Below are 72,089 nucleotides of genomic sequence, written 5' to 3'. Positions count from 1 at the left end.
CTGTCTAGTTTAGAACATCATAATTGTGACTTGAGCCAAGTTAATAATAATATGCTTTTCCCAGCTATTTGTATCCATACAAGAAAAAAAATGTTATCCCCAAAAAGTTAATACTGAGAACTAGAAATATAGAATTTCTCATTTTTAAAAAATATTTTGTTATGCATTTCACAGGGAATGGGAGATATCACTTTAGAAATTCTATTTCCAGTGAGACAAAGTATTCTCCACCTTATTTATTAATTAGACAATAAATGTGGTCTGCTTTTTCTGTAGGATTGTGGGCTCGTGAAAACTGAAGAATGCTCAAGTTTCAGACTTTTGTTTTACATGTCCTGCATATTGTTTCCTATTAAAAACTGAATGCCAAGACAACTGTCAAAATTTTCTCACAATCTAGAAGACGAAACTAATGGGCTTTTTCCAAAGAACTGCCCTAGCATACTTCTCTACTGTCCGTGTACATAATCAATTTGTCACAACTTCAGGAAAAAGGTTAAGGTTAAATTCTTGTGCACCGTGGCTCACAAAACAACATTTTGCCTAAACAGACACATTTTCTGACAGTTTCAGTCATGTAAGTCATGACATTTGTATGCCAACATACTAGCCTATGTAGTTTGTGGAGAGTGTGTGCAAAGTCATTTCACAGAATGATGGAATTGTTGGGGTTGGAAGGGACCTCTGGATATTGTCTATCAATCCTCTAAAAATATCAGCTTTTCTCCCCTTATCCATCACTCTTTTGGTCTGAGTAGGGTCAACTAAAGCTTGTTGTTCAGTAATATATCCATTTGGAGTTTGAATGTCTCCAAGGATGAAGACTCTGTAGTCTCTGAGGGCAATTTCTTTCAGCCTTTGAACATACTCATTATGAAAACTTTGCTCTTATGTTTGATCTAAACATACTGTGTTTCAGTTTGTTTCCATTGTTTCTTATTCTTTCACAGAATGTCACTGAAAAGAATCCAACTTCTTCTTTTTTGCTCCTTCTCCCCCTTTCCACTTTGAAAAATCCCCCTAAAACTTCTCCAGATTTAATGATTCCAGCTCTCTGTGTCTCATCCACATGTCAGATGGTCAAATCCCTAAATCATCTTCATACTTGTCACTGGACTCACTCCAGTACAACAATATCCTTTTCGTATACAGGGGAGTCCAGGCCTGGAGTGGAAAAAGGGAAGGGGTCACTTCTGACCCCTTCTGACTATTATTTGGCTAATCTTCTGACTATTATTTGGTTAATACAGCCCAGAACTCTGCAGGCCTTCTTTGACATAAGGTCATGGTCCATTTGTCCACCAGAATCCCCAGGTCACAAAGGTCTTTTCTGCAAATCTGATTTCCAGCTGGTTGGTCTCCAGCCTGTGCTGATAAATGGGGTTGTGCCTTTTTTCTAGTTCCAGTCAGGATGGGGTTAATTTTTGCAGTAGCCAGGAAGGAGCATGGCCAGGACCCAGAGGTTATTCTATATCACCTCATGTCATTGCTTGGGGTAGGAGGAAGGGAGTCTCTTCTGAGAAGCAGGGGTGCCTTCTGTTTGAGTAAGTGTGGCAGAGAGAGTGGAGGGGAAATGCAGGTTCCAAGGCAGAGGGAGTGGTTGGGTAACGTGGTGGAGGGAGCCCTCCAGTATTGTCTATTGTCAGGGTTTTCCATGGTGGGGAATAACACCCTCTGTCGTTAGTATTGTTGTTGTTGCTGTTCTTTTCCTTATCTCATTGCTGTTTCCAGTAAATTGTTCCTATCTCAACCCGTGATCTTTGCCTTTGTGCCTTCAATTCTCCTCTCCAGCCTGCCACTGAGAGGGGCAGGAAGAGAGGGGAGCAAGTGAGTGGTGTGTGGTTTGGTTTCAATGGGAAGACTAAACTGGAGAATACCATTCCTAAACCATGACACTTCACAGACACAGAACTTTTGCCTTTGTTAGGAATCCTGTTGACCCATTTTTCAAGCCTTTCAAGGTCTCTCTGAAAGGCAGGCACGACCATTTATTGTATCAACCATTCTAATTTTGCATCATCCACAAACTTACTGTGTGTGCATTACGCCCCTTAATCCATATCATAAATGAAGATGTTAAATAGTATCAGCTCCAGTATCTGGTCTTAAAGCACACAAACTGTGACTACCCTTCAGTACAACTTTATGCTGTTTCTCTTTGATCCCAGCAGTTTAGCCAGTCTTCAATCCACCTTATTTTCTGTTTGTCATCCAAACTTCATCAGTTTGTCTATGCAGATATTATAGGGGACAGTGTTGAAAGTCTTGAAAAAGTCAAAACAAATAATATCAGCTGCTCTTCTTTATTTGGTCCTTCTTGAAAATAGGAGTGTCTTTTCTGTCTGCCAGTCCTTGAGAATCTTGGCCAACTGGCATGACTTTTCAAAGATTTTTTAACCAGCCTTACAATGACATTGGATGGCTACCTCAGCACTTTTAAATGATTATTTCCTTAACAGTATTACAACACATTTAGAAAACACTATCAAAGCATTCCTGTAGCTAATTTATATGTATATGTGGAAAACAAACCTTTAATTGTGTGACAGCTATGGTTTCTGATTTATGTTGCACAGGTAAAGAATTTAAATCTACTTCAGCTGATTCTTTCACTACCTATTCTCAGCAAAGCCAGTAATTATTTATTCTTCCTATATTTCCCAAGATGATGAGAATATCACCAGAGTTCAAATAAATCATGAAACAAAAACAGAAGAAAATGTATTTCACTAAATAGGTGTCATTTATTTTAAATTGTCCATGGTAGGAAAGGATTACCTATGTAAATGGTCAAGAGATAAAACCAACTTGGCTGCTGCAGATTAACTGTTAGGAGGGTAAGGAAATAATTGAATATCATGTTAGCAGACTCTCACTTCTCCTCCGAAAGAGTATACTTGTAAGGAGTAACTACTCAAATCTATGATGCTTATTATAACAATGCTGGTCATTATTGTAGATTTCCATTTGGCATCAAAAAGATAGTTCTCTCATACACTCTAAATTACCTATAACAAGGTGTCAAATTCCTAAACCAAAAGAATATTATTCTTTTTTGACACAAACCTGTATGAACTGGCTACCTAAATTAGCTACCTAATCTTTCATCATTAGGTGAAGGCATACATTTCAAAGATATATGTTCTGTGAGCAAAGCCAAATATTTTTTGTAAGATATTAACAGTAATATCTTCAGCATAACTGATTTGCAGTTCGTGTATGTTTAGCCATGACACTGATTCACATACCTCTATATCTGTTCATTTTCTGGCTGCTTCCACAATTGAAGTTCAAAAACTATTATCCTCTCTGGTCACACCACAGAAACCAACAAAGATACTCATTGTCTTTTAGGGAGATATATATTATTTTTCCTGTTTTAATTCTGTTATTCTAGTAATCCAACAAGTTGGCTGCCTTCTGTTAATTATTACATCTCCATGTAAATCAGTTTGTTTTGTAAGTATTACCAGGCGTAATATTTTTTTTAGAATATTTAGGCTATCTCTCAAAAAGACTCAGACACACCATCAAGTTTCTTTAAAAAGTATTGTACAGCACATGACCTTTGTTTGCCAGTTCGCTCAGCCAGAAAAAAAGGGAAATTTGTGTGACTTAGCTCAGTCCACAAAGAAAACAACTAAAACCAAGATTCATTTCTGCTCATGCTACACGCTAAGGAAGACCCACTTATATTTACCATAGTTCAGTTGACAGACAATAACACATCATAAATTGATCTGAAATCCAGGTTGATAGAGTAGCACTAACAATATTGGACCTTTAGCTGTGCACTGAACATATAGGTCTTACACTTCTGTTTGAAAGCCCTGATGATTTTTGTGTCTCCTGAAATACTTGAGAGACAATTTCACCCAAGGTCTTTAGCCAAAAGCTAGTAACTAAACTAGTAACCTGGACTGTCTTCTGAAGCACATAAGAATAAGATAGAGAGTAACAATAGTCTATATAATACATACATAATACATATATTAGTCTTAGAAACTAAGACTAGTCTATTGATTGAAGCTCCTCAAAACAGTCACCATCTTTCTCCCAGTCCATTTTTCTCCAGATATTCGATACGAGTCTTTAAGTCAATGTATTTTGACTGGGCAGTGCTAGGTTAATTGTTGGACTTGATGATCTTAAATATCTTTTCCAACTTAAAAGATTCTATGATTATTGAATTATATTATCTCTGAGATCTTTCTGGATAATACTATGTGTAAAGAGTTCCCAACAATGAAGCATATTCCATACATGATCAAGGTGTTACTAGAACAATGTAAGCTAAAAAACACCTAAAAATATCTAGAAGTGTTTTAAAGTGAGAAACTGTTATAAGTTTCAAAATCACTGAACCAGTTCAATTAATTTTGAATATTCCTTTACTAATTTGAGGGGATTCTAAAAGTATTAAAACTCTTAAGTTCTATTTGGCTAAAATTTCACACAGTGGTAGGTTAAACCTTTTCAATGATCTCAGGATTAGCCTTAGCTTTCAAAGTTCATACAAAGAAAAGTTCTATAGTCCTTTCATCTGAGATCTTATTTTCTTTAGGATTATGAGATAATGCATCTGGAACAACATTCATTCATCCAGGTTTGTGGTTTAGCTGAAAGTCAGTCAAAATTCCTGTAATCACAAATGACATCTGGCTAAACATGCACTTGGGTCAAGTTTAGACTTCAACCACTACAAAGAGTTGTGGTTAGATAGCATGCTCAACTTGACACCTCCCAAACAGTGAAATATATGCTCTGTCCACACAAACATAACAAGTTTAAGCTAAACTTTTTTTTATTATTCTCTGTAGCTCAACATTTACTTTCAATAGCCTTCAAAATTTATTGTCAAAAGCTTTCCTGGTGTTTGTTTGGCGCTTTCCACAAGACATTACACTGAAAAAAGCTCAAACCTATACCTGATGTACCTGATGCCTTCTAGTGTCAATTAAATCATAACTCAGAATTTCAGAGCATTAACCAGTAGTTCCAAAGGCAAAAAGCAAGTTGCAAAATCTAAACAGGCAAGCAACCTATGAAATGGAAAAAAATGAACTAGTTTAAAGGTAGAGAAATAGCAGAAAGTTTGCAAATTCAAAATCAACTAAAATTCAGCTGTACTTTAATCAAGCTGTAACAAAACTAGGGAGCTACATGTCTGCCTCCACCATATGTTTCAGATGAGACTTAGTGACAGGACACAGCCTCTTTCATTCTTATCACCCATTTTTTTGTATGGATGCATATAGAACTTCTCTCATAATTATTTTCCTTGGCTCTGAATGAGAGACTGAATTTCATCTCATAGTTTCTTCAGGGCCTGAAACATCACTGCAGAACTGACAGTTCCAGTCCTTTCAGCTATTTTATAGTACTGAATATAACACTATTCTGTTGAGTAACGACCATGAAAAATGTTAAATGGATGACTGTATCTGTTCAAAATGTAGACATTAGACTTTCAGTGAATATCTATTGAGGTTACATGCTATATGTCAGCCATGGCATTCAATGATTGGACAGCCCTCATAGCAAAAAAAAAAAAATTAAAATTAGAAGTAAAGCTTTTTTAAGAAAAATCCCCCATATACCTCATTCCACCTGAAGTTCATTATCATGAATCCTCAACATGGTACAGTTAGTAAATAGCAGTGGAAAGGAGAATTAATGCTAGAGGAGGCTGACAACCCTTGGAAGTGCACATTAGCAAAAGTGAAGAATAGTGCATAACACAGGGGAATAACAAAACACACTGTGTATTGCAAAACATATAGAAGGAGAAAGCAGAAAACTGTATGGCAAGAGATAAAACAGTGCCACAAGCCCACTATAAGAAGAGTAGAAGAGAAAATCAGGTAAGTATTTTATTTAGGTTTTGTGCAGATATTTTGTAACATCTGATTCAGCCTGATTTTGCACAACTCCTAAGCTATTTCTACACTTTTTTGTTTCTAAAAGTGGGGGGTTTTTTTGAACATGTATATTTTCTATTCCTCGTATGCTCTCTACTCTCGCTACTTATTTTAAGGTGGCCCTTTACGTTAATGTATTTACAGCTCTATCCTACTCCTCCCCAGAGCATTTTTTAATTGCCTCCTTTTTCCTTTGGCTCCAAACTGAAAGTAACACCTACATTGTTGATGGCTGGGTCACAGTCTTATAATTACCCCCAGCTGTTTGTCTAGGAGGCTTTCTTTCTAGATCTATACCTTGTTTGTACACTTTTCTATTGGTCAGATGTGGAAAAGCCTGTAATCTCAAATAACTGTATAGTTATTCATGTATTAACCAGATCACCTTCTGTTTGCACATGATTTTCACTTAACAGTCTCTTACTTTCTCAAAGATAAGCTTCAAGTTCAGCACTTTTTTTCATTAAGCATTTCCTAAAGGTTTTTCTGGGAGTTGGTCCAGCACCCATTTATAACAGCTTTCAGTACATTAACATTTGGTAATACCGCGAATAGAGTTTCACATGGAATAAAGACTGCCCAGGCAGTGTCATTGACAATCATGACTCTTTTTCCCCCCTAAACTTCTGCTTGAGTTCCTTGTATTGCTGGATGGAAAAACAAACAGATTTCTGAGCATTTTCAGAATTTTATCTAGTAGTCTTTGGAATGATTCAGTCTACCTTACTGGTAAATGTATAGGGTAGAATATTTAAACTGAAGGGATACAGAAGTATATAACTTCAGTGAGATAAAACTCTTCCCAGTAAAAATCAGTAGCTTACACAGAGTTAAATACCAATCATCCAACATTAAGGCTGTGAACACATTCTTTAGCTCAAATTCTCTATCTTTTGTCAGTATGATTAAAGGCTCAGATTCAATGTAACTGATGTCTAAAGAACTTGAATTTTCCTTTGATAAACTGACAAAAAAATCGTTTCTTTAATCTTAATCCAAAGGGCACAATGTTACAATGGACTCCTTGTGATACACTAAAACATGTGAAAATCTTTTCTTATCTTCAGAGCCCTTTACTAGCAGCCACTACAATACCCTGCCAGATACAGAAGTACATGCAGTGGATTAATCTGGAGCAATTAGCTAACAACACTTGGTTGTTGTTGCTATGGTGGGGAGAGAGGTATATATGATTTCCCATAAAGGGGACAGCAAAATAATAATTAGTTTAGAATCAATCTAGGTAGAACAGGGAGAATATGACAGTAAGCAGGAGAACCCAAGGCCCTGCACATTAAGGATGTGTTCTCCTAATTGGTGTTGGGGGAGTGTGAGGGAGTAGAGGCAGTGGTGTTTGATTTCTGGGTTCTACTAAATTCAATGTTTTTGACTCAGTGTTCAGTCACAATTGTCTGGATAGATGCACATACAACCTTAAAACCTTTGTGCAGAGTAGGGCTGTACTGTTGCAACCATTATAAGAGAATTACAAGATATCAAGTCTGTTGCAGAAGTGAAAAATCAAGTTTAAAATGTGCCACTGCTATAAATGTAGAACCACCTTTTTACCCCCCTTTCTGTCTCTTCTTTATAAATGCATACATACTCCTGAAATGTATATGCACACATTAACTGTGGATGGCACATGCAACATTTATATTTTAATTTGTTTCCAATGATTTTTGTGCATTGCTTAATTTAAGAAGAAATATAACATGACATAAGTTGAGCTCAAAGAAATTCATCATGTCTGTATCGTCACTGGAATGAAATGTCTCTTTCTCCTATCCCTTGTTTCCATTTTCATTCAAATTGGACGGAAGAAACAGTCCTAGCAGATTCAGCTTGTCAGCTATATTACTGGTAAAAATCTGTTTGGAAACCAGATTCCTCCACATGAAAATGTGTGTGTTAATTAGCCCCTTTTGTGTCAGCCTGTTTCTGAGCCAAGTCTGAAGAGTCATTTGAGGGCACCGAATGTCTGTTCTGAAGAGAGGCTTACGTGATTGAGAGTGTCATGACCACTTGAAAAACTTTCTTCAAGGATGAGAACTTTTCTGTTGGCAACATGTTATCAGGAACATCTAGTCCAGCACCATCAAGGATTTTTCTGTTTATTTTAAAAACATGCAGACACTACTACTCCCTTTGGTTGTAGTGATACAGGGAATTGAGGGCAGAAGAAAAAAATGCTCAGAGACTGATTTAATGAACTAAGTGCAATTTATCATTAATAAGTGCCTGGATTTAAGTGCCACAAGTTTACCTATCAATTCCTGCTCCATCTGTAATGATTTTAAGCACAGACAAAAGACAAGAAACTCAGCTACAACTTGTGAATTTCAGTCACCATTAAGAAACTGGCAAGGATCAACTGGGGGGTGTTGGTCAACCTATTACCAGCAGAAAGAATAAAATTTGAGGGTATCTGCATGATTTGTGCCCATTTTTATTAAAAGGCTGTACTTATACACATTTCCTTTTTGGCATTTGTGGCAAATAAGGACCAATATATCCCAAACCCTCCTGACTTAACCGGCTTATATAGGGTCCCAATCCTCTGGATTGAACTGGAGTGAGCAAGGCAAAACTAACCAATTTCCTAACAAAACCAGCAAGTTTCTTCATTCCCTTCCCCCCACACTGAGTCCATGTACTCACCCTATCTTTCCCACAACTCTTGTCTCAAAAAAGAACAAGGGTTATTTTTTCTCATAACCACCCCAAACTGCATTTCTGAGAGGACACTGCTTCCTTCCATTCTCAGCAATTTCAGAAGGCTGCCAGAGGCAGCCCCTCTTCCCAGAAGTCACTCACAAAGTCAACAAGCAGTTTACCCTCTAACTGTTTTGATGTTGGCCTGCCTTCCAGCAATTCTCAGTTGGCACATAGTTTCCTGCAGACTATAATCAGCTTGGCACATGTTAAAACACCCATGCCAGGGCTATGGCCAGAACGAGTCAAGTCAACTGCTGTGTTGCAGTTATAGTTTGCCTTGTTACAGTTTCAGCAACACACTCAAGACCAGATTCTCTGACTGCCCACATTGTCTAGCACTTCACATCTCCTTTATGTGAAACTGAGAGCATTGCAGTTTTAATGTCAAGAAACAAACCTTAAGAGAGTTGTTCTCCAGCATGCTCTGAATTCCTTACACAATTTAGATAATCTACATTCCTGCCAGCCCACCCCAGTATTCCAAAACATCACGCCTAACACAGCATAGCCCATCCTGCCCCAATCTCATATCAGACTGCTTAACTCCTGTAGCTCTACACAAGATATGTCTCTTCCAAAACCCTGCTCAACAGACCCAACTCACAGGCAGGCATTTTTTCCTTTAGAGACAAGGTGTTCAAAACTGGGAGAAGGGGGTGACTATGATCTCAGGGACAAGTAAGAAGAAGTGAAGCACATAATTCCCTGAAAGGGGAAATTCAGAGAAACAGATACTCAGGTCATGAGGATGCAGATAAGGGCAGCGGAACATATCTCCTGTCTATATGGGCACAGTTCCCTTCCTTCTAAGGCACAAGGACAGGATCCCCATCGAGCAAACTCAGTCAGTGCAGACTGAACTGGTCACTGTCAGTAGCATTAAACTCAGAGTAGCACAGCTCAGCTCACCTGTTTGTTAACTGCCGTTTTACACATGTACAGCACCAGGCAGTCCAGGCAAGTGATTTTACCCACATGATCAAGAAAAAAGTACGGAGGGGGCATCCAGAATATCCTCAACACTTGGTAGTAAAGGGACTGCTAGGTACAGGTTTCCCAAAGGATTATTGACAGAAGGCACTCTTCTTGACTCATGATTGTTTTTTGTAGGGCACTATGTTCTGTTCACAGTCATATACAGAAACTGTGATAATTGACATTTTTTAATGCACACTCAGTGGAGAATTCAACAGTTCAGTGGAGAATTCTGTATGGCAGAGAAGGCTAGTAACACTCTTCGCCCATTGCTCTTTCACAAACACATACGGCTGTTAGGGGGTGCTTTTTTCCTTAAATACTTGGAAAAAAAACCTCAAATTTTGCCACTACATGACTGCTATTTAAATTTTCTGGTTTTCCCTGATCAAACTGCAAAATCTGCTAACACTATGAAAACATCCAAATAAGGCAGCCCATCAAGGGCATGAATATGTTATAGTGCTTCTAAAAAAAGTCAGTGCTTAATCTGACTGTGATTAATATGGGTAGCCTTTTTATATAGATTCTGACTGTATTGGCAAAAAATAATTTTCTGCCTTTTGGGAGAGAGTATTTGTATTTACCAGTGGAGAAAAATAGATCTGATTCAGGTTTTACTAGTTTTTATGATTCTTTTCTCCATGTAAGGCTAATAAAATCATCTGAAATTGTAAAACAGAATTGAAATTAGGAAGCAGAAGTGACTTTTACAGTTAACCAAAAAAAAAATGGATTTTCTATTTGTAAAGAGACTATTACTTTGGCCTAATGCCCAATATATGTTGATACAGATGGTATATTTCCCTTACCTTGCAAGAGCAGTATCCACCAAGGTCAAGGTCTTCTCTGCATTCGTATAAACAGTGACAACCGATGCTCTCCCTACAGGCATTTTGAAGAGCTCTATAATCCTGAGTGATCCTTATAGCACTCTGTCAATCCACCTGCTTCATAGGCAATGCCTTTGTGCTTTGACTGAAGTAGAGGAAACCTCAGCAGATATGTGGCATCTGTTCCACGTAGCTAAATTTCTTGTAGTCGCCTCATCCGGTAGTATCAAGGATACTCACAAACCATGCCTGGAATGACCAGTGACAGGGCAGAATAATTATTTCTGGGCAATAGGTTCATGTCCTTCCTTGGAGCCTCCTGCTTCCTTCCTCATTCCTCTCCAACGCTGTTAGTCATGACTAATAAGAACATACAGTCACAGAAAGATCAATGGCAATGTTGGAAGGCAGCAGTGAGAAGGCTCCTTTGTGAAAAGCAGCATGACGAGTCACAGAGTGTTTACAGTCTAGAGCAAAGAAGGGAGTAAGTATCCTTACAAGAGGTGCCTGTATCCCAAGGACATCCTGTGAACATAAATGAATGGTATGGTTGAAAATCATGGGATATTCATTGTAGTCTTGTATATGTCCTGTGATTGAGATATCTTCACTGGGGAGATCCTCTGGAACAATGTAGAGTAGTACATAACTGTAGGAATCTAGGACCCATAAATAACTTCCTTTCTTGAGCTTGTCCTAGTGCAGGAGAGCTTCTGGGCCATCATACTGTTTCCTAATTTATGCAGGAAGGAAAAATCTTAGAAAAAGGTACTTCTTACAGCCTACTGTAATGACTAAAGATATTTTCCAGCTACTACTGCAACACAGAGATACATGCATAAGGTTTCACCACCTTCAAAGTTCCAGATTATTTTCTCTACTGAAGATATAACCTTCAAGATCAATGTTTATTTAACATCACTAACAAGCCTGGACATGTCTAACATAAGTCTAGTAAAATGTACCCATCTTATCGATGAGGCATTGAATGTTAAGTTTATATTGGAGGAAACTTTGAAATGCAAGCAACTAATAAATTTTTTTTTATGTTAATATAGGTCACTTAATCTTACACTTTATCAAAAGTCAGCCATTTAATGGTATGCTTGAATCTGTGTGTGGTTTGCTTTCTTTTTTTTCTTTTGATACTTTTGGTATTAGCTCAATTTCAGAGTTCCTACAAATTTACTGTAAAAGATCTGTTTGACAATGAAAGAAGAAGCTGCCAGCCATGCCAATTACAGTGATTTTGTGGTGTGGGACTTTAGGCCACTGGGAACTAAAGACCCATGCCAGCAAAAAAAAAAAAAAAAAAGATTTTCTAGGCATCTATATTTCTTTCACAATTGTATTCACATTTCCAATTCAACCTATGGCTCACTAGTATGTTATCTAAAGAAAGAGATTAGGTTTACACTAGGACTTTTCTGAGTACTTGATATTAAACAGGGGTATAGAAGAAATTTTTTAAATATTTTTTTTTTTGCCTTTTTTCCTAGGAAAGTAACATCTGGAACAAATAGAGTCTTTAACTGATTATCATTAACACAATTGTGTTGTGTTCTCGAAAAGCTATTAAAACGTGTTAACATGGTTACATCATGAACTTCAGCTGGTTCTTATAACACATAATCAACTCAAACCAGACGTGTTCACATAATGCATATTTAAAATACTGTATTGTAAAATATGATTTTGAGAACGTTTTCATTAATATTAGAATTACTTACCAGTTCAAGCAGTTATTTTGAGGACAGATTTCACTACCCACGACACACTGAACAGTATTTAATGTACATTTAAGTAGAAATGTAAATGTGTTTACAGTTCTGTAGGTAGTAAGGAAGCCAGTAACCAGTTTGGACAGAAAAGACAAAATCTATTTTTTTTTTCTTTTTATCAAACCATTCTGTCTCACCTGTTATTCAAACAGCACCTTTAAAAAAGAGGTACACATGATCAAAATCAAATACAGATTTCATTAGTTTTGAAATCAATTGATTAATAGTCATAATCAGTATGTGCCTATAAGAATGTTAAAAATATCTACCAGTATAGAACTCAAGTGGAACATGACAACTGTCTTTTCACTGGGTATGGCATGGTGTACCAGTGCAAGACAGGAAGGAAAGAAACTGCAAGAATAATAGTGGGGACCTATTACCTGTCATTAACACCTGCTAAAACTTTCTCTTTTGGCATCATTGTATGCCTTCACACCTTTAGGGAGAATAATACTATTGGTTAAGCCATTTTTTAGCAGACAAACCTTCTTGACAGAGCTTCCCAATCAAGTCCTGAGAACACCTTTGTCAGTTTGTCATAAATAGTAGTGTGATAGTTAAAGGCTATGTGCTTGTTAAGCAACAAAAGGATTTCATGTGTTTGGAATGAAGATTGCTCTAGACTTCCCAACTCACCTGACAGCCAAGAAAACCTAGTAGTAATTAGCAAGTACAAGTAATTAGTACACAGTGCATCTGCATCATATCAGATCTTCCTGTGTGCAAGGTCATGTAATGGTTTCCTCCAGGAAGACTGAGCCACATGAAAATTACAGGAGGCTGTTTCACAGGCAATATTTAGTCATCAAGGTCTCTCTGACTACGCATGGACAGGGAAACCAAGAAGCACATCTAAGTTCTCCAGCTGAAATGCACATTTTGAGCCTTGAGTCAGGACCTGAGCACGCACCCTTCTCTGCTGTGTTTCCAAAGAAAGGTAGGGCCTACGTTACTTGCTCAATGAAGTATAGACACAGACTCCAAAAACAACATTGCTGGTAAGTAAGGCACTGATCACAACAATATAGGCCAGTTTTCCAATCTCTGGGCACTACATACCATGTGCAGCCACAGAGCAGCAATAATATTTTTACCAAATAGTTAATGAGATACCACTTTTGTGGCAGGAGGAGTAAAGTAAGAAGAAAAAGAGTGATTTCCATGCTCAAAGCCCAAGAAATGGCATGTTTGCTATTCAGATGGATCTTTTGCAAGACTGGAAAGTGGTCTTGGAGATGACAAATATGTGGTCACTCAAGTAGCCTTGAGTCCATCATTTTATTAACCTGTAGTTACATGACCACAGAGTATTTCCCCCCAAAAATTCCTTTTTCATTCAGGGTAGAAACTGAAGGCACAGTGGGGGCTGATAACAGGGTTCAGGTACAAACGTATCTTATTTTTCCATATCATGTGTTTGATTTTTCAACCATAAAATCCCCTTGTTTAATTTAGAGGGAGGGGGATGTTATTTTTATACAGCAGCAATGCTATAGATCCTTCTGATTAAAGAAATACTGGCAAAATAGACAGATGTTGTTCCAGTAATAAACTGAACAGTAAGTTTACATGTATTTCAATATGACTAGAAAAATATATACCTATCACAACAAAAAGTAGACATAAAAGCATCTTTTTGTTTTCATGTAAACACTATATTTTTATAGAATAAGAATACAAGAAAATGACAAAAATTATCAGAAAAGACTGGAATAAAAGAAACAGAAACTTAATGCACCTATCAGAGTACTGTAATCTTCTATATAGAGATTCAAGGATAATTTTAGAATTTAAAAAGGACAACTGATTCTAATCCAGTATGTTCCATGGACTTGACAGAGACTATGGTTCAATGATTAGTACTGAATTTTAGGGCTTCTAATGCTAGATAAAAATATTCCAAGCATACATGACACAAAGCTTCAAACAAAACTCACTGTGCCTGTTAAAATTTGCTGAAGTTTTGACAGGTTAATTTTGTACCTGAATTCTTTATACTGGCTCACATAACAATTGCTTTCACCCCTATAATGGTATGAAGAATAAAATAACATGCCTCCTTCTGCATCCAGCATGAAAACCACATCAACACTGAATTCTGCTCTGCTTAATTAGATGAAATGTGATCTTGTGTTCACAGCTGATCTGACTCAGACTTGTGCTTCTGAATGACCTAGTACCATGCAGATCCAGTATTAATTATTATAGACACATAAACCAGATCCGTTAAAAATATGAATCATTTACCAAAACAACCCCAAGGAAATACAAACATTGCGAAGTATAGGTAGATAACATGTTTGCATATATATTTTAATTCAAAAGACAAAAGAATAGAAGCAGAAATTTATAAAGAATGAGAAACCTTTAAAATCAAACACTAAGCAAAGATTTTTTTCTCCACTGATAAAATCTGCTACACAGCCTGCTATGCTTTTCAAATCTCTGATTGTTTTGAAACACAGATGATGTTTGGAACCATCTCAAAACAGCACCAATATTCAGTTCTTTACCATAATGCTGATGCTGTTGCCCATAAAAAAGAAAGCTTTTAAATGGTATCATTTTTCTAAAGAAGCAACAGTAATCTTTTATATAGAAAATATCCTATGGAAAAAAAAGCTTACAAGAAAAATAAAGATTTAGCAAACTAAAGATGTGATAGCTGTAAAAGTAGACATAGAAACAGAAAAGTCCTGTTTAAATATATAACACAAAATATGAAGTAAATATGTTCTCTTTCTCCTAATCTTTTCTGAGAGAACCTAAAATTCTAAACAATGAAATAGCTTGAGACTCTTATTTCTCTTCATCATCTATACTTCCAGCCCATGACACTTCTCACAGGACTCGCCCTTCCTTAACAAAGATGAAGCATGTTTTCTTAGTTCTTATTGGGTTTTTTTGTGTGACAAAGCATTTCATATTCATGATTTTTTATTTCATTTTCTAAAAAGATCCAAAATTCTACATGACACTGAAGGAAAAGAGGTGGAGCTATTACAGAAAGGGTACAGAGATTTAAAATTATCTTGCCAATCTTAAATGGTGTTTACCACCTATTAGCACCAAAAGAAGTCAAGTCAGCACTGCAGGTGCTCATTACCACTGAAAAGCAACCCAGACAGTAGCCCCTTTGCCAGCAGGGATTTTTTTCTGCACAGGGGCATGGCTCAACCCATAGGCAGGTTCAGAGACTGGAAAAAATGTCATGCTAATGAGTCTGCTTGTAGAACCAGTACCCTACTCTATAAACGAGCCATGTGTACGTATTCAAACTAAGGATTATTTATTAAATAGTCCCCTTACCTCCCAAGTAATACATAGTGTATTACACTGGTGTCTCCAACTTGATGGGATGCAGCTCCCTTAACTGTTATATTTCACTGTTTTCAGCGATGTTACTCCTCACTTACCCAAGTTTAAATAAAAGCCTTATTTTCTTAAGCAGCAAAGACACATAAACTTTTGTCATACTTCAATATTAGTATTGTACAAAGAACAATCATTCCAGAAACAGTTTTGTGAAGAAGGTCTTCGACAGGAACACTTGAGAATGGTGTAATAGAAAAAAGTAAGAAAATAAGTAAAAGGAAGCATCTGTTGGGAATTCTTCCAGCTATGCTTAACACATTTGGAAGATGACAGAGACATAATATGCACAAGGCTAACACAGTAGCTTGTCACTTCTTATAAACATACTGAGGTGTTTTTTGGGCCATGATAATGTTTTCAAAAAAATACATGATATAGCTTGCTCTGCTTTTCCTCTATGAGCCTTGATGTACCTAGAGTAACTACTATTCCTGTTTCACAGACAGGAAAATATGGAACTGATTGGAGAAATTACTCAAGTGGCTCAAGGTAATACAGTAATTCAAAGGTAGAAATTATAATAAGACCCAAGTTCAATGCAATTATATATAAGTTCTGTTAGAGATCAAAGATACATTTTTGTTTGTTCTAATGCATTTACATGGAGGATGCCCTGAAACCCAGAATCATAGATTTGCAAAATCGGTTTCAATGGCCTAAACTGCCACCACCTTTCAGAAAAAACCTAAAAACATATCTAACAACAAAATAACATTATCAAAGCAAAGAGATAAAAATAAATGGTGTAAAATACATCAATCTTACTAAGCAGATATCAGATATCAGAACCAAAAAATTTGTGCATAAGTCCTTCTACTTTGCTAAACATGGAGTCTCATTCTGCTGTAGTTCAACAAACTTCATATTTTAAGATTAAAATACGGAAAGGAAATCAGATTTGGTCATTTGATCAGATGATACTGGTTAAAATGACAGTTGAAGAGATGGTTGCTATGTCCTAGGGATACAGTATAGATTGAACTCTGAGCTTTAATTGACACGGTGAAGTCTATTACAGAAAAGAACTCGTGAATCAGAATCAATACAGCTTTTATTTGGGGCAACTTTGTAATTCTGTGGGTTCTTAATTCAGTAGTTCTTAATGAAAGTGTAGTTGACCAAAATCTAAGAATTATAACTGAGTGAGGTTGTTTATGGGAGGGAGCTCAGTATTTGAAGGTGTAGAACCTACCAGCTTCAGTCCCCTAAACACTGCATAAATTTTATCAGATAAGCTCCTTCTGTGTAGTAAATCATGAGAGTGAAATGAATCCAGAATAGTCCCAAGACATACAGTAAGAACCAGATTAACTGTAAATTAAAGAAATTAAAAATGGTCGAAGTAGAGACTCTAGTTTGTTTTAAAACATCTTATTTCATCTCCAGATAGAGTTTGCTTATAAGTTTAATAAGAATACTTTCTGAAGTCTGTAACTCATGCAAGAACTCTTCAGGCCAAGATAAAACAGATAGGCATTTTTGCCATGTGCTCACATTGTTTGCTTTGTCTATATCCTGCTTGTGATAAAATTTCCAGTATTCAGTTCTCTTTACAGTTTTTTCTGAGTCATCAATTTAAAAAAAAACAAAACCAGAATCACACATAGACATTGGCATTCCTGTGTCTAATTTACAGAAAAAGCAAAATACCATTAAACATATCTACTAGACTCTATTTTATAAAAATCTATGATCACAGATTTATCCTTGAGATGACTCAGGAAAAAAAAAAAAAGAATATTTCTCTACATTTCACCTAAATGTGGAAGAAACAGTTTAGGAAATTAAAGGGATATCTAAGGCCATGCATTTCACTTCCTGCGATCTTCCTCATCTACCAGGAAGATATACACATGTATGTAAATTGCTGCTCATCACAATTCCCACTTATTTTGCCTTCTTTCTATACATGCAAGCATAGAGCTTATGCAGTCATATCTCCTAATTTTCTTCCTTTATTAATTCTGACTTTTTTACAGCTTTTAGGAATAAGAAAGAAAGCAACTTTTTCTGGACCAGAGATCATCTATTCAGGGCTTAACATTGGGAAAGTGAGAGCAAGACTACAAACAGCTAAAACTGGGAATTTCCAGTTTAATGGAAAATTCTGGTATTTTGATTATTCTGAATCAGAACAAACTATTTCAAAATTTCCCACAAAGAAGAAATTAAAAACAAAAAACACTTAAAAAATGCTTTCAGAAATGTTGAAACATTTTGTTTGAGCTTTTTAGTTTTGTTTATTTAATATTACTTCTCATATTTTGTATCTTTGCATCACCTTCATAATACACTATACCTCATTTCATGCCACTTAATTAATGAGTAATTGCCATAATATATTATCATTTTAAAAAATGTAAGTGTTTAAATTGTGAACAAATATATCCAGTAGCTGATGTATATCTCATTTGAGTAGGAAAATAAGGTCAATATTTGGCTTTGTATCATTTTTAGCAGCATTTGTTTCTAAAACTAGAAATAACATGGAGATATTCAAATTGTATTAATATTAATTATTAATATGGAGATTATCAAATTAGTAGCTACTTTTATTTGTACTATAAATTAAAATTACGCAGTACTTTATTGCATCAGAGCATTCTCACCATGCTCTCTGCATCCTAGTCGAAAGCAGTAAAGTCCTTGCCACCTTTTGATCTCAGCAAAGCTATTATTCTTACTCTACAAAATGTGAAATACTCAGTAATTTCAGTTTACAAGTCCATGGATTAATTCTGACCTGTTACTAACATCGATTCTTTCTACCACTACTGCCTACAAGCAGTAATTCTGGACTGAGTTTCTCACACATCCATCCTGCTCTTGAAACACTTATGCTTTTCTTCATCAGCGAATGCGAAAGGTTTCAATTTACATGACCCTCTCTAAAATCCAATCATGAAGCTTGCACTTTCCCTCTTCGCCCAAGTGAGAAACTGTTTTTCATGGCACTGCTCTCTCCTTAGTGTCTCTTCAACACTGGCAACGTAATGACAGCTCGGATTGCGTGCCCTCAGCCTTCCCACCACATTTGTTACTTGGATTTCATCTAGCGACAACACTACTTAGGTCACCATGAAAAAAGGTGTTTGAGGGGTTTTTTTTTTTAAAAAACAAATGAATTAGTAAGATGATTTTGTTCTTGACTTCTCAACTTTTAACTTGAAAGGAATTTTCCATGATATACCTAACTAATCACTAACTTCAACACAAATTTCATATTAATAAGATACACCCCTTCACCACTTTCTTCAAAGACAATCTTGTCTCTGCTATTTTCACATAATGAAAAACAGCTGTTCACCAGCCACCATGTTTATTGTCTTCTTCCATGCTTTATCCCACCATGCTCTCTACCCTATCACCCTCTCAGGTGATATCTATTATAGTGGTTCTATCTTGGTTCCAGAAAACTTGTAATCCCGATGTAAAACATGAAAAACAGCTACAAATAACTGCATATAGGTAAGAGTGATCTAATACAGAAGAATGCAAGAGGCATGCACACTGGTTGCCTTACTATACTTCAGATTTTTTCAGGCATTGTGGCAATCCTCCTACCCTTTTAAAAAGGATTTAAGGAGGGACAATATATTAATTTGGATAAATGATTATTTCTAGTTTTGCTATCTTCTATAAAATGGAGTTGTCCCTGGAAAAATTGACATAGGAATTCTATAGCTTTAGAGCATGTTAGTGATATCATATGGATATTAAAGTGTAAAAGATGAGGATCAGGACACATAAATTCCTAAATACCTTGTTACATCTCTCACTCATTTAACATGTCTTTGTGGTCATTATATCACTGCAGGTCATATTTAAGAAGCCAAACAAAACTATATATGTTATATTCTTTTAATGTAGAATAACTATACACATTCCAATTAAATAATTTTTTTTGACCTGGACATCTTTTTGAGTATTTTGATGACTACCATAAACTCTGTAGTTAACAGGTGCATTTTATTTAAGGGAATGTATGTAACTGCATAAGCACTTTAAAATAAGAAAAAAAAGAAATAAGTGAAGTATATCAGAACCTTAGGCTGGTGAGGTGCATTGAGGAAAAGCGTTCAGAATGGCAAACGCGATTATCAGTTGTTTAGAGACACTGTGATTCTCTGGTTACCCTGAAAGCCAAAAGTCGCATCTTCTACTGCATCCTACTCTCATGCCAAGAAAGGCCTGGTGAAACCTAGGAGAAAGCAAGCTGTGCAGAGAGAGACAAGGGTTTGCAGCTCAGGCACTGGGGAAGTTATGAATGAGTGGTATTCCTTCTGTTATTCAGGAAGAAAAAGGCAGAAGTATGGGCACCCACCTGTAGTACAGTAAAAGCAAAAAAAAAAATGTTGTCAGACCTTTGTTAATTTGTCATCCCACATTCTTCTGCAAGACTTGTGAAAAAAGTGATACATGTACTATGAGTAGCATCAGGCTTTATCAAGCTATGTGTAGAATGGTGCCACTATGCAGCGACCTCTGAAATGCAGAGGGAAGAATAAAAGAGACCAGAATATTAAAATATAGCACCTGCAGTACAAATGTGTATTAGAATACTCAAACTATTAGTATTACCTGAACTAAGCAAACTTACCTCAAAGACCCCTGTGATTCTGCCTTTATGTTACATTAGAAGAAATCCCTTTCAAAGATTAATCAGCTTAGCTAACCATACAGTGTTTAAAATTGCACAGAGCAGAGTATGAGCCATTCATAGACGATACAAATAACTAAATGTGTCCTTTCTGCCTGGCAAGCATCGTATAGTTCAAGGTGGATCTGAAAACTAAGAAGAGATCTGGGCCAACATGATCTCAATTGTTATTTTCAATAATAAAGTACAGCTAGCACCTCAGCATGCAACTCTCAGTTGAGTGGAAGCGAACAGGGACAAAATGCAATGTTCTGAAACAGCTTTTATGGAAATCATGCACTGTTTGTGACATGTATTTGGTCTCTGGAGATGCATTCTTGTTTAGTCCTCTACTTTTAAATGCCATCTTACAAATCCAAAGGGTAACAAGTACAAACTGTATCTATAAAACAACATCACAACTTTATTCTCAATAGCTAAGTATTGAAATGCAAGCATACATTATAAATAGAAAAACAGCTGGCTTGGAGCACATTGCAAGCCACTAACACAGTTGAGGGATTTGAATGACATCATAACCCGTGAGAGCATGTTGCTGGCCAGCTGGTGTTATTTATAATATACTCATAATTGAGGAAAAATAAAAAAGGCAAAACTTAGGTATTGCAGAACTAATAAAGTTGAATTCTCTCTTTCCCAGTGTCAAGTAAATTGTTATCAAGAGTAATTTGAAGCTTACTACTCAAAAGGGGGGAAATAACATTATAATTACAACAGCAGATTTAATATACACTTCATGGAAGCCCCCCAAACTGGGCTACTTGTGCTACTATATTTATAGTACTGTAAATTCTAGGAAATTATATGATTTCCCCTGTGTGGTTGCTGAAAGATCACAAAGCTATTTTGCCCTATTTACAAGTAGCACTTAACAATTTTGTTATTTTTAGCAAATTACAAACTGCTATTTTAGGGTTAATCACACAGAGAGTTGGAGGTTTTAATTGTTACTCAGCATATAGGCGTGCCAAGTTTAATAACATAAAGACGCGTTAAGAAAAACATAGATAACTGACTGCCTGCTTTTCTGTACTATATAAATAAAATACCTATGCCTCTATGCAAAAATAAAATGTGTGTATATACACAAAGGTATGCATATATACAAACATTGCCCCTAGGTATATAAGTTTTTATGTATTTGAAATGCAGACACACACACACATAAATACAAATGCACACACGGCTATCTGAAAGTTGACTAGAATACATCTTCTTATTTTTCATGGCAGCACAAGCTCTTTTTGTCTGCTAACCCCTCAGTCACTAATTCACATTTTTGTAAAGGGAAAAAAATATGCTTCTGTGCTCTAGTTTTAAAATGCAAAGGTATGATGTTATTTGTCACCATGCCCAAAAAAGTCCTTACTCGGTAACTTTGCCAGAAGAGGGAGAGAGAGAGAAGGCAAATGCTCCCCCAGCTGTTTCCTGTCTACAGTGTCTGTGTAATGTAGATAAATGTGAGGATTTTCTCTAAATCCCTCTTCTGTTTGCTAAATCTCACTGTCACTGCTAAAATCAGAGCAGATAGAGCCTGCGCAATGGAATAAAGTCCTCAATATTGAAATGTGACATTGCTCTCAACATCTCACATCTCTCTGGATTTCTTTTTTCTCATCATTACTGCTAACAAATTCATTTCCAGACTTTGCACTTTTAAGAAGCAATGGAAAAAATCAACAGTCTTTCAACACAATTAGTTAAGTGCTGCTTGTGTGATTTCTTGAAGGTAAATCTTTATTACTATTTCAAATAATTTTTTAGTTTTATTTTGCTGTGTATTGTCTGCTTCTGGTTTGAAGAGTATTGTGCACTTTTCAATAACATTATTTTAGAACTGAGAATTATTTATAAATTGCTGAACATGCAATTTTATGTGATCTGGAAAATGGCTGTATGTAATAGTTGCAATTACATAGATGACTGTAAGGGTAAACTATTGCAAATACATGTCTTAAATTTCACTTCTATTCAGAGAACTTTGTAATATTTCAGTTATGTCATTATTAAAAGGTCCAATTACATCATTGTCTATATTGTTAATGAATGCTTCTGAAAACAAGAACTTTTAGCTATTTTCTGCAGGTGCAGGGTTTTATAGGAAAAAAGGTATTATTCAAATGTTAAGTTTCTGCAGTTTTATTATACACAATTACAGAGAAAATGTTCATGCTTTCACAAGGAAACTTTCAAGGGATGTTGTCACTGCAGCAATTTTCTGGCAGCATCGTAGCATTTGCTTGTTTTTTGCTTTCATAAATTAAAAGTAAATGAGAAGTTCAGTTTGTTTTCTACATTAGAAACCAGCTGCGACTCTTGCTGACCTTGCATATTTGTACAGCTTAAGCAATTGTACATAAAGAAAATGGAAATTCCCTTACATGTTCATCTCCAAGTTCTCCCTTCTAGGGAGGGCTGTTTCAGGAAAGTTTGCATGTGAAGTTTCATGTTATGACCCTATAATTTCTGCACAATAATATAAACTGTCTTAGGTAAATTTGACTTCAGTAGGTGCATTGACCTCTGTTTCTGTCAGTTGGCTCCAGTTCAACTTTCCATTATCAGCAAATTTATATCCGTCAAGAACTTTTTGTTTTTAATATTTTGCAAGGAGATTTATGCAATTGAAAGAATTATCCTGTTTTAATTGTTTAAGGCCTAATTATTTTTTTGCAATGTCTTACACTTAAAACACACTTATCTCATTCCTTAATGGCCTAATTACAGGTCTGTAATTGTAATGGATGAAATCATTCCCTTAACGTATAAGTGGGTATCCCTTCCAATATACTTGAAAGATGAAGATTTTTTTTTTTTTAAGTATTGAGCAAGGCACTAAGAGACATAAAAGTAATGTGCTAGTTCCTCAGCTGTGCATCCTGCCAAGCTTCCTTGGAATCAATGGAACATATTGATTTAGGTTAGCATGTAGCCCAGATTCTTTACTCAAAGTTAACAGTATTTAAACCTTGATCCGCTCTAGAGTATATAGGCTTTATTTATATAATAATCACTAGTGAATACTGTTATTGCATAATAATTACATGTTTCTACTATGATTTGATAATCAGGCCCACCCTCTCTGTAGTAAAATGTAATTTTGAGTATATATCTTTTGACTTCTTTCTATAGAATATACTGTCCATAAATATGTTGCCCCACTCCAGGTATTTATAATTATTGCAGTTGTTCTTACATGTTACTAAAATGACTGATCACGTGAAGTATTCTTATGCACAACTTTTGTCAACTGATAGTTTTTTAGGCAAAGAGGACTTACATAGAAGAATTAAGAAGTAAAAGAGATGTAGAGTGTTCATATATGACATTCCTTTGTGGTGCCACTCTTCTGGACTGTTAAAAGAGGAATGCAGCAAAAGCTGGCTATTTTACTGAAAAAAAAAAAGGAAATTCCAGCTGTGAAAATATGGTCATTCTATGCAACTAAAAGAAGTGCTTAACCAGGCTCATCTTGAACCTGTATTCAATTTCCTAATGTAATTAGATGCTTCAATAAACCCCACCCACATGGCAAAGCTTTTTCTTTTAAGCTCTCAACTTTCTAGTCAAATTGGGGATAATGTAAGTATTCTGCTTGATTGTAGAGAACCTGAAGCAATATTGGATTACAACTTTGTATTTTCTCAAGAATATTCCCCTCAGACATAAAGTGGAACTTTGATTTTATCACAAACATATTGAATCAATTAATGTTGTGTTTAATTAAAATGATGAAGTAAAGTTAAAGTTTTAAACTATGTTTTGGATGTAGTTTTAATGAAACAGTACTTAATTTATCAAATAATTGATTGAGCCCTAGAAACGTGTGAGTCTGTTTTCTTTTCTGCAAAGTTTTTACGTGTTTGAAAGTTCTTGACTGTTGTTAAATTTGGAGATAAAGTTAGAAATTCTCTGTGGTTTATACTGTGCAGCCTTTTTGGCTTCCACTAAAGGAAAAACAGTAGATAATCTGTTTTGTCATAGTTCAGTGCTGATATTTATCTGAAAATGCAAGCCAGCTGAGAAGTCTTGAAAAATAAAAAATTGTTAAATGTCTAAAATTTATGTTTATTTCTGGACCAAATGTTATACGAGAACAAATTGCTAAATACATAATGTTCTTGTATTTGTAATGTCTTTCAGCTTTCTGAGGCAGTGTGCTAAACAGCTTTCTGCTTTACCTCCTCAGAACTGGGAACCATCTTAAACTGCAGGTGCATCACATTTATCTTATAAATTCAAAAATATGGCAAAGGAAAAAAGAAATTGTTGTTGTTAAGATATGGAATCATTACAGGAAATAATGCCTCATGTTACCATCATTCATTTATAATCTAATCTTTTTCCATCTGCCATTGCAGTCATGTCTGTGCATTCAAGCTTGTTGGGTTTTGCATGGCAAAGTTGGCTAAAGACTCTTGTGAATGGGAAAATATTTATTCATTCTTTTTTATAATACATCATGGGATTTAGATTTGTTCATTATTGTCATAGTGGAAATAGGGGACTCATCTAGCAAGGTACTAAGATCCCTTGCCAAGAAAATAAGAATTCTTAAAAGTTATTGACTAGAGAAGACTCAATACCCCACTGGATCAGATCCCAATTGATCAGACAATAGACAATTTCATCAGTTTTTCAAAAGTTCAGTGAAGAAATAAGAGTAAATGGTCCCTGAAACCCTGAAAGAAACTTCAGGGAAGATTAATCATTTTACTTCAATTACTTTGTACTAGTTTGCTAATACAAAGCAGTTTTAAGCCAATTTTAACTGTATGTGGAAGACAGATTTGTAACTTCTTACCTGACTGCAATACTAATGTTAACCTTGAAAGAGAATGAAATTAAATTCAGATTTACACCTTTTGAAACTAGCATTTTTGGCAAGCGATCTAAGTAAGTTCAGAGTATGCATTAAGCACATTCTTCAGTGTCCTGCTGCTTTAGGTAAATAGCTCTTCCCAGTATTAAAAAAAAAAACCAAAACACAAACTCATCTTCTTTGATATGTTGGGTAAGATCTTTGGACATAAATTGATACTAAAGGAAGTGGATAAATGGAATGGTGCAAGTTTACACCCATTGAGGATTGGCCTTTCTTCATTCATAAGTACAGAATAAAGATAATTCTTTTCTCATTTACATTTGGTTATAAACTATCACCTTTGTGTATACCTACGAGGATATAATGGAGGTCAATGAAGCACGCCTGCATTTCTCGAATGCTTCCAGATATTTGCCTGTTAGTAACAAGAGACTGTAAGAGTCACTGGTTGTGGTCCTCTGCTATGGAAGGTCCCACATGAATTCCAGTAACACTGGCAAGCTGTACCTTGAAACTTGTTTTGGTTTGTCCTGGTATTTTCCTTTTTAAGGTAGCTGGAGAATCATGGAATCCTAATAAAAAACTCTCTTCCTATTAGGCCAAATCTCCTTCCATTCAGTTTACAGCCATTTATTCCTGTGCCAGTGCTGGCTTTTAGTTTAAATAGCTCTTCTCCATCATATACCACCCCCATTTCCCACAGTACATTGGCAGGCAAATCTCGTATTCCCTCAGCTTATCTGTCTAAGACAAACCAATTCGAAGTTCTCTTCCTTACTTCTATCATTCCAGGCTTCCCTTTGCCTGTCTATTGCACTCTCCCATATCCTCCTCTTCCAGGAGCAACCATAAATTGTAGTCACTACAGGGTTCCCTAACTTACATGTGAATGTGAACCAAGAATGTTCACCAGAGGAAATATTCAGTTCACAAAATACATGGACTGGAATACGTAGACCATTGCAAAATTATGATGAGACATTTCCTGATAGTACATTTATTGTCCAAGAAATTATAGTACATATTCATGCTCAGCTCACAAGGGTGCAGGAGTTATTTTCTTTAAGGCTCTGTTGGGAAATTCTGACACTGCTTTTGCTTCCTTGGCAGGTGAAGATGCACACTGTGTCCTACACCCATTTCTTCTACCTTGGGCTGTGTTTGCTTACCTTAACCAGTTCTGTTGCTGCTGGCCCAGAAACACTCTGTGGTGCTGAGCTGGTTGATGCTCTTCAGTTCGTGTGTGGAGACAGAGGCTTTTACTTTAGTAAGTCAACCTTTTCTTTCATTCAACTGCTAAACTTTTCCATGTAATCTGTTGGAGTCTTCTACTCCTCTAAATGGGCTTAGCTATGATCACTGAGGCTGCCGACTATGACTAGTATCCTTTATCTCAGAGACACTCAAGACTTCAATTACCATGAAGTCTCAGTAAAGAATAAAGTTGTGCCTGTGTTCAACCTCTCTGAGTTTCTGATGAATTTTGCTTTTCAGACTTGTTATTGTTTTTAACCACTTTCCAGCTGCTGCTATTCCACCTGCTGTATTACTGTTTTGCACTGACCTATCACTGAAATTAAATGAATGAAAGCACATACTAGACCCAAGATATTCATGAGGCAGAGGTGCATGTACCTGTTATGTCAGACTACTAGTAAACAGTTTAAATACACATTGTATCATATTAAAAACACATTAGCTTCAACATCTGGTTTGAAAAAAAGTAAAGTTGGACAGCAGCAAGCAGAAAGTTACCACGTCCAAGGATCCACATGCTTCATCAGTTAAATACAGGTGGAGGAAAATTCATGCATGGTGAGATAATAAAGACTAACACCAGTACAGGCAACAGATAAAATTAACTCTGCGATTGTGTGGATCAAGAAATATTCACCTTGTCAGTAATAGAAATCTATTTCTGATTTTCAGCTATTTGCTACTCAAATAACAAAGTTAATGAAACTTCTGAATGCATTCATTAACATACTTGTTCAAAACATCCTAGAATTTTTGTTCTTATAGCCTCTGAAGCTAGCATTTACTTTTAATAACAGTACGTGTTTCTCTGATGTTCTTTTCTGAGGTTACCCATCCTTCGTGTCTAGTAATAATTCTTGTCTTCTAAGCTATCATTTTTGGGTTTTTGATCATACCCACCCTATTCCTATTAATTTCTATTCATGGAGTTATTGTTTTCAATATTTACTCCTTGCTTGCAATAAAACCAGAAGTTCAGATTCTTGCACTTCTAAATTATAAAAAATCCTAATTTCCTCAACATATAAACTGTAGACATTTTCATGTTTTCAATATCTTCTTGGTACATTCTATTATAGTTCACTTTTGAAACTGGGCACCTTGGTTTTGTATATGCAAAGTAATTCACTATTCACAGAAGAACCTTTCTTTTCTGTATTTAACATTTTAGTTATTGTCAATGAGCATCTATTCTAGGCTGCTGTTGAACTTAGTATTCTGGTGCTAAGCACAATATTGAAACTACTGGAATCTCTCGTAAAGGATTTTACATTTTTCTACCAACTCTTTAGGTGTTCATTTATACATCAAAATTTGTTATATTTATCAGCAGCTCCATTACACTTAAGGGGTTATTTGAGTGCCCTACAAATACTTTATGGCTGGAATGAATGTAAAGGAAGACTAACACCTCACACTCCTGTTTCTGCACCAGAAAACAATGAGATATATACTACATCCCTAGAAGAGTATAGCAGTTTTTCTTTTACTGTGTGTGTATCTTAGATGTTTCTCTCCCAGTAAAGTCTTTGCTGCTTGTTCAGAGCTATCATTCTTTTTTACCACTAGAGTAGCTGTTACTGCCAAGCTGTCAGACCTACTGTTATGTGTACTTTGTGTTCCTCAAGGTAAGAGGTTATGTGAAATGCCAACCATTAGCAATAAATCTCTTTGTTTTCAATCTCGGTTATTCTAAGGTTTCACAATCTGTTTCAAATCTCTACCCTAAGCTAAGTCATCCTTACTTTAAAATACCTGAATGGGTTTCCAAAGTTTCAAAGGAGATCATTAGTCTTGCAGTCTTGATTTTTTTATCTGCTGTCAGTTAAGACTTTCTCTTAAGTTTTCTCTGTTTTTTTCTCAAATTCTGAGTTTCCACTTGAAATAAAGTAACTTGACACCATAAATGTCGACCCTGTTTTATATGGAAAAGTGTGGAAGATTTTACTCATGAATGACCACTTTTAGGAAAGTCTTGCAAAGTTGTAATCAACATACTGCAGTTGCATCATTCAATAGGAATTTTATGAAGCTGATATGTATGTGGCCCCTTGGATGCTAAGTAATGTGTGTCCTCTACCTGAATACTTCTGATTCACAAGGAAGCAATTTAGTCTGTTTTAGCCTTCTCCTTCAATCTAAAACACAGAACTGGAAAATGTCAGCCCAGTAACACTGGTAAAGCAAATAGCAAATGTACTACCAAAGCTAGTGAATATTTTTCTTTTGTTGTAAAGAGTATGTCAATTAAAGTAGTATTTTGAGCCTTCCTTTCTTATATTCTGGTTCCTTTAAATAAAGTATAATCAATGGTAGTGTTTGCCTTTAACTTGCACAGGAAATAGCTGTGAGGGAAGCTTTTTCTTCCATCATTCTGTATTTCACTAGAGACTCCAAATATAAAGAATACCTTTTGGCTGAGGTGCAACTCCTGGTTCAGATTCAAGGTCAAAGCTTCTGACTATTCCTTGGGAGCTGTGGGTGGAAATGAAGATAGAAATAACTGTATTACTTTCTGTTGAAATTCTGTACTTCACAACCACAAGGCTATATCTATGGCTAGGACTGGAACACAAAAATTTCCTTTATATAGTCTACTTTGCCCAACTTTCTAGCTATAAAAGGAAACTCTTTACAGCTTCTCAGGAGATGCCCCAGCTGCTTACCACACACAAAGGAAAGTATTGACTTCAAGAGGAAGTCAAATGTGGTTTCTACCACTCTTTCTTCATGAGATAGACTGTCAAGGAGCATTTTTAAAGTTTTTTTTAGGGGAGAACATTGCACAAACCCCAAAATAGAGAATTTGCTTTTTTCCTTAGTCACACTTAATTCCAACAGGCAGTGGCTACTCCTCAGACAGTTTTTTTTTCTCCCATGATTCACCAGAGAAAAGCAGTATGTTGCCACCTTTTATCTAGGGACATCTCTCTAGGAGAATTTCTGCCGCTCAAGTTCCTGTGTGCTAGGTTTTGTTGGGAGAAGCCAACAGAGAGCCTGGCCACTGCTACGCAAGTGGCTACACTTAAACACAGCTTTTCTCAATTAATGTTTCTCTAGTCTCGAAACCTCTGGATTCAACAGTCATGAAGAAAAGTGGGATGGCTTCAACATTCATTTGAATTTTAATGTCTAGGAAGGTCTACCATGATACACTTATTACAAAACAATGCTGAGAGCAGAGAATGTTGGAAAAACTAAAAGGACAAATAACAGGAAACTTACAGAAGTGATAACCTAGGAAGGGGTAAATTTTGCCTGAATAGTCTAGTCTTATAACAAGAAATTACTTTGTCAAAAAATTAGTCAAAAAATTATTTATTTGTATGTGTTGAATTTGCTGGACAATCATTTAATTCTTTCTCATACTCTTTCTTGAGGACTATTACTACCACGAGAAAGGAAAGCTCATGTAGTTTTCTCTAAGGAGAAAATGCTATATTCTTTTTGATCTAGTTTCTTCTCCTTTGAAAATACACCTTTTCCAATAAATATATAGCAATCTGGCTAATAATACATATGAGTGCCAATAAAGAAACAGGGTTTTTATTTCCTTAGACATTTTCAGTCTTCTAACTTTTAAAGCCCAGTTAGATGGCAACATCTATTTGAAACCATGACAATCAACTTCATGAATTAAAACTATATCTTTTTTTTCTGTTAAAAACACTGCTTTGGTCTTATGCTGAATCTCCTGAAGTATCACTTGCGTAGAAAAGAAGGAGCAGAATTTAGATACCTGAGACAATGAAGTTCCTCTGATATTCTTCAGAGAATGGAGAATGATCTAGCACATGCTTCCATATGTGAAACAGTGAATGCCATAAAAGATGGTTTTTTTCTGGTATCCAACTTAATGTTCCCTGTGACAACTGCTTTTGGAGAATTATTGCAGATTTTTTCTACACTTTTGTCCAATAAGACAACCAAAATTTTGTGTTGTCCTTTGGAAAATCCCCAGCTGTGCATAGTGTAAGACTATTAGTTTATAATTATCAGAAAATCAGAATAAGAACGTGAACATAATTTTGGGTAATGAGAGCTGTCATCAGATCTCATTGCTTTGTAGAACTAAGGTGTATGTGGAGGAATTGCTGCCTTACATTTTGCTTCTTCCATTTCCCTTTAGTTAAGAGCTTCTTGTTTACTTCAGAAAATCTGCTTTTAAGAGGTTATTAAAGTTTCTAGGCCTGTCAAACCTATCAACATAATTACAAGAGATGGCATGGCACTCAGTTCTTTAAGTACTCCATACCTGTAGGAGCTATGAGTCATTAGCTTCTCTCTGCATCCCTGATTGAAAGGAGCATTAGTGTTAGAAGCCCAGCAGAGGCATGCTGTAAAGCTGCCATGGACACACACAGACTGTGGTGTCAGTGACAGTCTTACAAATCTTTGCAAAAAAATGTTGGTCATCTTGGCTGTGTTCACACAGCAAGATCTAAGAGTGTTTTTAAGTTCCTCGGTCTGGCTGCATGCCCCATTCATGTCCAAATACTGTATCCATGGAAGATTTAGGTGTGTCAATCTTTATCCCCAGGTTCCTTACTTTCCTTATAGGAAAACTAACCTGGAAAGGAGCTCTAGCCAAGTCTGAAGAGTCAGTGCTCAGGGAATTAGAACTACAGGCACATTTACTAATACATACCCCTGTAAGAAAGACAGCTCTCTCCTCTGGAATGGTATCACTGTATAGCCAAATAGCTGACACATAAGTTTGATGTGTGCTTTGTTGTCCCTGGTAGTAAACATTGAGGAAGTTCTCTGAAAATACGCCAGTCTTTGAAAGAATTTTCTTATTTTTTACAACATTAACAAAGGATAGGGAGTGTTCATAAAGTCTAACCCTAGTTTAGTGAGGTTAATCTTCTTAAGTTACCTCTTTAATAACAGAGAGAGAGGGTCTGCCTTCTTTCTCCATGGAACACACAGTGAGTCTAGGAGGATTTATCCTCTAAAACACACTAAATTTAGACCCTGCTAGCAGGTCTTCTCTGCAGCTAGTTCCTCAGGTCACCAAGGATTTAATAATTTTTCAACCTTTTCATTAAGCGGGACTGTAGTGGTGATGATAATTTTAATGAAGTGACTGGAAGCAAATAATTAATCAAAATTTTAGCAAGAAACAACTCTGCAAAAAGCGTCTCCTACCAAAACCAAAGAAGTACAGTTTCTCCAGAAGTTCGATTTATATGTGTCTTTATTAGCTGTTAGATGTTAGAGATGCTAGTGCTTTTTATGATGTTTACCTTTTTTTTATGCACTAGACCAAGTTCCAGATTTGGTTTCAAATAACGGTAAGCTGTTATTTGACATTTGATTCCCTAACTGCTATATGTGTATTTAATACATTGTTTAGTCTCATGTTGGATAAAGTCACTCAAAGAAGCACTTGGCAAGATCAGCATGAATTCTTGGCATAGCTGCCCCTCTTACTTTTCCACTGAATCTTAAATACCAAGAAAAACCCTTCGCTGACTTCAATTCATACGCTTTATGCAATTGGCCAAACCTTTGTATATAGACCTCTGCCTTTGTTCTGGTATTAATGATGCATTTGCAATGCTTGATCAACAGTAACAAAAGTCACAAAGCAAGTTATACAGTTTAGCAGAACTACACACTCTCTTAATTAAAACCTTTTGCACTGACTACTTGTGCATCTAGGGCAATCTATACAGAGTGCTCATTCAAAGGTGGAAGTTCATACAGCCATTTCTCTAGGGTTTATTCAGCACTTTAGCTCTCATGCACGCTTCAAACCTCTCACATCACTGAAAATCAAATAGAGACTTAGAGCCATTTTCTTCTCAGATCTTTGCTAAAAAAGGATGGATCTGAACTTGTTTACTAAACCATACCCAAATGCCAATATTTAGGTGTGGTACAAGCTTAATTGTTAAAAAATATGACAACAAATGCAAGGGGGGTAACCAACAGTTAAGTAATTTCTCAGTCTAGAAATCAAGACAAAAGAAATATCACACGTGTATACTTATTGAAGAATGTATGCTAAATTTATCCCTTGTAATAACCACAGGAACTTCACTGTCAAGAGGAAGAAAAAGCCATTAATTCATACTTTCTTTGTGGTGCATTTAATGCAAAACTACTATGAAAAATAAAGCTCAAGTACTGGATCTAATTGTTAAGTAATGACAGACACATTTCATGTTTGCATCAGTGAATGAGGTTCTAAGAATAGGAATTTTAACATATATGTAGTATTTGGAGGGGCCAGAGGGTCACTCCAACTTATGGACAGTTAAATTCCTACAAAAATAAGATCCAAGTCTGAGATACTTGCTGTGTTTTCTGATTGAATACCATGTGCAGACAAATTTCATGTATTTTCAATGTTCTTGCTCATACAAGATAGAACGGAAGGTGTTCACTTACCTCATGTTAATTCATTTCCTAGTGAAAACTGGAATACATTCCTGTCATCAAAGAAATAATTTAGAGCTCAGCTCTCTCTTTCTTTTTTTTTTTTTAATATTTCCCATCTTACTTTTGAAATTCAGTTGCGATCCCAGTCTTCCCATTTCTGCAAATTAACTCTTCTAGAGTAATAGGATACTTCCAAACAGCAGAACCCTCTGCTTCCTTATGTGCCCATAAAAGTGTGGAAGTGGGGAAAGAGTGCCCTCTTAAAGTACTTCTGTTAGGAAGTCATGACTTGCACACAAACCTGAAATTATTTTTTTTTTTTATGCAGAACTATTTGTTTATGGTGTTTGTGTCTTTGTGTGTTGGGCAGAAATTTACACAAGGTTGAGTCTGCAGAAAAAAGAAGGCGTTGTCTCAAACCATTCTGACTTAACCCAGCTCACTGAACAAAACTTATGCATGTCTTCTTTCTGAAAACAAATATTCTAAGAATACTTATTTACTATTTCTATCTCCAAAAAAGTAAACACTTAATGTCCCTAAATCCCATAAACAGCAAGTTGCAAGTAAAACTATTGAAAATTGGTTTGATGTCAAAAGAATGTTAATTAACAGCCATATCCTACTAAGGCAACGGGTAAAACTTAAGTTACACACAAAAATTCTGCATTTCATGTGTCTGTATTCTAAAGATTATTTTAAAATATATGGCTTATGCAAAGGTGTAAAAAGCCTAAGTGTTGTGGGGAAAAATGTAGAGAAGATGGATCTGGTTGTGGATCTGAAAAGATGAGTACATTGCTAATTATGTTTGATCACTGTGTCGTACCACGCATAATAAATTCAATTTACAAAAGAGAGATATTTTTCAGACTTGTCTGAAATATACTGAAGGTTTCTTTTGACTCAGCCCCATCAAAATGACTAGGCATGAGTTTCTACACTTATAACGAAATTTTTACTGCTTCCTTTTGTAAGTCTTCATTGATTACTTCAGGTTACATAAAAACTAATAAGGATATCTATTTTAGGTTACCACAGCAGATTTAAGTTGTATACGTTTCACACCTTGAAACTTCTGTGGACAAGTAAGATGTAATAATTTGTTTCTACATCCCCTGAATTCCTGAATTACTAGTCAACAGGTCTTCCATGAAAAAAAACTTAGTTTTTCCTACGTATTTCAAGTTTTATATTTCTTTCCATTAAAGTTTCCAGCCTTTCACAGACATATTTAGTTTGGCAGGAAGAATCTGGTGACTCATAGACTGAAGAAATTTGAGAGCAAGCTACTGAAAATGTATCTAATTTCTTCTTGTGTAATTTGGGAGCAAGCTACTGATAGTATGTCTAATTTTCCTAGTTTAATCAGATGTATTATTGGCAAATACATGTCCTGAATAAAAGCCATGTTTATTTCTGAAATATATAGCTAAGATTAAATGCAAAACAACCATATATTTGCTTTTAGAACACTTCTGGGTTTTTTCTAATTGTTTCTGTCATTTTACTCTAAATCAATGGCCCTGAATGAAAAACAGAGCTATTAGTGAAACAACCCTACTTATATTTTGTAAATCAGTAATATCAAAGTGTTCCTTATGATGTTTTTGGTGGGGTTTTGTTGGATTTTTTTCTTTTTGTTTCAAAGAAGGATAGGGGTCCAGGAAGAATAGGATGCTCTTATACCTCCATGATTTGTACAGAGAAGGAGAGATGTATTAGAAAAGTTCTCCTTTGTATTTTACATTATTGACTATATTGTTCCTTTCATGTCTGTTCGAGCAAAAGATTTTTAAATTCAGATCTTTCTAGACATACATCTTTTACATTTATCTACATACCTTCTGAATGGTAAAGACTAAACAGAGTTTGATCCAGAATAAGGAGCTTCTGGTTCAGACTAATTCCATCTGCTTTTGGACACTTAAATGAGGATTCTGAATCAGCAACCTACTCAGACTCATCCTGCAGTCAGTGAGAGGACTAACAAACTTTCAGAGCTCTCATTAAGTTATGAATATCCTGTAGGAGATACTTTTCCTTCTCCACTAAATTAAACAACATTTCAGATCAAAGCAAAACCAAGCTTACTTTAGCTACCATGACAATATACAGTTAAGCAAAACCTAGAATGCGCCTTGTCCAGGTAACACCAGTTAGAGCTGCTCCTTTGGCCTTTAAGAACTCCCAGGCCTTAGTCTGACGAAGTGTGAATCCTGTTGGAGAGTGCACTCCACCCTGAGACAGGAAAAGTACAAGGGAAAAGCTTATCTATCTTTTTTTTCTTAATATAATAGATAGAATATACTCTTACATGCCATACTAAGTAAAACTCCTTCATGTTTTATTCCTGCATAGTAAGACAAGGTGCACTTACCCACGCATAAGTAAGGAAGCAATTTTTCACACTGCTGTCCACACAGGTTCATTTCTATTCCTATGAATATTCATTTCCCAACAGGTTTTCAAGAAATTGAGACAATAATAATAATATTTAAAACCTAGAGTGACATCTAAATATCAGATGTCATTAAAGAACCATTTTCTCTGTTAAAATGCTGTGCATTCCATCATGGTACCATCATGGAGAAAAGACACAAAATGATGCTCAAGTACAGTTTTGAGACACTCATTGATACAACAGGCATAGTGTTTTCAGATACTCAGGCAAGGAAACATTCGAGGTCAGTTTGGACAGGGCTCTGAGCAACCCCATCTAGTTGAAGATGTCCTTGCTTGCTGCAGGGGGTTGGACTAGATGACTTTTAAGGGTGTCTTCCAACTCAAACTATTCTATGAATTTGAAGATTTAAAAAATAGTTGCTGCTGACCTAATGAGCTCATCCATTAAAGCAATAATCTGACTGAATTAAGAAAGAACACCACCTGTGGTTGTAAGCCATTCAATGAGTTGAAACAACATCACGAAGCACCTTTATCTCCTCACTTCAGCTCCCCACTTCACCTAAGGCAATATAGAAAAAGCACAGATCCACTTCAAAGATAACCACATTTTATGATCTTCTCTAACGTGATTGCTTTGCAAGGAACAGTAACCACAGTAGTTAAAATTTCCAAACCATCTACGGGGGGAGGAACTGTACTTTAGATTGTTCAGATATTGATAAATCTTTTCAATAACTGTATTGTTTTGAAGTAGAGTACAACACTAAACCCAAGAAAGTATTAATTATGTTTTCTATGAATAAATACGTATATAATTTAGCTTATTTCAAGGTACTCTTAATGCTGTGCACTGTACCATTCCCAGCTGATTTGGTTTGAGGGAAATGGGATAGAAATGAGGCTGGTGTTTCCACAATATCCTCTGACTTCAGTTATGTGTTTACTTCTGCATTTAAAAGGCATGAAGGATGATCTCGTATGAGATACATGAATGATTTTCATACACTTAAGGAGTTCCACCACTATTTCAGGATTTACATGCAGAGATTTAATATAGTTATCCCAAGACACAAACATTTAAAAAAATGGAATGGTCAAGATAAACTGTTCATTCAAGAAAATGGGATGATATTTTCTAGAATTTGATCCTTACCTTTCTTTTTTTAAACAATAGCATGAAATTCTACAACTTCATCTCTAATGGTATTAAGTCAACTATCCTAGTTTTTCTTTCAAAGTCATTTTATTTCAGTTTCGAAAGCACTAGGACTTGATGCAATAAAATACAACTATTTCCTGTTATCACAAAGATGAAGAGTAATAAAATGAGCAGAATTCATAAGTGGTGATATTCTTTTTGTCTGCTGTTCTTTTCAAATAGAAATTTCTATTCTGATGTGAAACAGATGAAGTTCAGATCAGTGAAAAAAGAACAATTTTTTTTAATAAATAACACTTGACACCTACTAGCCCCCTGATCAAGAATCAAATAACCTGCAAAAGACTTCAAATGCAAAATAATCATATTTGAATTATGAAACAAGGGGGAATGCCATGTTGATTTTTTTTTAGAAGGTAATATCTTTTTAAAATGTATCTCTACACTCTCGTACGGCAGAGGATAGAGACAGTGGCATGGAAAAGTTGATATGTAGCATTATAAAGAAGGGACAAAGATGATGCCAAACCAGGGGAAAATAGCAATGTTAATAATCCAGGCTGGGTCTGTCCAGTTTATTCACTTCATAATCCAAAATTGGGAGTCCATGTATACTCAAAGTTATCTGTTAACTTCCATTGGCTTTGGCTCAGTTCATTGAGGATAGTGGAAGTTAGTCTGAGGAAATCTATTCCATGAGTTGTCTACTCATGGAAGAGTACTCTACTCACTAAAGAAAACATTGATCATTGATTTTCCTAGGTCTTTTGGCCATAAGTATCATTGCACCACAAATATTTTCCCTTGACTGGATTCCCACTGCTTTCTAACCAGTCACCTGTTTTTCCTAAGAAATACCAGCTGAACTTCTGATATTTTTCTTTCTGTTATAAATATAGCAAAAAAACTCTCTTGAGCAATCAATAGATACTATTTGTTTCTGATTTGAAAAGGGTATTTGTACATCAAAAAAACACATTTTTAACATTGCTCAAACCAACCTGAAACGTCTCTAGTGTAATTTTAAAGTTCATCTACTATTCATGGGAGAAAATTATCATTGAGTCCAACTCCTGAGCCTGCACAGGACAGCCCAAAGAATCACACCATGTGCCTGAGACCATTGTCCAAACACTTCTTGAACTCAAACAGGCCTGATACTGTGATCATTTCCCTGGGGAGCCTATTGCAGTGCTCAACTACCCCCTGGGTGAAAAACCTTTCCCTAATATCCAGCCTAAACATCCCTTGGCACAGCTTCATGCCATTTTCTCAAGTCCTGTCACAAGAGTGAAGAGATCAGTGCCTGCCCCTCTGGTTCCCCTCATGAGAATATTGAAGATCACAATGAGGTCTCCCCTCAGTCTCCTCTTCTCTAGACTGAACAAACCAAATGTCCTCAGCCGCTCCTCATATAGCTTCCCCTCCAAACCCTTCACATTTTCATAGCCCTCTTTTATATGCTTTTTAATAGCTTAAGTTTTTTTATAATTTTTGTGGTGCCCAAAACTGTACACAGTACTCAAGGTGAGGCCGCCCCAGTGCAGAGCAGAGCAAGACAATCCCCTCCCTCGACCCACTCGCGATGCTTTGCCTGATGCTCTCCAGGACACTGTTGGCCCTCCTGGCTGCCAGGGCACTGCTGACTCATATTCAACTTCATATCAACCAGGACCCCCCAGGTCCCTTTCCACAGTGCTGCTTTCCAGCCTCTTATTCCCCAGTCTGTACATATATAACCAGGGTTGCCCCATAGCAGGTGCAAAATCTGGCACTTGCCCTTGTTAAACTTCATGTGTTTGGTGATTGACAGTTCATACTGTTTGTCAAAGTGCCTAAATGAATCTAGATTTTGTGGCAGGTAGATGGCTACATCTAAGAAATTGAAACTGTTTGGACGTGTTACTCTATTTTCAAAAATTAGCACAAATCTCATGAATAGCCAGTGAGACCTTGGAGGCTCCTAAAGGCATATCAGTCAGACTTTCAATGTTTTTTAGGCACTAGTGAGGCAGATGGACAGTCAAGAGATTTTTCAAAAGCAGTCATATATCTTATTTCCACTAAAATCTATGATAGGTGATCCTAGGCAGGTGGTTTGTTTTGTTTTGTTATTCTAATCCTTCTAGGCATATGCTTGTGTTTCTAGTTGCCTCAGCATCTTTGGAAATACCAGTCAGGGTCCTTAGCTACTTGTCTAAATTTTGCATATGGACCTTATTGACTACTTTTGAAAAAGCTATCACTATTAAAAGCTCTTCAAAATAAGAATTGGCATAATGAGTTGGCTTCCTCTCTGACGTTAAACACACTAATACGCTTAGTATGAAATCTTCTTATTTCTAGCATAAATATGTGAGGCATCAGATGAAAGCTAATAATTTCCCAAGTGAGCTAAAAATAATGATGGCTGAATTTGAATAAATATTCTAAGAGGCATTCTGGAACAGACAGTGGTTAATAAGTACTGTAAATGCTACCTTTCTACTAACCTCATTTGCAAGATGCCAAAGCATAGGCATGCACCACAAACAATACTGGATGAATATCGAACATGAGAAAAATTATAATCATGGCAGGAAGTTGGAGACAATGCATATCTCATTGTTTTCTTTGTCTTCTAACTAGGGAAATTTAATTTAAATTCTCTCAAACTTCTTTACGATATCTTATTTTGGAGTTTCATGTACTTGTGACTTAGACCTTGTCTCCCCTGCAATGAGACTGACACACTTAAATTTACTGCAATAATTCAGAATATATACTTGCAATATAAAGAGTACATTTTATTGAAAGGTATTACTTTGCGTAACAACAAATAATGTAGGAATATATGAATTAAACTAATTTTTAAATGTGCTGCATTGCAAACAGAAGAGTTTAATGAAAGAACTGGTGACTGAAGATATGTCTGAAGAACTCGTTAAAATCAGGAACTGTTAGTCTTAATTTTGGTCACAGGTCAATGAGTTTTATATTATAATGGAATTCATCAGCAAACAAATAAAAGTCTTAAAAAAAATTGTATCAATAGTTATGTAGAATACACACTTTTTGGAAGAAGGAAAAGAAATCATTCAAATATTTATTCTGCCTTCACTATGTAATGGGTGGTCTCCTGCCTTATCGACTTCCAAGATCCAAGCACTGCAGACAATAAGAATTAATATTTTCCTCATAAACTCCTCTGAAGTGCTCATCATAGAAGTATTTGATTCCAGCCTTTGGACAAATGCATTATACGCAACAGTATCCCAGGAAATCATCTGTTTCTCTGAGTATTTGTAATTTTTTTTGTTCTAGTGATTTCATATCCAACTGGAGATGGCAAGGACTTTTTTTTTCCAAAATAATTTTAACGTTTCTGCTAGTACTTTGCATGTTCAGTATAGAATACCAATGTCAATTAATTTAACCTAGAGATACAATGAAGTAGTTCCTTCCCTTTATACAGGTAAAAATTAAGAAAAAAGCAAAACCAGCTCCAAAGCATGCAGCTGCAAGTGTGCCCCTACCTCAAAAGCAGCTTCAGCATATATCCTATCCTACCTGAACTAACAAAGCACTTTCGCCAAAAGAGCTGGAAACAAAAGCAGTGTCATCCTCCTCTCTTTTTGTTCAAATCTAAACACCTTTCCAAAGGATCATTAGCCTCTTTCTGTTTTCGTTGGAGCAACAGAAATTGCCTCCTTCTTGTGAGCTGCAGGAAGAGCAGCTCAAGAGCAGCTGCTGTGCAGGACAGCAGCAAAGCACTCACCAAGAATATGGCTTGTTGTCAAGTGGCTTGTCATAAACAGCAGTCAATGCAGAAACATTTAAAATTCTAAATTCTTGAAATCTCTTGGTCGAGATCTGATTTTAGATGACAAGGTTAAAAACAATTAAGAAAGAAGATAAAAACATTAATTTTCCTTTTCAGCTAATGAAGGAACCCACAGAAGGTGGTACAGAAAATCCTAAATCAGTTCACAAAAAGTTAATCAAGTACTGTAGTTGTGTTAGCATCTCTCAGAGTTCAGAAAATCACAGAATGGAAGGGACCTCTGGAGATAATCCAGTCCAACTCCCCTGCCAAGGTAGGGCCACCTGGAGCAGGTAACAGAGGAACATGTGCAGGTGGGTTTTGCATGTCTCCAGAGAGGGAAACTCCACAACCTCGCCGGGGAGCCTGTTCCAGTGCTCTGACACCCTCAATGTAAAGAAGTTCTTCCTCATGTTGAGGTCAAACTCGTGCTTTTTTTACTGCCATTGCTGCTCATCCTGTTGCTGGGCACCACCGAAAAGAATCTGGCGCCATCCCCTTGGCACCCGCTTTTGAGATATTTAAATGTGTTAATGAGATCCCTCTCAGTCTTCTCTTCTCTACACTAAACAGGCCCAGCTCCTGCAGTCTCTCCTCATAAGAGAAATGCTCCAGACCTCTAATCATCTTTGTTGCCCTCCACTGGACCCTCTCCAGTAGACCCTTGTCTTCCTTGTACTGAAGAGTCCAGAACTGGACACAGCACTGCAGCTATGGCCACACTAGGGCTGAGTAAAGGGGCAGGATCACCTCCCTTGACCTGTTGGCCACACTCTTCCCAATGCACCCCAGGATTCTATTTGCCCTCCTGGCTGAAAGGACACACTGGCAGCTCAGAGTTGCATGCAAAACCTTCAGCAATTTCCTATCTTCTGTAACAACATGAATTAGGCTTATCCATCCATGGGTAGTCAGTTAAACTACCTGCTGGATGAGAATTCATTCAAGTAATTTTATGATGTGAGTGCTAGCAGAGACCACCAGAGCATTTCTAAAAAGTCATTATAAAAACATAATGTTTTTCGCACAACAATCCTTTGCAATGGACGGTAATCTACTAAATAAAAAGCCACTTTTTATGTCACCTGGTTTCCTTCTTCCTTTCCCTATTCTGCATCACTACATTGTACACAACATTTGGAAAACTGTTGTTTCTGAACAATCTAAACAGATAAATATGATTTTTTTGGGTCAAGTCCATCCTATCCAGCCTCAATTTGTCTTTTTTTTTCAGACAAAGGAATTGATAGGACATCATTGCCATAATGCCAGTATAGATTGATAATATTTTGATAAAGTTTTTGTTTTGGTGTTTCCCTGTAGTCTCAGGAGATGGAAAGATGCCTTGGAAAACTGAAACCTAATTTGTAGCAAAAGCAGATTGTTTTCGTGCTGAAACAACTATAAGCACAGAAAACTTCTGGCTGAAGCAGGCAGCTGAAAACTGAAAGTCCCATAATTTCTTATTTTGAGCCAGTACTGAAAATCCACCTTTTCTGTGAGCCACCTCTACCTCTTAGGTTTGTGTTATGTCCTTATGCTATGTTAAAAGAAGTCATAATGCTGTTTTAAAGTACACTATGAATTCTTTGTAGACACATTTAAACTATAGTAATTCAGCCGATGGCTGCTTGATTTCAGTGCAGCCAGTGAGAAAGCAAACAATCCAATGACCCCTAGTTCACTGAGATTGCTGGAAAATGAAAACAAGGGATTTGGAAGGCCAGTGCTTCAACACATAAAGAAATATATTGAATACTTCAAAAGATATAAAATTCTTAGAACTGTTGGACAGGCTTCTGTGTGTGAACTTTCCTGTCCAAGTGGCATTGCTAAATACCATGGCACCAATCAGAGGGCTGACATCATATTGTTGTGTAACTCATAACCATAGCAATGTCACTTCTTAAAATGCATTATATGTGCATTCAGCTGCTTAAAATCTCAGCTGTGTCAGCTGTTAAAAAGTACAAATCAGGAGATTTATTTTGAAATATGAGCTCTTTGAATTTTTTTTTTTAACAGAAAATGTAAAGCTTGTTAAGCCAATGTTAGCACTGGAAGTTTGGATTCAGATAACAGACACAGTAAGAACATGTTTCATCACCAATCTAATTCACAGTGATATAGTCTAGTAAGAGAGCTAATACTGATAATTTTAATGGACAACAATAAACTTGAGCTTTTACATTACAAATGGGCCAAAATGCACCAGAATGTATGCAGTCAGTAAAAAAACCTAGAACAACCAAATTGGTGAGTAAATGGTCTAGCTACCAGCCCAAGTTAACTTAGTATAGGTTGGGCCCAACAACCATAAGCAATGGAGAACAATATGTAACAGAAACTGGGAATTTAATCCTCCACTCATTTTTTTTAAACCCTAAGTGCCCTTCCAGAGAATCATTTGCCTTCTTTGCTCTCACTGGAGCCACAGAAATTGCTTCATTCTTGCAAGCTGCAGAAATTCCAGAGCTGCTGAGCAGGGTAGCAGCAAAACACTGACCAAGAATAGTTCTTGTTGCCAAGTGGCTGGTGATAAACAGAGTTCAGTATTGTCAGGTACTAGTAAAGGGAATGACACGTACCCTTTGCCTCAGGTGACATGGTATAGAGTAGCTGCTGTTATCTATTACCCGTCCTTTTATAATATCAGTATGTTAGAGCTGTGAGCCAGAGGCACTAATGATGGACTCATTGTGCCTTTATGTGACCACAGTCATCAGTAGTGGTGTAATGCAGCCTTTACCCTCTCGATAATCCACCAAGGAGACTCGTACTGTCATTATGATGCATAAAAATACTAAATAAAGGCTCACTGTGCCCCACAGGCTGCCCTGTATTCAGTGAGTTTTGAGACTCTGCTTTCAGAAGATAAGGCTCCATAAAACATCATCATCTGGGGTAGAAAGTATTACAGCTTCTTTGGCAACGATAAAAAGACCTGAATTTCTCTGGTAACAAATAACAAGACCACCATCTTGCCTTTCAACACCTGGCAATTATAACTGCTACTTTAAGTGCACAGGAATTCCTGACACAGATTACTCCCAGAATCAAAGCCACAGTCACTTGATTTCTTGATATGCTGTATGAGAGGATCTTGTTGCTAACCAATTCCTCATATATACAGAAAATTTAATTATAAATTTTGCATCCATAAAAAGAAATGGTGAGATATTGAAATCCAGAAATTAGACTTTCTAATATGAGAAGCCTAATTGGTGTAAACCATCTCTCATCTTTTAGATTTCAGAGGACAGACCAAGTGTTTCTTTAGGTAGACAATGAATAGAGAGTAAAGCAGCTGGGAGGGCTATGACTATTTCTGGTTGTGGGACTAAATTGTTTACCTAACCTTGAACCAACTAATTTTATCTGTATTTGTTTTACTTTCACCATGTGTGAAAATGAGGCAATGATATTTGTTCACCTTTTAAAAATGCTTTTGAAATCCTCTGATTTAGGTAACATTTCAGATCCAACTAATTATTATTTTTTAGACGCTTACCCACATATAACTTAATCACTGCAAGGGTTAAAGTTTTAAGCAAAATGCCACATTGCAGTAAGGATGATAAATTATAGGTAATAGTCTATCAAACTTAGGAAGACAGTTCAGTAAATACAATAAAAATAGATCTGTTTACATAAGGGATAAAAATTGGCTACTACTTTCAAACTAGAAGTTAATATATGCCATATTACTGCAGAGAATCCCACAAACTGTTTTTAAACAATACTATAACAGTTACATAAAACTTAATGGCAAGTTAAGTAGATCACCCCAGCAGGCCCTCTGCTTACTGCAAGGATATGGCACAGAGTTCATAGGTTACTTGAGACTCATTCTCCCAGCCAAACGAGTCAAACAATAACACTTTTAGGCACTGAAACACTTTTCTTTGGTTTTCAGCAGAAGCAGATGTAGAGTTGACTGCACAAAGAACAAAAAGAATACTTTGAAAAGAGAGCAACAGCAAAAACATAAGCTCAGCTTGCAGTTTACCTGTAATCATACTGCCTTTCCCCTTGACACTAGCTTTCTAATACTACCCTCTTCATCTGAGGATCAGTGCAAAGCTTCAATAAATTTGAAGCCCATTTTTTCATGTGTGCTTCAGATTCCTTTGCTAAACAAATTGGTGCAGTGGTTTAATCTTCATTTTACTTTGGGGTGTGAGTTCTGAGTCATCATCATTTAATTTTCTCCAAGCCTCCAGCTCGTGTTTTCTGTTTTATATCCTGGATGTGTCATAACAACTGAATTGTACCACCCTAGTAAAATGGTAAAGCCTAGCACACATCTGCCAGCAACAAAATACTGTGCTCTCACTCTGATTCCCCACACATTCCACTTTTCACACTTCCTTTGCATCGTTTCAATAAAGGGGTAGAGCCTAGTAAGCAATTTCCTTTATTCTTCACAACATTCTGCCAATAAGTCAAAGGACTGAAAAGATACTTTTGCCTTGAGTGCTCTTTTCTAGCCCCATTTCTATCAATATTTCCACAAGGTTAATTTCCTGAAGTCAGTGACTTCTCTGTAGGTAGGATATCTCTCTAGAGGATTCTGCATCAATACTGTGCTGATGAGTGATAAAGGCATTATTTTTCAGAATTGCTAAGTAATTTTGACTTGGAAAAATCCGTTGAGAAAAGACGTACTTTTTGAAATTTAATAGAAATTCTGTTCAAAAGTTTCCAGTATTCTTAACGCAGAAACAATAAAAAAGAAATCCTTTAGTCTGACCTTTGAGATATCCATCATGAATTTAAGAGTCAATACATTATACTTCTTTTAAAAACAGTCATTATACAGCAGAATTGCTTACAGAAGAAAAGGAGGTGAGAATTAGCAGTAAAAGAAAGGTGCTACAAGAAATGCAGAAAAAATTCATCTGGAAAGAGGTGAAAACTATGAATCAGAAGAAAGTGTAATTTAAGAGAGAGGAGCCTTTAAAAGTTGCTAACAAAGTTCTGCATTTGGCAGCTACCTTACCTGAACTAGGACTTTGACTCCTTTGAGGGTGAATCATCTTTGAACCAGGTTTCAAGGACGGTTCTCCTCTCACAAACGCACAGCACATGTATTTTTGTCAAATTTTTGTTACCAGATCTGGGCTGGGCAGTGACTGCACTGTGTGGCAGCAATTGCATGTCTTTGGATAGCTACATAGATATCAATTTTGCAGTCCTGTTTAGCATAGACTGTGAAGCATCTCTACAGAAATACCCATATCAGCTCATCCAACCACAGAGCAGCCACATCTAGTTTAACTACAATCTCGGTAGAGTCCAAGAAAAAAATGCTTTTAAGAGAAACCTCACTTTAATGTTTGCATGGGGAAACATCAATATCAGACAGCAGGTTCAGTTATGGCAGCAGTAACAAATGATAGCAGCTGTTCTAAAGAGCAGGAGAGTTAGATAGCACGGTGACAACTCCTTGAAATTATCATGAGTGGAACATAACAACAAAAACACTTGCAGCAGCCCAACTCTTCAGAAAACTGAACCAGTAAATACTTATGGTGGACTGATAAATACCTACATCTACCTTGACTGACTTGGAATTTTGAAATTTGCAATATCTCTAGGTGACCTTCCACATGCAGGACGTAAGTGTACATATCTGAACCAAAGTAATTTCCAAGGTGGGTTGGAACTAGATGATTGTAAGGTCCCTTCCAACCCAGGCCATTCTACGATTCCATGATTCCTTTTTCCTCCTTCCCAAATTCAACCTTCGCATAATGAAAGCAAAAGGGTTATTCAGTAAAACAGGCATACACTTCAGAGAAGAGGGGGTTACATTTGAACAGGGGCAAAACCATATGGCTTCTAATCTTTTTGTCAGAAATGACTCAATGGTTTTAGCTACATCTTTCTCTATCCACCTCCTTTACAAGAAGAAATCAAAAAACCTTAAGAACTTATCAAATATGCACAATTCACAAAACCTGAAGCCCAGACAGTTAAGGTTTGGTTAAGTTATAACAGCAGTAAGGCAGAGATTAATATTAGAAAGTGTCAGGCAGTCTGAAGCTTAGGTGTCATTACCTGTTCCAACAATCAGTGGCAACATTACTGTGCCAAAAAATCAGAATTATACATATGATTACCAAACTTTGTGTTCTGCTGCTCAGTTGATGATACTGTTATGGGATATTTAGTTTGCTTTTGCAGAAGTATTTAATTCTCAAACACTTAGATGCACTTTGTGCAATAAGTCAGGATGAATTGTTCTTTAGGGACTGGGCTGCCTCCTGTTGATTCCAGCCTGTGCTATACCAGATGCCATATAGCCCATCCAGAAGAGTTAACTCTTAATCTTTCTTCTTCTGCATCCACTAACCACAACTTAATATAATTGTGCCAGAGCATTGAGACAATAATGAATGAATGGTCCATGAAGAACTCTGGAGAGGTTTCAGCAATTTCTGTAAGGAAATGAGTCAAAATTAATCTGAGCAAGATGCAGAATATGGTACAATATCTGTTTTCTTCTGATTTAAAGGAAAGAACAAGTGTCCTGTCACTGATATTTTATCTTGATCCAGCATGGTGTCTAATGTGAAAATTTACAGTGTGAATGAAATAATAAATTAAAAACATCTGTTCTATTAGGGAACAAATCAAGTACTCAATAATTACTACCAGCTTCAACACTAAAATTTTAACAATATGTTTAAATTTTTTAAGACCGCATATTTTAGCAATTTTACAGCATATCACTTTGAAAGACCTTGTGGATACTTGCCAGATGTGATACAGTGGTAGAGGAGCTCTACAGCAGTGAGCTTATTTATCCTTAAATCACCCCGCTCTTTTTCTCTCAAACAAGAGAAAAGATTTCTGAATTTCCTAATGATCTTGCAAGATAAACGTTGAAAATTAATAGAGCTAGAAATTACTATATTAAAAGTAGTATTATACTCTTTAAATCTAGTGCTAAGAACATAAACCTTTCCTAAGTCCTACTTATCAGTTCAATGACGTCATCCTGGAGTAGGAGGAAGGATAATCTTCCTTGTTGCTGCATTATTGAAGAATGGCAAAGAGTTGTAACAAATATGCTGCCCGTCGTGCATGTATGTTTAAATACAACCAATACTGAACAGTCTTTTACATAGGATGGAGCATGTTGTGGATTTAAAAAGTCATGTATTGTTTTCTATATTTCTGATATCTTTTCTTCCTACAACACAGGAACGTGTCCCAAGCATTTTTCAGTGGTTCCTCTCTGCTCTTTGCCTTTACCAGCTGTCACTCCAGTGACATTTCCCAAGCATGAAGCTGACAAAGAGCAGGGCAGAGCTTAAGTGCTGAAGCTGTGGAGAACAGTAGCAATACTTTAAAATATCAACATAACTCAGTGTTTTGGGAACAATTTCTTATATTGTTACTTGAATGGACACTGTTTACTATACAGTTTCTCACACTGAAGAGGGTCAGTTATTTGTGAAAATTAAAAGGTCACTGAACTACAGCACACAGCTATTTTGTCAGTTAATTTCATTATTTTCTACCATAATACTTCACGTAAACTAGACATTTAGAAAGCCTACTCTGATTAATACTAAGAAATTTCTGTACATGGAATTAGGAAAGCTATTACTATTGTGAAAAAGAGGACAAAGTAGAGAGCACAAGACAGATATTTGAGAAGTGTTTTACTTCCTGATTTGCTCTTCTTCTTTACCAATTTATCTTTCAAATTTCAGAACTGTATCTAGAGGTCAAAATGATCTGTCATTCTGGTCTAAAAATGGTCAAGAATAGTTATCACATGGTGATGTCCTTCTTCCAACAATTAAGCTTTCTTCTAATTTTCTAGTTCTTGCCTGTTATTTGAGCCACTATAGTCCATGATCCAAATACTGGCAGGAAGAACTACTGCAACATGGAGAGCTAGCACAAGCATTTTCTTCAACCTGTAAAAACACTGGTCCCACTACTGAAATTAAATCGACTCAGCCACTCCAACAGCAGAAAGAGGAGCCGACATTATTTTCAATAGCCTCCAACAATCTTACCTAGTGGCCATAATTTTAAGAAACATTGAATGTAACATGGCTTGATTACAACATTTATTATTCTCATGAGTATCTTTAAACTGAAGAGGGAGCATATCTTAACCTCTCTTTGTTCAGAAATCGTTCCGTAATGTTTCTGGTTTTCCCATCTTATGTGATAAGGAGGGAAGATTATCACAGGCCACTCTGACACTGTTCATGAGGTGAAAGTGTTACAATACACAGAAGCAATTTCTGTGAAGAGAAGACACAGTGAGCCTGTTATGTCCTGTAATGCAGGCAAACCCTTACACTGCAGACTGTTTCTGCTGCTCTGATTTGTAGGTGCTGCCACACTGCTAACCAAGTGTGAAGGAGCCCTCTAGTGTGAAGAAGAAATGGACCTACTACCCATATTTTACATAAAAATAACACAGGAAAACAATTACTACAAACAATGCTGCTGTCAGTCTCCAGACACTTCAGCAGAACGCACTGCCCAGGAGATTCAACAATCATAAAACTTCCTAGATCTCAACCCTGAAGCAAAAAAATATGTGTGTGTATTATAGACGTGATGATGTGATTTCAGGCATAATGTATGACCAGCCATAAAGACAGTTGTTATTGAAAAAGGAATCAAAAAACTTGGGAATGATGTAGAAATAAACTGCAGCCCCTGTCAGATAAATATTTTGCTTAAATTTTTCAGTAGACCTTGACCTTAAGAACAATTTATAAGATGAATTTAAAGGACAGAAAGCCTTTTTGTAAACCTTATATATTATGGTAAATTTTATCAATTATCACGGAATCATTCAAATCTTCTAGACACATAGCCAGTTTACCCTATAACATAAACATATCCAGGAAATTCCAGTGCCCAAATCTATTTGCTACTGATAGAACTTCATTACAACAGCTCCATCACTCTATTTCGTATAATGCAGGGGGAAAAAAAAAATCTATGTATTTCACACCAGCTTGTAATTCATGTAATATTCACACAATATATACTATTGATGAGACAAGAAGCCATTGGAGAGGCAGTACATGCCTCTGTGGTACCTGTAGTATGCCATGAACTTGCTGCAGAGTAGCTGCTGGCAAAAGATCTACATGCAAGTAGAGAGAGACTCACAGATAAAGAGAGAAAGATGTTCCATCCCACAAAGATCCATAATATGCAGCTATTTCCTGCATAAAACACTTTTGGTTTATGCTTTGTATCACTAGGATTAGAAAAAAAAGTAGCAAGGATGTTGTTTATTTTATTGTCACCAATTCTAAATGAGATGAATTTATCTGATCTAAACCAATACTGTTCTGAAGTTGTATAGAGAAAATGATACACAATAGTTTATTTTTTTGTGTTTTGTATCTTTAGAGTGATCACAGTTGATTGCATAGCAGTTTTATGATGTTGAATGGAAAGTCAACACAATTATGAAGTTTAAATTGACAACAACTTATATAATGCCCTGCTGTCTAACTGCTGGAGGGCTAAACAAAGAATAACTAGAATGCTGAAATGACTTTAGGAAATTCATTAGAAAAGTTATGAAGTAGTATCAGAAAAAGTCAAGAAGGAATCCATGAGAGGCATAAGCAATTGGCAGATGACGAGAAATTGCAAATAATTAAGCCAAATCACAAGAGATGCAGTTTAGGTAATCATTTAGAAACAAAGAAGTGGAAACTCAGATCCATTTTAGACAAGCAGAATTGTGAAAGTGACTTCATTGTACTTCCATTCAGGATTTTATCCGGGATGCAGACCTGAAACTTTTCTAAATTTCACAAATGCGGAAAATGAGTTCTGCAAAATTAGAGCATTATCCTGGTAAAGGCCCTTAGACTGGAAATCTTACGTGAACAATCACTCTCATTAGACTTGATGAAATTCTCACTTCTGGAGAGGCTGCACAGTCTCCTTGGATTATTTTGGCACCTCCTTTTCTGCCAGGAAAGAGGAGTTCAGAGGAATGTAAAACAAAAAACAAGGGGAAAAAAAATTAATCCAACTTTCCCAAACCACAGAAAGTTCAATTTCACTTGGTATACATTTTGCCCAAAGGTTTAGTGAGAGTAATGTTTCATTCAAAAAGAGATATTTTTTCCAAAAAATCATTCTCAGTGGAAAGTTTTGCTACAAAAGGCCTAAGAGAAACAAGCATTGTGCTGCTGGCATCTATGTCCACACTGAAAGTGTGTAAATACTAATAGTGCAGGAGGCTGCAAGTATTATTTTTTTTTATTTTTTCAATAACATTTGAGTGGATAATGAAAAAATTAATTAGGATATGCTATTAAAAGAAAAACTCTTCAACTGCACATCAATAATATCGGAATATGACTTAATTGGGCATTTTCCTCCTCCTTTAGTTGTACCAAATTATACGGAACAAGGAAAGAAGAAAAAATACAAGGATTTTGGTATTAGGTTTTCTTGTGCAGAAATATAGTTTACTAACCTGTTTGATTCAGTTTATGTGTATCAATATTAGATTTAATTGTAGAATTAACTACAATTAACTATATAAGGATAGTTATTTGAAAATATTTATTATCTTATTAAGGCAAGTTTTGGGTACCAACAGAGTATGTCTGAACATAATTTTCCTTTTTACATCTTGACTCTTAATTTAAATACTTGATTCTCAATTCCAAATATTTAAGCAACTTGTAACTACAGAACTAAATATCTAAAGACTCACAACAAAGATATTTGAAAAGGCTTTAATACTGATGCCTATGTCCAAGACACAACTCAAAATCCATGCTTTCAGATGATCAAAAGATTTCTTCAAAGTCCTCCAGGCTATGAGATTTATTAGCATCTAAAGGAATAAAAATTGAATGATAGGTGTTGAAGACTTCAGAACTAAAACTGGCTGTGATTTCTAATAACCAATACAGGAATAAAAGAGATTCTTTAGAAATGTATTTCATAGAAACTACTTGGTACTCCTTTCTCATTTTTTGTGATACCATGTAAGCCCTCCACTGGCCAAGAACACTTAAGACAAGTACTTTTTTCCATAATATTTTTTTTCTTTGTTTTTTTTTAATAACCACCATAGAGCAGGGATAGGCTTAGACTGATGAAATGGATGCAAAACCATTGTCCCAGTATTGGGAAGAATGATTTTGCAGACGAAGTGCGTTGAACAGTTACGTTTTACAGAGTCACCATTAAGCTTACATATTACTACACAAGTAAGAAAAATGAAAAAGTCCACACCATTGCAAGGATATTTATTCATCCTCCTGCTTTTCTGCTGAACTGGATTCCCGTGGTTAAATAATTGTGGATGTTGTACCTCAAAAAAAGCCAATGAGCACCTGGAATTTAAAGGCCAGATTAACTTCAATGTTATCGTAGCACTTTTAACATTTATAGTGTTCCTGTATGACCCACAGAAGAAACCAAGTGAAACAAAAGAACTGGAAGATTGCAAAATAAAAGATGCCACTGAAAAACCTCTTTAACTGATGTGGAGGTTTCAATCATTAATCAAGCCTAAACAAGTTGGAAAGGAAATAATAAAAGAAAGGAACAATTCTGGTTACTTGGGAAAAACTTCTCTTTAAAAGGAAATGAACTTTTAAAACCTTTGAACTTCCCTGAAAAGCCATTGAAACTTAGCAAGTGAGAACTCAAAAAAAAAAAAAAATCTACTCAGAAACCACATTCCCTTTTAAAAACTGTGACTGTAGAGGGCATTGTCAGCCCCGTAAAGGGATTACTTCCTATTTGCTTCATAAACCAGCTCTACTGCCTACGAGCACTTCCATTTTCAAGAATCCTACAGAAACTGTAGTTTTGGTATTTAAGTGTTATACTGGAACTAATTTCTCCCTGCACTATGCCAGTATTCCTTTATAATCCCCCTGCATATCTTCAGTAACCACAAGGCGAACTGGAAGGACAAGGAGAGCAAGTGTAATTTCATTTGTTATTCAGCACTGACATATTTTTCTTTATGTTCCTGTCACTAGAATTGATTCTCCTAGCTCCTATTGTAATATTAAATCACTAAAGAATGGAACAAGAGCTGGTAAAAAACCAGTGTAAGTGAAAGATGAATCAATCGTAACAGTCTATTTTAACTAGGTTAGTTCTGGTTTTGTTTCCAGGCACAAGTCGCTGTCTCTCATCTCAATGACCTCATCCTCACTCCCTAATGACTATATACTCCACTGGAAAGTTTCACTTTTCTTTTATCTCCTTTGACAAATTTAACAAGAGCATCATGACCGCAAATGAATGGTTCATTTCAAGATTAGATTTTTACATGCTGTACTGTCTCAAATATAAGATTAAGAAAAGACAGGTATATAGTTAAAGTATTGACCTGGTGCTTATGTTGATGTAGGTTCAGTTCCTGGCACTGACACAGCCTTCTCCTGTGCAAATAATTGATAGTTAGATTCCATAAATATTACTCAAATTAAGTACTATCTTTCTCTGCAAAGACCTCTTGTAATTTAGGAGACTGTACTGTTTAGCATCAGAGAAGATAAAAGAATCTGTCCCTTAATCTTTCTGTCTTAATTCCTTTTCTGAATGCAGTGGTTAATTTGTCCTTTCTAATCAGGAATCTTGCAAGTCAGTCTTCACAAGTAAAAGTATCCCAATATGGCAAAAGTAACAAACAATCAAAAATATTTTTTTCTGGGAATATTTTTTCAGATCTAAAATGTTGACCTTAAGACAACTACATGCTGAACTTTCACCAAAAGCATTAAGTCACCTCACCATGCTTGAAGTAATTTCTGAAGTAATTAAAGTAGTGTCATTCTGACTTGTACAGAAAGGTTCAATAACTGGAAAGTCTAAACAGGATTCAGGCAATACTTCACAGGTGCAAAGCCAAATCTTGTTTATTCCTTATGCTCTGTTGCTGCATCCTTGTACAAGGTTGGATGCTTTTTGCTGACAAAGCCCTCAGCAATGATGTCAGATCTTACTAAACAGAGCTTAGAGCACATTTTAGTAAATCCACTAAAGTTAATGGGTGTAGACAACTATGAAACTGTTATGAGGAGTGAGCTAAGCCCTTACGGCCTTACCTTATTTTTCTCTCCTACTTTCTTTTCTATTTTAACACTTATTGAATCATAGAATCATTACAATTGGAAAAGACCTTCAAGATCAAGTCTAACCTTTGACCAAATACCACCACAGCCACTAAACCATAAGGGCTTACATATTTTTGAACACTTCCAGGGGTGGTGATTCCACCACTTCCCTGGGCAGCCTGTCCAATGTTTAACCACTCTTTCAGTGAAGAAATTTTTCCTAATAGCCAACCTGAACCTCCCTTGGCGCAACTTGAGGCTGTTTCCCCTTTTCCTGTCACTTTTTACTTGGGAGAAGAGACTGACTCCCATCTCACCACAATGTCTTTTCAGGTAGTTTTAGAGAGCAATGAGGTGTCACCTGAACCTCCTTTTCTCCAGACTAAAGAGCTCTCTCAGCTGCTCCTCATCAGATTTGTGCTCTGGACTCTTCACCAGCTCCATTACCCCTCTCTGGACATGTTTTTCTCATAGTAAGGGGCCCAAAACTGCACACAGTACTCCACATGTGACCTCACCAAAACAGAGTACAGAGGGACTTGTCACTGCCCTGGTCCTGCTAGCCACGCTACTTCTGATACAGGCCAGGATGCCATTGGCCTTCTTGTCCACCTGGGCACACCTGGGCTTGTTTTCAGCCGTCTTGCAGCCAGTACTCGTTTCTAATAACGGAATGAAAATTATCTACTGCTACAGTAGGTGACAGGGGCCTGCGCTCACCTGCTTACCCTCCTGTAAGGGCTACTGATGCATAAATAAAAATAAAAATTGTAATATATGTCAATATGTGCACTCCTGGGTAATGGGAAAGGTGTTAGACAGAACTTATAACAGGCATTCACACTTTCCGCCTTTAATCAGACGATTGTGTCAAAATGCAGCAGCAAGTGTACCATGTTTGTTATTTGTTATTTGCTTTCACTTCTCAGTGTACAACTGAGAAAGAGTAACTATAGAGCTAAAATTCCTGGTCACACAGTGGAAAGCAAAGTACCGCTTGTTATATGGTCAGTGGTATTAACCACATAGCAGTCATTCTACTTCACGTTGTACATCAGTACTCCTTTCTTCTTACCTCCTTCAAGGAATCTCACCACATCCATTCCCTCCAATCTCTCTAGATGCCACTAAGATGGCATTTTACTCACTGAACTGTAAGGTTGGAAGAGAAGGCAAGTGTCTGTTTGCTATTAGCATGTTGCAAAGCCTACTAAGTTCAATGTAAGGCTTTCCATTTATTTTGATACACCTTGGGTCAGGTTATAATTTCTGGCGTCTGATTCATCAAGACATAATCATGACTGCACTAAAAGATTTCCCACTGACCTCAGTGATGCTAGGACTTCACCCAGTTATGGTATTTGCATTGTTATTTATTTGGTAATCCAAATAAAAGGTAGCTTTACATTGGCTATGGGATAAGAAGGATATGAAAGGTTCTACCAGGACTCCTCCTCCCACCACACACAATGGTAAGCAGTAATTACTTACTATGAGAGCATATACAAGAAGAGAGAATGTATTCTCATTATGGGCAGATGCCTGTATTACCATTGTCCTCCTTGATGCAATATAGGGGGTAATATTCAAATGTAACAATGACCTACTGGCTTCTAATTATCTTGTCCTAAACCCTGATAAACCTGGCTATTCTTGCAATAGTGAATTTCCTTTCAGCAAAGCATTTCCCTTGCCAAAGTATATATTTTTTGGCAGCATCAGGCACTTTCCAGCCCTGGAATCTGACGTAGGCTTGTAAATTTTGCTAGGTCGGCAAGGTTTTCACCCTCTAGAGCACTGAATTGGTGTAAAATAATACATTATATTGTTTCCCATTCTTTGTCCAATTTTTTTTTCCTCAAAAGAGTTCTAAACTCTGAAATTCCTGTTTCGTATCCCAGTGCAACACTCAAACCTGTAGGTCTTTCTCTTCACACATTGCAATGGCTTAGGAACTACTGTGTGAAGCATAAGGACTCTATCACATGCTTAGTGTGCTTGATGACCTCCAAAGCAGCCATTCCATAAAAAAGGCAGAGTACAGCACACCTATATGTGAGAGGAAATTGTTAGAAGTGCTGTATTTTGGAAATAAGTTAGGGGAAGAGGAGAATTTTTTCCCAATTAAATACACAGTGAAGAAAAAGAATGCTTCTGTAAGCATATTTCTAGAGGAAAAAAATACCTTATTCAACTACGTGACAGACTAAATAAATGTAAAGAAATTACAAATTAAGATACCTGGAATAAAGCTACACTTGTCTCACTGGTTTTAAAGAAGTGAAATAGTTATTTTACTGTCCATTTGAAATATGAAAGGGTTATCATTTTTTCATAAGGGGAAGCTTAGAAATTGTACTTATTCAGGCAAAACACTGTGAATTCTTGGTAGATTTCTCTTATAGATCAATACTGAATGCCTATGTTTTCCCAGTCTTACTTGCTTATGATTTCAGAGCAATGAACAAACTTCTTCTTGCTTTGGACTCAGTAATTAATGCAATCCAGTATTCCACAAAGCAGTAGCTCTAGTGCAATATCTCAATATTAACAAATGCATATGCTTTCATAAAGATTTTACTTGTGAATACTGATAAAGCTTATCCTCTATTCTCATGCATATTAAATTAGATTTCAGAGCTAGGGCATCCATTCATTGAGCATTTATAAATGCTAATATATGCTCATTTTGATGAATACAAACAAAAATCAGTCTAAGCATAATTATTTTTTGGCATTAACAAAACACTGAAGGATAATGGAAACTAAATATTAAATATTGTTGCTTCAAAATGCATGCAACTTATTTACATGAAAATCAGATTGCCTACTTCGCGCGTTTAAACCTTGAGGTATTTCTGTTAAGGGGCTTTACAACACTCTGCAAGATTTGTTATTTTCTTGTTTGTTTGTTTGTTTGTTTTAACAGTTCATAGAAGTATCAAAACCCAGGCATTTCCTGGTGATTGAACATTGACTCATAATTTTCCAAATACAGATTAGAAATTCCAGAGCACTCTCAAGAAGTATCACCAATATAACATTAAATCATTTGTCTAAGATTACAAGGAGATGAAAAGTGATATCAACAATCTCTTGTTTTGCATATGCATGCATTTATAATGCAAAAATACACAGAAACAGTAGCCTAACATACAGAGTACAGTTAAAGAGGTATGGAGATACATAATTAATAGTACACTGGCTGGTGTGCTTTTCAGAACAATTTGTTGTTACATTTGATTGTTAAATTGGGAATGAAAGACAAAGGCTTTGTACTGCACCTGGGGCATATATTTTGTGGTTTAGGACAAATCATTTTCAATGGAATTCATTTTCTTCGAAGAACTAGAAGGAGTTGTGTATGCATGCTAAGACTCGATCAAGTAGCTTTATCTGTAGTCCGTGAAAGAAGACTGCCTCTTTCAGAGGACAAAGATACGTTTAATTTTAAGTAAAGCATTCAATAGAGAAATCAGTCACCCTGTAGGCACACCTCCTTGTTGAGTTCACTATCTTAAAAGAGATCCCTAATTTTCAGGTAGCAAAGATGAGCAAGATGAATCTCAAACTCAGCATCCCTAGTCTTCTGTGCCACTATAAGGCAGACAGCACATGCAACTCAAAAAACACTCTAACCAACAGCTCCCAGTCTGGATCTAGCAGGCAGGATGAGTTTGTTCAGCTCCTGCATAATAATATAGCACCACAAACACTCAATCTTGTTGTTCAGGTCACAGAAGAATTCTGTTCATCCAACATACCGCCTTATAGCATGCTCACATACATCCCAATACCGTAAGCTGCTATCAATGTTTCAAAATTGTACGAGTTATATTACCCTGATGTTTTGACAGAAACATTGTGAGTTTCTTGCTACAAGACTAGAGCAAAACTAATGGCCTTTTAGAATACTTTAAAAGCAGTTACAGCTGATGATTGACTCTGATAGCAGGTTAGGTCACTGATTTTCAGATTTATGATGTATTTCTGAATTACAGACTGCACGGCATTCTCGAGTTCTATGCTTGGCTAAAAAAGACACTATGCACAACAAATGCGAATAATCACATAAAAGTTCCTGGACACATATCCAGCTCTTCCTAGAGTCCCCTAAAGAGTAGATTAAGCTTTGTGTTTATCCTGGGCTATTTCTTATGTAATTTCTAATGTTAATACTACAATAGTATATTATGATTCTACATAGAATGCCTAGATAACTTGATATATGATAGTTCTATAGTCCACCTATAGGAGTAAGGTATTTTGGAGGGATGGGGAGAAACAGAGAAATCGAGTGTAAACAAGTCCTGCTGGATTACTCCACTGACTTTGCATTATTTAAAGGGAAGTACTGTTAGTACAGAAGTCAGCTGTTTAACTACTGCAATTCTGTACCTTGGCCTGCTTTCAGGGGACTTCAGAATAGTGTGATTAGACTTTGTATCTGCTTGTCACACATTGAAAGAAACATTCACATATTTGATAGTGTAGATTAAACAAGTGCCAAATATTCTATTAAGTAAACTTTGACCTACATGATATGAAATTCTCTTGAGTTGGCAACTGACAAAAAAAGAAAGAAACCTCCAAGGAAATCAGTGTACGTCAGCAAAAAGGAATGCCTAAGACTGTTGTGTGTCCACAGGCAGCACTTTGAAGGTTGAGTAAATACAAGGAACTTTTTGATAATGGTTGGAAGGCAGCACTCAAATTATGTCAGAGAGATGAGAAAGAACTATATGGGTTCGCAGTATAGTGACACAGAAAGTCCAGTCCATACTGTAGGCAATATTATTAAAAAAATAAAAAGGGAACAAAAATCATATTAAAAATGAAGAACCACCAGCCATTTATTTACCAATACCAATTGGTCTAGAAATTATCTTAAGTGCTCAGTTACATCAGTCCCTATGTAGAAGAGCACTCAGGCGTGTGCTCACTGTTTAACACGTGCATTAGTCCAACACACTATATAGGAGCTTGAACATTTGCCTAGATCTAAATGCATATTTTGGTAATTTGATGAACTGAGACCATCTGATCCTGCGGTCCTTCCAGAAGCAGATGGGCCAAATAATGATAACATCTGTAGAAGTGGTAGTATCTTCTTCTAATTCTTTATCTCACCTTTCGCTGTAATAGCGCCTTTGTAAGCAGCAGCACTTAAGAGGACAGCAGCAATTTAAAATCTATTGGTTTAAAATTACTTTGCATATCAGACACTTCTCAATCATGATTGAGAATCATGATTACTGAAAAAGAATTTTTTTTCTATTACTTTGTTCTCTCTGTTGTATAGCACTTTCTATATCACACAGATTTTAAGTATATTTCATTGCTTAGGTCTTTTGAAAACCTCGGGAAACATTTTTTTAAAGAGAAAAAAATCTAACTTCACAGGACTAATGTTATCTTTTTATGAAGGATAAGCACTTAGTATGCTATGTGATACATGAATATTTAAGCCTATAAGTTCATAGCTGACCACATCAGTGATGTGTTAGTGATTACATTCCAATGTTGTTACATGTACCATACAAGTTTTTTAAAGGGCTATTAGACATTATATAATCCTTCATAAAATTATTATTCTGTTAGAAAGAAAAGTAACCCATAGATGTTTTTGGTCTGGCTACACTAAAAATGATTTTGAAGTGCACTGAGATTTGCACCAGAAAGATTCCAGGATTTAGGATTTGTATTAACTATTTATGTATATGATAGTGAGGAGAAATGTTGCCACTGATTACTAAATAAGCCAGGCAGTGCTTCATAGGTTATTAAAGGTACTTTACCAACTTTATAAATTATAAAGGTCCTACACATTTATAAATAGGTAAATTCAGACACTGAAGGGTAAAATAACTTGAACCGAAGCTTTTAGGGTGTATCTGCTTATGAAAAATTGGCAGAATAAGAAAAGAAAGGGAAGCTTTACTAACCAGTTCTTTGTACCTATAGTTCAGCTGGATCTATTGGGAAGAGTTATACCTGTGTATCCAAGAACAGAATTTGCCCTACCTTTCTTTAGATGGGAGCAAGACAAAATGTGGCACAGCTCTGGGTATACTGCAAACTAATGACACTCCACACGTTATCTTGACTGCTAAATTTTAAAAGTATCGGGCTAAAACAACTGGATTAACAGAATTCAGAAATAATCTTTAGCAAAAAGCTTGTAATTTGTATTATAAGTCAGTGAGAGAAAATAGTTTCAGAAAAAAACCCAAAATGCTGCATCTTAATATTTATAATACTTTTCAGTGATACACATAAAGCAACACACACACAAACAAACCGAAATATTACTGTAATTTGTTCCTGGCTTGCTCTTCTCTTTAGTCTTATGAAACAAATGATTTAGCAGGCAATGTACAATATAGAGGTCCTCAGTGGATTGTAATATACTAAGTAAGCATGTTTTTCTTTTCGTTTAATTTATAGTCCCAGGAAAGAAAAAAAAAAGACATTTAAAAACCTGTTGTCTGAGTTTACAAAGCTCATAGGGATAGTTAGTTCTTAGCTAGCTGTATTGCTGGCTAAAATGTGACATAATTTACCACTAGAGGTCTTTTCATTTACTGATGTTCTAAAGCCTCAAGGGTTCTTCATCAATGGGTACATGTTTTAATCACAGGGTACTGCAAAATGCAGTGTCATCTTTTCAAATTGACAGCTGCAGGACAAGTACCTGGACGTCAACCTAGAATTTGCTGTATAAGCATTTGATGCAATAATTTCCCAAAGAGAAACTGAATTTTTGCCTTTATGCCTTATCTAGCTTGAGTAATTCTTAAAATGTGAACTCCTGCCAAACTCTGTGAATAACAGATTTTTGGTCTCAGTGATAAAATTGAAGGGAAAAAGAAAAAAAAAAGAGGCATGAAAAGAAATTGGTAGAGTTGACTGAGTTACTTCATTTTTTGGCTCTTGATACAATTTTCTTTCCTTTTTTTTTTCCATATTTTTCAGTTCTTAACTAATGTGAATCATTCTGTAAAAGGAAACATTTAATGCTGAAAATGTCAAAACAAAACACTTAATCTTTTCAGAATTTTAGTATGTGAAATCAAATTCTAGCAGAATTTAATATAGATACAGAAAGTAAGCAGCTACTTACTTTTTGTGAATTTACTGTTCCTTCATTTCTAGTTAGTCATAACAGGGCAAGTACACATCCAACTGGGTTGCATACAAACAAGCCCAGGAAACAGTGGGACTTCAATGTCTGTGCAGTATAGCAGAGAAATTAGCAGTTACTAAGGAAATCATAAACCACTGGGGAAAAAAAGACAAAAATATGTGTGTGAGAGTTGTATGGATGAACATGGCGGCCTTTACTGGAGCTGAGTGAAAAAGGGAAAATATTTGCCAATTAAGTAGTTTCTACAGATGCCTGGTGCAAAACACAGGAAAACCATGTTATGACAGTCCCATTTCCTGTCTTGTACAAATCTGTGGAATATAAAATCTTCTGCTTTTATCTGTTCCATCAACCATCTTCCTATTTTTGCTGCACTTCATCCGTTACTGTGTTACCTTATTTCCTGCTTCCCACTAGCTTTTGAGCTTGCAGATCTTACAGCCTGTGCAGTTGTATACAGTATTTATTTCCCCTTTGGAACACATTCTGGCTTCACATAGTACCTCGGTGCAGCCTTTTTTACTAGGAAATATTTGCCTACAACAAAGTCATGATCTATGATCTTTACACATCAGCTACCTCAGTTGGCTCAGCAATCAGTTTTCATCCTAAAGCTAAAGGGCAAATTTCCTTTGTAAATGCCAGATTTCAGATTCCTCCCTCTCCATTTTCAATGCTAAGACAGTTCAGGAACATATTTTAATAATAATTTTCTAAGAATGCATAAATTTGCTCAAATGCTTAAATAGTGAACACCCATAGACAGAGATAAAAGCTGGCTGTTTCCAGGAATTTCTTTAAAAGGTGCATCTGAGAACAGGTTCTTAGAATAGATACACACAGACAGGCTCTACAATGGTCATTGGTGATTCAGTTAAAATAATGCAACTTGATGATATGACTGCTTCTGAGAGCTTTGCATTTTCTTTCTAACAAAAAAACTTTCCATTTGTGTTTTGAATAGGTAAGCCTACAGGGTATGGATCCAGCAGTAGACGCTTACACCACAAGGGAATAGTGGATGAATGCTGCTTCCAGAGTTGTGACCTGAGGAGGCTGGAGATGTATTGTGCTCCGATAAAGCCACCTAAATCTGCACGGTCTGTACGTGCTCAGCGCCACACTGATATGCCAAAAGCACAAAAGGTAGGCCAGGCTGGGAAAAATTCAAAACTACTAACAAATAAACCAACCAAACCAATAAAATACCAATGAAGAAAACCCTATGTATTTTAGGGAAGGAAAATTCTATCAGGGCTGGTAACATAGAAGACAATGGATGTGTTCTGCCTACTAGATTTAGTGGAGTTTTGAAAAATAGTTTCCACAGTAGGAAATGAGTAGGAAATGGTATGTTTCATCTCATCTCTTAGAACACTGAATAAAACATGGAATTGCTAAACTAGTAGTTGTGAGGCTTTATCCTGCTATAGGGTGGCAAGTGATAAGTACTCACGTCATCCAATCAGAAATAGCACCTAAGACTTCTTTCAAAAGAGAAATCAAACACTGAATGTTTAACAACTCATCTATCCAGAATCTCTTCACTCATCTTTCTCTTTCAGGGAGAGGTAGAGTGAGTGCTTAAGAAGGAAAATACAGCTCTTCTGCTATTCATCTTAGGTGTAAATGAACAATTTTTTTCTTTCTTCATTATTTTGGATTTTTTTTTCATTTATCAGAAATAAATTAAATGGATACTCACTACAATCATTACATACTTCATTTTAAGTATTTAAAGATTAATACATATGTTCTCCAAGCACTTCAAATATTAATTGATATTTTTTATATAGTTGTGGAGTTCAGAGTATCCAGATTTTTGTTCCTGTGATACTAGATATACTGTAAATTTATGTATCAACACAGCCTATAGTTCAGAAAACTCATCTCAGACTAGGCTACAATTGAGTTCATGTACAACCCTCTCTCCTGTTTGAGTTCTGAACATCTGTTTTACATGTTATTTGTCTTCTGCTTTAAGTCTCTATTGATTAATTTTATTGCTGCTTGACCCTGCCTGTCCTACACATATGTTGGCCCCATTCCTGCAGTTATCTGAAAATTTTTGCTTATAAGAAATGGAACTGCATAAAAACCTAATGTTTTACAGGAAGTAAAGAAACCTGTACTGCATATTAATTTCCTTAATATCATCTTTATGAAAAGAACAACTGCAATCATTCCAGCATCCATTCTTTTCCATAAGTCAATTCACAAAATGGAATCCTTTCACTGCTTCCTCAAGAGTTTTCAAACTTTTAAAGCAGTGTCTGTGTGACATTTCTTTAGCCTTAGCCTTTAGTATCTCAAAGGGCACACAGGGCAATGGGTAAAGACTTCTTCAGGTACAGCTCAGCTGTAGACAAGAAAATGCTGTGGTTTATTCCTATCTGGGCACACATAAACTTAAGGCTTGCTGGAAAAGAAGAAAACAGTCCTGGCCAGTAATCTGTGTTCTCCTTCCCATACTTGTTGCTAAGGTGATTGGTAAAACATTCAAGTAAAGGAGACAAGATACCTGCCAGCTCTCTAATGGATCTCCACACCACTTTCCTTGGAGGACTGAGGAATGATGTCATACTTTAGGCAGCCGTCCTCTTCCCAGTTCAAAACTCAAGCAGGAGAACACTTTTCTTGCAAACAGGAAGGACCAGAAAAAAGACCTTGTATCTTCCTCTGGTGTCAGGGGAGGTGGTGCTCAAGAGGGGTACTGGAAGTAGAAAAAAAATAGAGTATGTAACTGAGTAATTGAGAAAGTCTGGCTGCAGAAGAAGTCATCCTGGAAATCAAAAATTGAAAGAATCAAGAGGTGAAAAGGGTAGTAAAAGGACAATGAGGAGTACAAGAAAAGAAAGGGGAGGGAATTAGATCAAAGAAGTTGAGATGCAAAACATTGAGAAACTGAATGAACCAAGGTGCATCTCACAGAAAATATGAGATTTTGAGAAAAAGGGAGAAAAAAATAAAATTAGAGAAAAATTAATACTAAACAAAACAACACCCTTAGAGACACTGTATGTGAAAAGGAGGATAAAGTTGAACAGAAGAAAAAAAAGTCATAAATGCTTCTTGATAGGAACTTGGCAATAAAATAACAGAAATCTGATGAGGAAAACAAACTGAAATTTTCATTATTATTTGTGGATGGAGAAAATTAGTTTGAGGAAACAAAAATGCAGAAGTAGTAGGAGAAACTATTATTCATATTTTTGATAGATAATAGGAAAATACAGAGAAGGGAAGATAAGCAGAATCCATTAGGAAAAAGTCAGGTACATATTCTCATGTAATTTTTTTTCTTTCTCTTTTCTTTTTGTAGTCAGTTGTATATGCCTCCATTAAGAAAGGCAATTATGTTCATACTTTCTTTAAATAGCGTCTCCCAATATGAATGTATTTAGCTAGTTCATAGTGTTGATATGTCACTGATTTTAATTTAAAAATAGTTATGTTAAAGTCAAATTATTTTCCAGTTAAGCAATTTTTTTCTGCTTTGGAATATTTTTCTCTCTTAATATTATGTTATATATGAGATATATATCTTATACATAGAAAATGAATATATGTATGAGATAATATAATATGACCTTTTTAGAATTTTCTTATTAAATGTAAGATTTAAGATAGGATTAAGTGGAATATATATTGTGCAGTTACTCTCAGACTTCATAGACAATCAGTTCCTTATGCCTTTCATATATCTGATATAGTCTTTATTTAGCATCTCCTCATAACTTTCTAAATGACAAATCCAGGATTTGGGTTTTGGTTTAAGCAGAGCAATGGTTTCACCTATTTTTACACAAAGTTTATATTTAGACTTTAAAAGTGCGAAACAAGAGCAAGAAGGGAAGTTGAAGTCTTGTGTTTCATGTCATGGTCCCATCTAGTTTTTCTTCCATTCATCTTTCTCTTCTGAAAAATGATAAAAAAGTTTACTCAAAAAGTGAACTAACAATTAATAGCAATTTGGAAAATCAGTGAGTAGAACTTTGAAAAACAACTCTCCTAGCAAAGAAGTAACTGAGCAATTTCCACTACTGTATATGTGAGGGAAGACTGTGACCTTTCTAGATGAAGCAGTGTCACAGAACCCATGTCACAAAGTTCTTATTCATTTACTTTGAAAATTACTACATAAATGTGAATACTGATAAGGCTGATTTTAAAAATTAATAAAAGAGAATCATACAGTCATTTAGGTTGGAAAAGACCTCTAGGATCATTGAGTTCATTAACGCAGCACTGCCAACTCCACCACTAAACCACGTCTCTAAGTGCCACATCTACACATCTTTAAATACCTGCAAAACTTCCTTAGGCAGCCTGTTTCAGTGCTTGACAACCTTTTCTGTGTAGAAATTTTTTCTATCAACCAATCTAAACCATTCCTGGCACAACTTGAACTTGTTCACGAAGACAGTGCCATGCCATCCCCTTTCATCCTAAGCAAAAGGAGAAAAGAGGTGCATATCTGGATATAATTTTGTTCTTCCTCTGATTTTCAGTCCTTACTCTTATTTAGGCCCACATGTGAAAAATACACATGAATATATATATATACCAACAAAGTATGAATAGGAAGCAGATTCTCCCAAAAATACTTTTCCAACTTTATCTAATCTTCAAAATTTAAATAAATACTGAGTGAGACTAAGAGAGAAAGAGAAAAGATATTAATATTTTTCATTTAAGAAAATACCTTTAGGAAAACAGAAAAAGTATTGCATTATTTCTCATTAATTTTTCTAAGACTGGTAGATTCTTTCGTAATTGGCTGAGTATCAATTCACAGATACACTTACAGGCCAAAGTATGCACAATGGCACCAATCCTAATTTCTCTTGCAGCCATGCCACATTACTAAGCCAATGAGGGAACTTTTTGGTGTAACAGATAGAAGGACTTGGACTCTTCAGAGAATTATTTTCTCCCATTGCTTACTTTCCAGCCCTGTTTTTATATTACTGATCACACTGCCCACAGAAACGAAAAGATTTCAAAGAGCCCCCAGAGAGTTCATAGCTAAGGTATCGTGCCTGTTACTACAAACACTAGACTTTCCATTTATTACCAGTAAAGCAAGAGGATTTTCAATGCCAATATGAGGTTTGAATGTCTGTCCTAATAGGATAAGAATGTTGCTGCATGCTTCCTGATATCCTACCATCTCAGTAAAATGACCATTACCACGACTGAGGTAGTCATTATCCTTTTGTCTTTTCTCCAAAGATCCATGCTGTAGGTGAAGGGTTAGAAGTCTGCACTTCTCTTTTCATGAATTGATTTATATAAAGTTCACATTTTGCATCTCTCATCTTAAAATGGTGATTTTAGTCATCTGGGTCTGACTATCAGCTCAGAGGATCTGACAATAAAACAAGTATCACAAATGTAATTTTATCTCTAACTACCTTTTCCTCAAAGACTTGAGAAGTGAGGCAAACTTTGATATACCAGTACAAATGCAGGTCTGAGAACCTGATTCAAGCATTCACAACTTTGTTTTTTTGTTCTGTTTTGTTTTTCCCAAGAGTCTCTGCATTGCATACATGAAAAAGTGTGTTATGCAGGTCAAAGCATTTTCTGGTATGCATGTTACTGCTGCTACCACCAGTGGCACTTATTTGTAGTTATTCATCAAAATGCTGAATCTGGAGAAGAAAATGTTCTAAAAGTAACCTGCCATCTTCCTTCAATTTCAAAACTAGTTTGTGTATCATGACAGCTTTTTTTTTACCTACATGTCAGCATTAAAAGCTATAACTGAAACACTGCTGCATCTTAGTATCTGCTTTATTTGGTTGATAAAGCCATTTTAAAGTCAGACAACAGCAGTGGTGGAGAAAATTTATATTTTCAATTGAGAAAAATATAGGAAATTTTCTATCTAAATACACTTTGAAAGTCACTGCAATGCAAAATGGCTGTTCTTTCATTATAAGACTCTCACTGCCCATTTTATAGATCATGAGTTTTCAGTCCTTAAGAATGTATGACTTTTTGCAAATATAATGTAACATATAATTTTTCCTATATGCTGGTAAACTATCTTCAAAGAGGACCACCTAGGGTCAGCACTGAGGAGAATATTTTATTTTGTTGCCGTGTAGAAAAAAGCTGGGCAGATGAGTAAAGAAATTCCCATTTTCCTAGTTCATTGTAACTGAACATTTGCAGAATAAGGCAGGATCCTTCATATTGGCAGACTCCTGTGAAATGCTACAATGATGATTTTCATGAAAATCAGTGAAAATTGAAGGGCTGACCCAAATGAGTACTTAAGAGTGAAAACTAACATGCAACTTAGGGAAAACTAAAGACAGCAAAGGTAGTTTTGGAAAAGCTGGAACAGAAATAGGCAACCAAAAGCAGAAAGTATGTTAATATGTATGGATAAGCAGAATTCTGTTGACATTTCTGATTCCATATTTGTTTGATGCTAAGGAAGCCATTCTACAGCAATATTAGCAAAACTGGATGAAGACAAGCCAGTATCCTTCTGAACTTTTCACAGGAAAAGAGACTGGATGATTAATCTAGGCTACAATGGCAGATTCCTAAAAGACACATTTCTTCATCATGAATACTTTGCTGTCAACAAGTTTGGTTTGTCAGTGATAAGTCTTAACTTGGCTTAATGTTTTTTTTACTTGTGAAGGGTATAGTTAATTTAACAATTACTAGTACTCCTTCTCCTTTCTGCGCCCAGGGCCGGGCCCGAGTGCCCGGCCCCGCTCAGCCTTGGCCGTATTGATCATCATCACTGGTCTACTCTGGCCTCCAATCAGGAGGTCTGGAGACACACCATCTATAACGTCGCTTTTTAAATTTTAGAGGCTACATTTCCTTATTTTTAGGGCTTTAATAGCAACTACTGCAGTGGTAGAGCTGCATACACATTCTACACATTTCACAGAGATAGTTTTTTTCTTTTTGGTTTTTCTTAGAACAGACAGATTTCAGTTAACTAAGAATTTGATTTCCAGTGAGGATTATAAATATAGAGAGTCACTTAAAAATTCTGCCTTTATTCTGATACAGAATGAATGAAGCTTTGGGCCCAGCTAATATTTACCAGCATGGCAAATAAGGAAATCAAACTGAAATGTATACATCACACCCATCACTGCTGCTGGAAACTGGCCTGTGCTTGGACTGACAGTGAACTGAGGGCATTATTCATTCCAAAGCTCTCTTGATTTGTCCGGCACATCACCCTGTCTGTTTTGAAAATACAAATTATTTGACTGTAGCTCCTACACTGAACCCACACTTTTTATCCTCCTCAAGGCCTTATCCAACAAAATCCAACATATGTAATATGTCATTTATGCAATGTGCAGTTAGCAGAGCAATTTTGAAAACACTGGGTACCAAAGCCCAAGAGGCTCCATGAATCCTGCAGTTACAACTCCCAAGTTCCTCGGCCCCTACACATCCTGCTTTTGCAAATGTCCTTGTGAAAGAAGATCTTTGGTACCTACTATATGTCTAAGCGCATCCAGGTTCCAGTATGCAGATGTTTCCTCTGCCAAGATCAAAAATGACAGCAATCATTTATGTCTAAGAGAACTGGAAATTTAGGGTACAGAAGTTCTGTATTGTTAAGTGCCCTGTAGATAATTGAACTACTGATTAAAACACAAGAGAAGGTTTTCCGCAGACTATTCCTTGTGAACTGGCAGAAGGAGGTCTAAAAATTCCAGCGTTCTGGGTAATTGTTTTCCCACTATTATAAGTTTAGTGGTCATACAAAGTATTGAAACCTATCTGTAATAATTTTTTCTTTCTAAATCCCCAGGAAGTGCATTTGAAGAATACAAGTAGAGGGAACACAGGAAACAGAAACTACAGAATGTAAGAACATGCCATCCACAAGAATGAAGAATGAATGTGCCATCTGCAGGATACTTTGCTGTAAATAAATTATTTGTTAAACATTGGAAGACTTAAAAAAACCTTTGTTTTAAAAAGCTTGATGCAATCTCAACCAATGGGCATTCTCCCAGTGAACAATGCAACTAAACATTCCAATATTAAGTCTTTAGAGAACAGAACATTTTAACCAGCCCAGAGCTAAAATTTCTGTGGTTGATATATTACTGTTTGTTAACCTTTTTTAAATGTCCTGCACAAAAACTCTTAAAGTCCTGTGCCCCTCAAATGCCTACAAATTTATGGGCCTTTGACGGATCCAATTGCACTAAATTAACCTATGAACATTGGCTGCTGGAGTCATTCATCAGCCTTGTCTAAGTGGTGTTTTTTTTATTTGCACTTCTATACAAGCAAGAGGCTGTTTGTTTTACAGTGTCTGATAACATTGTTTGTCTACCCCTTCATATTTGCACAGTTTGACATTCCCAGTAACAGCAGCAGTAAGGTAACATATACAGTTTTAAACATCCATTAATTCCATCTGTGGCATTTCAACAGAATATGGGTTATAGATGCATTTGTTTTAAGACAGTTTTTTTCTTCCTTCTCTTGCAAACATGCAATTTATTGCAATTTGTGAGACAAAAGATTTTTTTAAAGCAGTTAAAGCATACATAGGCTCTCAAACCAGTAATGATTCTTCCAGGTAATTATTTTGCAACAGTATAGGTAACTTCTTTCTTCCTCCATATAATGCAGTATGTAAAATTTAGCATATCAATATTACACATATATCAAACAATATGTAAAAATCTCTGTTTTATAGTACAACGGTGCTATTTTATAGTTTGTTACATGAAAGGGTCTGGCCAAAACAGTAATAGGTAAAAGCAAATGTGGAAGGACAAAGCCAAAGATTAAATAACAAAATAGTCTCAAAACTATTCAGCTTAAATCAACTGAAATGGCTTCGGATTTCAATATGGTAATAACTTTCCCATCTCCAAAAGAAAATTCACATACTTGTTTCCTTTTAGATGTTTGAATGGTGGTGTTCTCACCTGTGGTTATGTGGAACACAAATTCATAGATGTCTAGTCCCAGAGAAAACAATTGAAAAACAGCTCTCAAATGACTTCAAAAGGTAGTCCATCAGTACCTAAATCTTCCAGAAATATCATCATTCTATTCAAACATAACAGAGAGGTACTCAAGTTCCCCTCCATTTTAATTCTTCCCACAATCAGATGTGACCTAACTGACCATTTATTGGGCTTCTGCATCTCTCTGTAAATCAGAAAAGCTGATCTAATCACCAAATTACAGTGTAGAAAGAGTCCTCAAGAAGAGATTACCCATAAAATCCTTACATCCTGACTTACAATCCTCTGTTACATAACTTTGATAGGCACTGAACTGGTTCTACCTTAAATAACACTGTGTCCTATGCTCCATTTTTTTACATCAACTGAGAGCCAGATTGGCCATGCAGTGAAGGTAGCCAACAGTGACCAAGGTGAGCAATAAACTTCTCTGTGAGAGAAGGGAAGACTAGATGGGTGGGGGGAGGGGGACTGCGGGGAATGCGCTGTTCCACCCTGTCCAAGAACTCCAAAGTGGTTCCACTAGACTTCTTCCCCTCACCTCCCTGCATGTGGTAAGCTCAGGCATGGGATGATGTATCTCTTGGTCAGGTCCAAAGGGAGCCTGGACAATACTGTTTGAAGGGAGCAGTTAGGGAGATGTTAGATTAGACCTACAAAGGAAGCATTCCTTTTCAAAGGCTCAAATCTGCCTTCCTTTCTACCACATCCAGGGGAGTAGATAACTGAAGTATTGACTAAAACACAAGAAAAGGTTCTCTGCAGACTGCATATATACAGCTCCTCAATAGTTCCTTGTGAAACAAGGTAGGTCTTAAAAGTCTAACAAATTATTATAGTTCCTTTTTATTCCCATAGAAAATTTGTGGTTTGTATTTTTAACAAGTGCAATGTATTCCTATGCAACTCTTTAAACCCTCCGCTTTCTGTGAGATCGATGTCTATATGCACAATAAGCTGCCATAGCAATGTAAAAGTAGAACAGTAAATGAATAAAAAGAATATGTCACAGCTGACACTGACTGAGATAGTTATGTTGAAAAAGGAAGAAAGTAAAGAGAAACAGGTGTGAAAACTAACCTAAATTATTTACCACCAATTCAATAAACAGAGTTAGGAATTCTGATACCTGCCACAGCATCTAGAAGCATTTTTTTGACGGGGGGATGGAGAGGGAAGTACTTTAATGGCTGTAAGAATTCTGAAATATAGTCTAAGAATAAGCATTATTTTGATGTCACAGACTTAATACATATTTCTATTTCATGTCTCATGATCCTTTCTGTCTCCTATATCCTCTGAAGTTCTAAAGGGAGGAAAGAAGAAAGATGTGAATGTAAAAAGCAATTTGCAGATAGCTGTGGTGGCAAGTTTCTTTGCAGATAACTCTTTTACTGATGGGCTGTTAACACAACTGAATAACTATACATCATTTTGCATCAATTCCTGTGAATTAATTCAAATTTTTTGTCTTATCTTGAGATTCACACACATTCATGCCACTATATTTCTCCTTTTGAGAAATTATAATTAGAAAATGTCACTCAGACACAGCAGTATCTAGCATCACAACCTGACAACTGTCTAAACAAATTAGAACAATTCTTGGAAGAAACTAAAATAAATAATGAATAGCTACAAACTTCAAAGGCAACACTTTGCTTTACTAGTGAATAAATGGTATCACAAAATGGAAACTAGCTCCAGCCTCACAGAGGTGAGAAATGCATGGATGGGAAATGCATTTTGTATAAGAAATATCCAGTCATATGGCCAGGAGCACATGATATACCAGTTAGTGTGAAAGATAAAGGGCTGCATTAGCTTAATAATCTTAATAAATCCTCTACTTAAAGAAGTTGAAGCATGAGCCAAAACATCTCCCTCCCAAAAGTACAAAGCAGTCTGACTTGAAAAACTTCTAATTAGAGAAATTGAAAGGTTCAGCTGGATTTTCAAAAGCACTCCAGATATTTAGGAACAGGGCTGCCACTGGATGCCATTGATTCTCATAAATCACTTAAATGGTACAGAAAAGCCCACTTCTCATCCTTCCCTATCATCTAAGTCACATGAGAGAGGTAACAGATTTTTGCATTCTAGAGTAGACTTAAAACTCCAATTATTACATAGAATGTCAATGAAATGCAGAAGAAAAAAAAGTTAATTAAGCCTCATTATTTTCAGTCAGTTCAAAAAGCACTGCAGATTTAAACTCACTGAAGTTAATACATCTCTTTCATCAAGGTAGCAAAATTTGAGCCTTATCTCCATAGTAAATGCAATTAATCATTAACAGTTTAAATAGGAAATGAATTAATTATTTATCTGCTTACAAACCTACACTTATATTTCTGTGATAGACTTGTATGAGGCTCATTTGTGCCATTCAGTCAAGAGAGAGAGAAAAAAATCAAACTAGGGGTTATTGCATCCAGTCCTTGTAGACACATCAAAATAGGTCCCTTTTTTCCAAGGCAGCTTACAGTGTCAATTCCTTTCGTAAGATCAAAGGGTAAATTAGTGATGGACTTTCTTTCTAGAAGTGAATTTCACACACAATTAGTAGCTATGTTTAGTTGCCACGTGAGCTTGTTGTTCCCTCAGTGTCAATGGTTAAATTGGACTTTAGGCCAAGCACTGTGTCTTCTTGGCTCTCCATTTAATAATCAAGTGCAGGAAATGACAAGATCAGAAAAGTGTACACATATTTGCTTTACCTGTTACTGATTTGGCCAACAATG

The 72,089-nt window shown here is 36.1% G+C and overlaps 1 protein-coding gene across 1 annotated transcript; it reads left to right on the top strand.

Annotated features, from left to right (window-relative positions):
* The first annotated feature begins 21,686 nt into the window (after nucleotides 1-21,686).
* On the top strand, nucleotides 21,687-68,584 carry IGF1 (insulin like growth factor 1). The gene is made up of 4 exons (XM_027666538.1): nucleotides 21,687-21,995; nucleotides 26,202-26,358; nucleotides 61,323-61,504; nucleotides 68,166-68,584. The coding sequence occupies exons 1-4, from the start codon at nucleotides 21,933-21,935 to the stop codon at nucleotides 68,223-68,225; spliced, it is 462 nt and encodes a 153-aa protein (XP_027522339.1). The 5' UTR covers nucleotides 21,687-21,932; the 3' UTR covers nucleotides 68,226-68,584.
* The last annotated feature ends 3,505 nt before the right edge of the window (nucleotides 68,585-72,089 follow it).

This window comes from Corapipo altera, unplaced genomic scaffold (assembly GCF_003945725.1).
Source record: "Corapipo altera isolate COAL_440 unplaced genomic scaffold, ASM394572v1 1, whole genome shotgun sequence".
NCBI lineage: Eukaryota > Metazoa > Chordata > Aves > Passeriformes > Pipridae > Corapipo > Corapipo altera.
Note: the sequence above shows the minus strand (reverse complement) of the source record. Positions and strands in the feature narration are given on the sequence as shown.

Coding starts and splice junctions, on each gene's coding strand:
- IGF1 (XM_027666538.1), top strand. CDS start 21,933: ATGGAAAAAATCAACAGTCTTTCAACACAATTAGTTAAGTGCTGCTTG. Junction 21,996..26,201: donor GCTTGTGTGATTTCTTGAAG/GTAAATCTTTAT, acceptor CTTCCTTGGCAG/GTGAAGATGCACACTGTGTC. Junction 26,359..61,322: donor AGACAGAGGCTTTTACTTTA/GTAAGTCAACCT, acceptor TGTTTTGAATAG/GTAAGCCTACAGGGTATGGA.